The following is a 64,528-nucleotide window of genomic DNA, read 5'->3' as shown; positions in this document are numbered from 1 at the left end:
GGAATTTGCGAGGAGGATTCGAGCGCGACATGGTTTATATTCTTCGGGAGCGGATCTCTTCAAAAGCGAGGGTTCGCTTGCATCGTCCGTCCTTAGAATCTTTGGAAAGAGAAGCTTGGTGACGAAATTTCTTCTCCTGAAAAGGTTCTTCGCATAGGCGGAACACGACGGCATCCCTGTCTTTTAGGTAATATGCAGACTCGCTGCCGCCACTTTGTCACTTTGATCACTTTGCGCGTTTTCCGTTCTGCTTGAAAGCCTCAGAGTGAAATATTAACGTCCAAAGAGTCTTCCCTCATGGAAAGGAGTTGGGAGGAACGATAAAGCTTCGTTAAACTGTTTCACTGCGTTGAAGCAAGCGATATCCCGATACTGTCTATCGGAAGATCTATGTCGAGCAACGACGATCTATTTGTGTTCTAGCTGTCCAACTCTTAGATTCAAGCGTTCCCGTCGTGAATGGGAAACCGCAATCAGTGATTCCACCGACCCTTCCTAAAAACAAAGCTCGGAGCAGTTCCTTGTCGTCTCGGTCTGCACGCCCTGGAGTCAATGGCTGCCAGTTAAATCGAAGATGCATTCGTCTTCAGCTTGTTCCGCCTAAATCTTACTCGCATCTGCATTGCGCCCGGAAACAAGAGAAGTCTTACACAAAGCGCAACCGATTTGTTCTCTGCCACAAGGATCATTTCGTAATGTTTGTGTGAGATTATAAGAACAAGAGTGCTCAAGTACGAAAGCAGTTAGTGATGTTAACGGATCTGTTTCAATTGTTTCGGTCGACACAAGCTGAGCGATTGGCTCGAAGAAGGTGTTGTTCCGCCTTGCGGCCCTTCCTGTTCACCATTCCTTCCTACACGACGCCTGTCGCGAAGAAAGGTAGGTAAGCACGTCTCTCGTTCACTCGCAAAAGGACCTGTGAAAAGTCTACTGTCGTTCTTCTGGCTTAGCGGCTCGGGTACGTGTCGCCGATCGTTATGGAGACTGGCATCAGGCACGAGCACTTGTTGACTCGGGTTCTGGGAAACTTCAATCGAGTCTCAGAGAGCTCTTCACAGACGTTGAAAACTACCTCCGATCGGCTTTTCGGTTTACAGATTTTCGGTGTCGGCGGATCAAGGCGCTGTCTAAGGGGCCGCATCACGCTGACAATTTTTCACCCACGCTTTCCTGGCCTTCCCTGGCGATATCTGCGCTCATTTTACCCCCGGCTGACCGCTTACGCTGGAGGATTCAAGGTGATGCGAAGCTGGCTGCATCTTCGAGCGTTGCGAGCTTGCAGACCTTGATTTTCACAAATCGACTCATGATATAATTCTCGGAGCGGATATCTACGCCTGCATTATCGTCAACGGGACTTCGGTGAGGTGACGTGACTTTCAACCTGTGGCTTAAAATACATCCCTGGGATGGCTGGCTGACTGGTGTTTTTTACCGTGACTCGCCATCCGCCTCCTTATGTTTTCTCGCTCGGTCTGTGTCAAGGTTCTTCAGCTATTCGATGCGGATCGAAGAAGATCTGAAAATTATTGTGCGCCGTTTCTGGGAACACAGAAGGTTCCTTCAGCCTGCTCCCTTCTCTAAACCAATGAAAGAGCGTGAATGTGAAGAACATTATGCACGTACACATTCCGTCAGGCTGACGGAGTTACTCGTTCGACTTCCCTAGTCTCCTCGCAGTTGCCGGATGTCTCGAGTACTCGGCGTGCCTAGCCGAGCGATTACACGACAGATGAAAGTCGCTTTGAACGAGATGGTTTTTCATTCCCGTCTACGTCGAGTTTCTCTCTCAACACCCGTATCAGACCTTGGACACATGACCCGAGTTTCTGTAGCCGTTCAGATTTGGAGAGGGTTTATACTTGCCACATCACGAGTTCTGCGTGAATCAAGTCTGAGCACGAAGCTGAGGGTTGTGTTCAACGGTTCGTCCAGCCTTGCCCTCTGGAAAAAAAAAAAAAAAAAAAAAAAGGGGGGGAAAAAAATCGTCATTAAATCAAACTTTTACACGCCGGGACCCAGTTTGCTTCCTGCTCTGTTCGATAATCATCTTTGAGTGCGCCGTTATTCGTTATGGTCGTAGTTACATGATGTGGAGAAGATGTAATCGTCAGATCGTTGTCCATCTGAAGATCGTGATTTATAGCGAATCCTGTGGCGTTTTCTCTCCGGACGAAGAGATTCAAGAATTTTCAACTGAAACACTACTACGGTCTAGCCAGTTGCTCCCTTTTTAGCCATTCGTACGTTTGGTCAGCTTGCAGAGGAACGAAGGTCACCGGTTTCCTCTCGGAGCCGAAGCACTTCGCCAGAAAATTTAATATTGGATGACGTCATTGGCCGGATGCATCCCACTCTTGCTGGCGCTCGCGAAGTTGTGCATCAACTGGATAGTGATCTGCAAGGGGGCGGGTTTCCGCTGAAGAAAGTGGTCGGCTAACGATTGCTACTATCTTAGGAAGATCTTCCGTAGAAGACCGCTGCAAACAGGAACGGTGGTAGCAACCCGGAGAAAGTCAGTCAACGCTGGGGCTTCGATGCATCCGTTGATGACAGCTTTCATTCAAGGTGGAGTTACCTTCGGTAGAAGTCATCACTAAAACGAATTGCACTTTTCGCTCTCCGCTAAAATCTTTGATCCTCTGGGATGGCCTCTGTCCGGCCACCGTTGTGCGAGATTTATTTCCAGCAGCGTGGGCTACTTGGAATTCGATTGGGACACGCCGCTTACTGGCGATGACGCCTCGTCACTGGCAAGAATATTTTCGGAAGTCCATGTCCTGGAAGAAATCGAGTTCCTCGGTGGATGGCGGGCGGGATCGAAGAGGATAAGCAGCAAATTCAAATCCACGTTTGCGGACGCATCGGAGAAAGCGTACGGCGCCGTCTTGTATTTAAGAACCGAGGATTCTGAAGGCATCCGAGTGAGACTGATCACTGCCAAAACCCGAGTAGCACCCATCAAGCAGATAACTTTGCCCCGGTTGGAGTTATGCGCTGCAACACTTCTCGTTCGACTCGCTTCGCATGTTCGCCAAGTTCTTCAATTGGAAGAGGTGCCCATCCATTTGTGGTCGATTCAACTGTTGCGCTAGGATGGATCCGGGGTCACCCATCTCCTGGAAAACTTTCGTCGCCAATCGGGTGAGCTCGATTCAGACGTCCTTGTCAGGAGCTCTTTGGCATCACGTTCCCGGAATAGATAATCCAGCCGATTGTGCATCAAGAGGAATTTCGCCAAAGGTGACGCATCGACTCTGTGGCATGGGCCTTCACGGTTGCAAAATCAGTCGGACTCCTGGCCATCTTTTTCGAAGACGCTTCTTTTTGTGAACTGCCCGAGCGACGTTCCCAACCTACTTCCCTCGCGCTTTCGACGACTCAGAAGAACGAAGACTACTCTGTGATCAAGAGATTTTCTCATTAACGAAGTTGATTCGGGTTGCTTCGTGGTGTCGTCGCTGGCTGCGCTTCTCGTCTCAACGGAATTCTGAGATGCATGATTCCGACACTCCATTTATTCTTCAAGTCTCAGAATTAGCTGCTTCACGTCTCGGCTTGATTCGGCTGGTACAAAATGGCTGTTACAAGGAGGAAATCGAAGCAATCGGAAAACGAATTCCCCTCTCCGCACGCAGCTCTATCGCGAAGCTAACTCCGTTCTTGGACGAAAACCGGCATTCTCCGTGTTGGAGGTCGTCTCAAATATTCCGTGTTATCTGAAGATCAAAAGCATCCTATCATCCTGCCTGGGGATTCTCATCTGGCGCGTCTTGTAATTGAGGCTGCGCATCGTCGAAATATATTTCTATGTATTAAAATATTTATTCGTATAAAAATATCTGCTTAATATTATTATGTCCTTTATTTTTTAATATCAAAGGCTAGTATTCATAGTCCATTCTTATTTCCAGACGATCTGAAGTAATGTCTTAAGATGCTAATACGACTGTGTGATTGGTTTCAAATATCTTATAATTGTACTTAAGATGGTCTTAAATCAGAATCAACAATGAATATCGGCCAAAGAGTAATAATAAAGTAATAGATTTTCTGGTTTGCATAAATACCCATTGTAGTTGGCGCAATTTGTTCATATCATAGTTTTGTAGAGTCCTTTTTTGAAAAAACTTCAGGCGCGTATACTTGGCGCTTTTTTTGTACCTTTTTTTAAAAAGGCAATTTTGTTGTGATATTAATTAACTGAATGAATTAAATAATCAATGCATAAGGTTAAATTAATAATTTTAATACTTCATTTGTTGAGATTGAATAATACAGTGGACGAAGTGTTGATTGGGGATTATTTCATTAACAGGAAATATAATTTATAACTTAGTATCATTATTGGTTGGTTCGTACTACTACCATTTAAGGTTACTTCTTTACTTGCTGTAGCGGCTGGCGCCTGCAGAGCGGCAGCCGCCGCTACATACACGCTAGCCGGCGTGCAGCGCGAGACGCTCACGCGGCGTAGTTCCGCGAGCGCCGCTAGGCGTCGCAGCGCCAGCTCGCTTACTCGCGCGCAAGAGTCGGCCGGCGCGGTATATAAGACCGCGCGCAGGACCTCGAGTATCTTCTTCGATTCGCTCTCCATCGTGAGCACTCGAGTCGAAACGCTGCCAGAAATACAGCGCGGAGCGAAAGCCAACAAGACCACGAAGGCCGATAGTTCACCGCAGGCCGATTCAAACGGCAGTCGTAGTACCCACTCCTGCCGACAACCTACGACCAGGGCGAAGTATTGGAGCTTATCAACCACGCCACCGGAGCCAATACTCGCGACAGTACCTCGTCGGGGAAAGCCGGTCATTCGGGCCATCTCGGCGGTCCAGATTCCCGCTTCTCGATTTCCTCGGCAACGACAGTAGAGTTCGGCGCCAGCAGGGAGAGCATCGCCAGCACCAGCGACCAGAGCATCTCCATCACCAGGGCCAGCTCCAACACCGGTATCTCCGGTAGCCGAGACATCAGGGTGTTTCTCCACCTTTGAGGACGAACCACCGCCAAGAGTCCGCGAAGACATCTTACCGTGGGCACTACGGAGATACAGTTATCTCCACCACAGCGGACACGACCATCAAAGGACACCCTGGCCGTGTGGGACATCCGAGTCCGCCGTGATACCAGTCCTCGCGCAAGGAAGAGGTCGGAGACACCCTCACCAGGAATCCGGCCGCCACCAGCCGGAAAGGAGAACGTCTCTACCCAGACGAACATCTCCTGGGTAGCCGTCTCCAGTGACGAGTCGCCGTCACGACCACGGGACCACGGGAAGTGGGGTCCCATCCTGGTGACATTGACAAAACCCCACATCTCTTACAGAGAGAGACGGCAGGTCTAACACCCGTCCTGCAGAGGCTACACCACCGCCTCTCCAAGCCGCTTAGGCGGCCACTAAACTTCCACGACATCAGCGCCGCCACCGGCGTTGCCTCCTATAAAAGGAGACTTCACGGCGACGAGCGACGGTAGTCAGCAGCAGCCAACGCTCCTGACAACTCCAGCTCCGCTCTCGGCGAAGATACGGCGCAACTCGCCGTTACAACACTCCTCACCACGACGCGACGGCGTCACGACAACTGTATAAATTATCTACTACGAATATAATAATAAAGAATAAATTATTATATTCGCTGCCTCATTTTCTTCTCCGAGCGAATAAACCAACCACGTTCCCACACTTGCTATGTGCTCCTGTTACTAATACTTTATATTTCTTCATATTGTTAATAGTAATCATGCAATATTCGTATTTTAAATTAGATATATTATTTTTATTGGCTTATTAAAGATCTTTAATATTAAAATTTAAAAAAATAAAAAATAATTAACGGGACGCGAACCATGATATATTAAATTCTTAAGGCGATCCTGTAGTCTTCTGTATTACGACAATATAGGAGACATTTTGAGGAATCGAAACACACAAAATGCTCTTTATTGTTTGTGCAGAATAAAAAATCCTTTTCCACAAATAAAGTATACATAGTAAGACACACCGCGCGACAGGACTTTATACTCAAAACGGGAAAAAGTTAAAAACTTCCAGTTTTCTTATTTTGCTTGTTGACGCACCTCGTAAATTAATTTGCCTAATACGAAAGTTATGGACTTTGTATGCACGAAATCGCTGTCGAGCGGTGTGTAGACACAATGAAGGAATACGAGGATGCTTTCAGAAGTGAATTCAGAAGTGTAAATAAAGAGAGTTTTGTACGCTACTATTTCGTGAATATATTTTTCTGTAAATCGTGACCAAGAGTAAACTGGAGTACTAAATTAGTTCCTCGATATGGTAATAGATGGCGTTGCGATCGTATGTCAATCGCAGCTCGTGAATCGTACGAGCTCTGCAACAGAGATGCCAATTTTCCGACGCTAACATATGCGGCAACGCAGCACACAAGCGAGCAGCCGTATAAGCAATCGGAGAGACTAAATAATATGTTGGTTGCGTTCTCAGGGAAATGGGCGCTGGAGGGGCCCATTTCATTTCTAAAATTTTATAAATATTTTATATTTTATAAATATTTTATGTCAAGGATATATTCTTTTAAAAGATATGTTATTTTTATATAAATATAATACGCACACCACATAAATCCAAAATTTATACAAATAAATATTCAATATAAGTAATTTATTCAAAATACTTGGCCTTGCTAAATCGAATCAAGAGGTCTGTGTTCCATTGTTGCACTAGTTCAGAATTTTTCTTCTTTCTTCTAATGTGCAATAAAAATATTGCCTTTTTCTTACTCTTTTCTTTTCAAATATTTTATAAATTTTATATTTTATATATATCCTTGTTCGGGAACCGGACCACGGTCAAACCAGTTTTGTAATTAGACTTCGATTAAAATTTCGTCGAGTCTTGCGTGGCAAATCGAGCACCAGATGTTTGTCGCGCGCTATCCGGATCTAACAATATTTGCGTCGTTCGCGATCGACAATTGACCTCGTACGGGCGCGAACCCCGACGATCTCGCTCGCACGGCTTAAATCATCACGTGCGATGGACAGAGACGAAAGAGATCGCTTGTTTGGTCGCGTATGCCTATTTTTCTCCACCGAAGGCGACAAAAAAGAGACGTCGCTGTCGATCGCTCATCGAGAACAAAGCCAGATAAGATTCAGCCTCGTTCGCTAACGAATCGTAGTCGCAGACAGGACTCATCTATTTCGTTCAAGTTCGGCCGCACGTTAAATCGTTCGAATTTCTCGAGATCGAGTTCGGAGTGCATCCGTGGAACAACGTCGCGTTTTCCACTGTAGCAGATACGCGCGTTCCCGATCTACGCTCGATATCTTCGACGGACGATACATGCACGCAGATTCGCGTTCTCTCGAGACAATCCGTGACTGGCTTTTTGTTCATTTTTCTGACTGTGTTACAATAAACTTGTTAAACGAACATTCCGCGGAATTAGTGAACTCCTGTCACACGCCCCAGTCCTTGCCGTGATCACCGAGTGGTCACTTTTCACGTCGCACGTTCTCTTCCGAACGGAATCAGCAGTCAGTGCCGGAATCCGACCACGAAAGTTGGATCTCGCACAATCCTGATTGTCCGCATCTTCAAGAATTAGTAAAAGTTATCTGAAAACATATTTATAATCACATTTACAAGTAGAATGTTTACTCTTTCATATAGATTTACATTTTACATATTTTTATAGTTGGCGTAATGTGTTCCCGGTAAAAACTTTTTTATATATCATCATATAAAACTGTACGTAATTATATAGAAACATAAAATTATGTATCAAATATGTCCATATATGTCCATACATCCTTTCTCTTGTATAATTTCTGATCACATGTATGTAGAACAAATAATAAGAAAAATAACTGAAAAATAAGTAGAAAAGTAATTTGTGCATTGTCTTTTTGTAAAATTGTGATTTTGTATAATTGTGAGATAATATTGGGTCGTCCGGAAAGTTCGTACCGATTTTTAATAGATGGCGTTGGAACATGTCTGAATATATCAATGTTATTGAAAACATACGATTTATATACATATGCTTAAAGGTGACATTTCAACGCATCTTTAGGAAAAAAGTTGTTTGAGATAAATTGATTCGTGTCAGTTTGGTACTCTTTTGAAGATGGAAGAAAACAAAGAACATTTTAGACACTTGATGCTTTTCTATTACCGGAAAGGCAAAAATGCCTCACAAGCAACAAATTCGATATGTTCTGTTTACGGAGAAGGCGCTTTAGCTGAAAGAACCGTACGTAAGTGGTTCGCTAAGTTTAGAGCTGGTGATTTTAACCTTAAAGACCAAGAACGCTCGGGCAGACCCTCTACTACTGATGATGACCAACTCAAGACACTGATCGAGAATAACCCGCGCTACACGACACGTGAATTAGCAGAGATACTGAAAATATCGAAAACCACTATCCACGATCATGTAGTGAAGCTTGGTTACGTAAGTCGCTATGATGTATGGGTTCCGCATAATTTGGCCGAAAAAAATTTAATGGATCGCATTTCCATCTGCGACTCGCTGTACAAGCGCAACGAAAACGTACCATTTTTGAAGCAATTAGTGACGGGTGACGAAAAATGGATCATTTACAACAATGTAGAACGAAAAAGATCCTGGGGTAAGCGAAATGAACCAGCATTAACCGCTCCGAAAGCCGGCCTTCATCCAAAAAAAGTCATGCTCTGTGTCTGGTGGGATTGGAAAGGAATCCTATATTATGAGCTCCTACCACACAACCAAACGATAAATGCAGATAAGTACTGCTCGCAACTGGACGAATTAAAGACAGCGATTCAGGAAAAACGTCCAGAATTAGCTAATAGGAAGGGCGTCGTGTTCCATCAGGACAATGCCAGACCTCATGTTTCTTTGACTACCCGACAAAAATTGTTGGAGTTTGGCTGGGATGTGCTACCTCACCCACCGTATTCACCAGACATTGCACCTTCAGACTTTCACTTATTTAGGTCTTTGCAAAATTCTCTTAGCGGCAAGAACTTCAACTCTTTGATCGACATAAAAAACCACCTTCAGGAGTTTTTCGCCGAGAAACCTAAGAAGTTCTGGGAGAATGGAATCTTCCAGTTGCGTGAAAGATGGACAAAGGTTGTGAAACAAAACGGTGCATACATAAGACAATAAATATTTATCGACATAAAAAAATGTTGCCTTTGCATTTTCCTTCAAAATCGGCACGAACTTTCCGGACGACCCAATATTTTATACATCATCATATATAATCGTATATAACATATTTCTATATATAGAAACATGTTATATACGATTATAACATATAACATGTATATACTATATAACAATGTATACTATATAACAATATGCACATGTATATAAACATGTACATGACATATAACATGTATATATATACAGGGTGGCCCATTTTAATTTATACAGTCGATTTTTTAAAAAACTAAAAGAGATACGAAAAAATGTTTCAGACAGACATGTCACGATTTCGAGGGGGACATAAGATGATACCATTGGTTTGACCTTGAATAGTCGTTTGAAGGTCACGCGAAGATCACCTTCAATTTCTTAAATTGAAACCCCAACTTTTTATTGCAGATTCTTATTCTCCATCGAAAAGTAAGTAACTTTTGTCTGAAACATTTTTCCGAAAAATGTCATCTTATGTCCTTAAAATGATCTTCAAGATGAGTTTTGAGGACATTTTAAGGACATAAGATGACATTTTTCGGAAAAATGTTTCAGACAAAAGTTACTTACTTTTCGATGGAGAATAAGAATCTGCAATAAAAAGTTGGGGTTTCAATTTAAGAAATTGAAGGTGATCTTCGCGTGACCTTCAAACGACTATTCAAGGTCAAACCAATGGTATCATCTTATGTCCCCCTCGAAATCGTGACATGTCTGTCTGAAACATTTTTTCGTATCTCTTTTAGTTTTTTAAAAAATCGACTGTATAAATTAAAATGGGCCACCCTGTATATATATACATGTTATATGTCATGTACATGTTTATATACATGTGCATATTGTTATATAGTATACATTGTTATATAGTATATACATGTTATATGTTATAATCGTATATAACATGTTTCTATATATAGAAATATGTTATATACGATTATATATGATGATGTATAAAATATTGGGTCGTCCGGAAAGTTCGTGCCGATTTTGAAGGAAAATGCAAAGGCAACATTTTTTTATGTCGATAAATATTTATTGTCTTATGTATGCACCGTTTTGTTTCACAACCTTTGTCCATCTTTCACGCAACTGGAAGATTCCATTCTCCCAGAACTTCTTAGGTTTCTCGGCGAAAAACTCCTGAAGGTGGTTTTTTATGTCGATCAAAGAGTTGAAGTTCTTGCCGCTAAGAGAATTTTGCAAAGACCTAAATAAGTGAAAGTCTGAAGGTGCAATGTCTGGTGAATACGGTGGGTGAGGTAGCACATCCCAGCCAAACTCCAACAATTTTTGTCGGGTAGTCAAAGAAACATGAGGTCTGGCATTGTCCTGATGGAACACGACGCCCTTCCTATTAGCTAATTCTGGACGTTTTTCCTGAATCGCTGTCTTTAATTCGTCCAGTTGCGAGCAGTACTTATCTGCATTTATCGTTTGGTTGTGTGGTAGGAGCTCATAATATAGGATTCCTTTCCAATCCCACCAGACACAGAGCATGACTTTTTTTGGATGAAGGCCGGCTTTCGGAGCGGTTAATGCTGGTTCATTTCGCTTACCCCAGGATCTTTTTCGTTCTACATTGTTGTAAATGATCCATTTTTCGTCACCCGTCACTAATTGCTTCAAAAATGGTACGTTTTCGTTGCGCTTGTACAGCGAGTCGCAGATGGAAATGCGATCCATTAAATTTTTTTCGGCCAAATTATGCGGAACCCATACATCATAGCGACTTACGTAACCAAGCTTCACTACATGATCGTGGATAGTGGTTTTCGATATTTTCAGTATCTCTGCTAATTCACGTGTCGTGTAGCGCGGGTTATTCTCGATCAGTGTCTTGAGTTGGTCATCATCAGTAGTAGAGGGTCTGCCCGAGCGTTCTTGGTCTTTAAGGTTAAAATCACCAGCTCTAAACTTAGCGAACCACTTACGTACGGTTCTTTCAGCTAAAGCGCCTTCTCCGTAAACAGAACATATCGAATTTGTTGCTTGTGAGGCATTTTTGCCTTTCCGGTAATAGAAAAGCATCAAGTGTCTAAAATGTTCTTTGTTTTCTTCCATCTTCAAAAGAGTACCAAACTGACACGAATCAATTTATCTCAAACAACTTTTTTCCTAAAGATGCGTTGAAATGTCACCTTTAAGCATATGTATATAAATCGTATGTTTTCAATAACATTGATATATTCAGACATGTTCCAACGCCATCTATTAAAAATCGGTACGAACTTTCCGGACGACCCAATATTATCTCACAATTATACAAAATCACAATTTTACAAAAAGACAATGCACAAATTACTTTTCTACTTATTTTTCAGTTATTTTTCTTATTATTTGTTCTACATACATGTGATCAGAAATTATACAAGAGAAAGGATGTATGGACATATATGGACATATTTGATACATAATTTTATGTTTCTATATAATTACGTACAGTTTTATATATGATATATAAAAAAGTTTTTACCGGGAACACATTACGCCAACTATAAAAATATGTAAAATGTAAATCTATATGAAAGAGTAAACATTCTACTTGTAAATGTGATTATAAATATGTTTTCAGATAACTTTTACTAATTCTTGAAGATGCGGACAATCAGGATTGTGCGAGATCCAACTTTCGTGGTCGGATTCCGGCACTGACTGCTGATTCCGTTCGGAAGAGAACGTGCGACGTGAAAAGTGACCACTCGGTGATCACGGCAAGGACTGGGGCGTGTGACAGGAGTTCACTAATTCCGCGGAATGTTCGTTTAACAAGTTTATTGTAACACAGTCAGAAAAATGAACAAAAAGCCAGTCACGGATTGTCTCGAGAGAACGCGAATCTGCGTGCATGTATCGTCCGTCGAAGATATCGAGCGTAGATCGGGAACGCGCGTATCTGCTACAGTGGAAAACGCGACGTTGTTCCACGGATGCACTCCGAACTCGATCTCGAGAAATTCGAACGATTTAACGTGCGGCCGAACTTGAACGAAATAGATGAGTCCTGTCTGCGACTACGATTCGTTAGCGAACGAGGCTGAATCTTATCTGGCTTTGTTCTCGATGAGCGATCGACAGCGACGTCTCTTTTTTGTCGCCTTCGGTGGAGAAAAATAGGCATACGCGACCAAACAAGCGATCTCTTTCGTCTCTGTCCATCGCACGTGATGATTTAAGCCGTGCGAGCGAGATCGTCGGGGTTCGCGCCCGTACGAGGTCAATTGTCGATCGCGAACGACGCAAATATTGTTAGATCCGGATAGCGCGCGACAAACATCTGGTGCTCGATTTGCCACGCAAGACTCGACGAAATTTTAATCGAAGTCTAATTACAAAACTGGTTTGACCGTGGTCCGGTTCCCGAACAAGGATATATATAAAATATAAAATTTATAAAATATTTGAAAAGAAAAGAGTAAGAAAAAAGGCAATATTTTTATTGCACATTAGAAGAAAGAAGAAAAATTCTGAACTAGTGCAACAATGGAACACAGACCTCTTGATTCGATTTAGCAAGGCCAAGTATTTTGAATAAATTACTTATATTGAATATTTATTTGTATAAATTTTGGATTTATGTGGTGTGCGTATTATATTTATATAAAAATAACATATCTTTTAAAAGAATATATCCTTGACATAAAATATTTATAAAATATAAAATATTTATAAAATTTTAGAAATGAAATGGGCCCCTCCAGCGCCCATTTCCCTGAGAACGCAACCAACATATTATTTAGTCTCTCCGATTGCTTATACGGCTGCTCGCTTGTGTGCTGCGTTGCCGCATATGTTAGCGTCGGAAAATTGGCATCTCTGTTGCAGAGCTCGTACGATTCACGAGCTGCGATTGACATACGATCGCAACGCCATCTATTACCATATCGAGGAACTAATTTAGTACTCCAGTTTACTCTTGGTCACGATTTACAGAAAAATATATTCACGAAATAGTAGCGTACAAAACTCTCTTTATTTACACTTCTGAATTCACTTCTGAAAGCATCCTCGTATTCCTTCATTGTGTCTACACACCGCTCGACAGCGATTTCGTGCATACAAAGTCCATAACTTTCGTATTAGGCAAATTAATTTACGAGGTGCGTCAACAAGCAAAATAAGAAAACTGGAAGTTTTTAACTTTTTCCCGTTTTGAGTATAAAGTCCTGTCGCGCGGTGTGTCTTACTATGTATACTTTATTTGTGGAAAAGGATTTTTTATTCTGCACAAACAATAAAGAGCATTTTGTGTGTTTCGATTCCTCAAAATGTCTCCTATATTGTCGGTAATACAGAAGACTACAGGATCGCCTTAAGAATTTAATATATCATGGTTCGCGTCCCGTTAATTATTTTTTATTTTTTTAAATTTTAATATTAAAGATCTTTAATAAGCCAATAAAAATAATATATCTAATTTAAAATACGAATATTGCATGATTACTATTAACAATATGAAGAAATATAAAGTATTAGTAACAGGAGCACATAGCAAGTGTGGGAACGTGGTTGGTTTATTCGCTCGGAGAAGAAAATGAGGCAGCGAATATAATAATTTATTCTTTATTATTATATTCGTAGTAGATAATTTATACAGTTGTCGTGACGCCGTCGCGTCGTGGTGAGGAGTGTTGTAACGGCGAGTTGCGCCGTATCTTCGCCGAGAGCGGAGCTGGAGTTGTCAGGAGCGTTGGCTGCTGCTGACTACCGTCGCTCGTCGCCGTGAAGTCTCCTTTTATAGGAGGCAACGCCGGTGGCGGCGCTGATGTCGTGGAAGTTTAGTGGCCGCCTAAGCGGCTTGGAGAGGCGGTGGTGTAGCCTCTGCAGGACGGGTGTTAGACCTGCCGTCTCTCTCTGTAAGAGATGTGGGGTTTTGTCAATGTCACCAGGATGGGACCCCACTTCCCGTGGTCCCGTGGTCGTGACGGCGACTCGTCACTGGAGACGGCTACCCAGGAGATGTTCGTCTGGGTAGAGACGTTCTCCTTTCCGGCTGGTGGCGGCCGGATTCCTGGTGAGGGTGTCTCCGACCTCTTCCTTGCGCGAGGACTGGTATCACGGCGGACTCGGATGTCCCACACGGCCAGGGTGTCCTTTGATGGTCGTGTCCGCTGTGGTGGAGATAACTGTATCTCCCGTAGTGCCCACGGTAAGATGTCTTCGCGGACTCTTGGCGGTGGTTCGTCCTCAAAGGTGGAGAAACACCCTGATGTCTCGGCTACCGGAGATACCGGTGTTGGAGCTGGCCCTGGTGATGGAGATGCTCTGGTCGCTGGTGCTGGCGATGCTCTCCCTGCTGGCGCCGAACTCTACTGTCGTTGCCGAGGAAATCGAGAAGCGGGAATCTGGACCGCCGAGATGGCCCGAATGACCGGCTTTCCCCGACGAGGTACTGTCGCGAGTATTGGCTCCGGTGGCGTGGTTGATAAAGCTCCAATACTTCGCCCTGGTCGTAGGTTGTCGGCAGGAGTGGGTACTACGACTGCCGTTTGAATCGGCCTGCGGTGAACTATCGGCCTTCGTGGTCTTGTTGGCTTTCGCTCCGCGCTGTATTTCTGGCAGCGTTTCGACTCGAGTGCTCACGATGGAGAGCGAATCGAAGAAGATACTCGAGGTCCTGCCGCGCGGTCTTATATACCGCGCCGGCCGACTCTTGCGCGCGAGTAAGCGAGCTGGCGCTGCGACGCCTAGCGGCGCTCGCGGAACTACGCCGCGTGAGCGTCTCGCGCTGCACGCCGGCTAGCGTGTATGTAGCGGCGGCTGCCGCTCTGCAGGCGCCAGCCGCTACAGCAAGTAAAGAAGTAACCTTAAATGGTAGTAGTACGAACCAACCAATAATGATACTAAGTTATAAATTATATTTCCTGTTAATGAAATAATCCCCAATCAACACTTCGTCCACTGTATTATTCAATCTCAACAAATGAAGTATTAAAATTATTAATTTAACCTTATGCATTGATTATTTAATTCATTCAGTTAATTAATATCACAACAAAATTGCCTTTTTAAAAAAAGGTACAAAAAAAGCGCCAAGTATACGCGCCTGAAGTTTTTTCAAAAAAGGACTCTACAAAACTATGATATGAACAAATTGCGCCAACTACAATGGGTATTTATGCAAACCAGAAAATCTATTACTTTATTATTACTCTTTGGCCGATATTCATTGTTGATTCTGATTTAAGACCATCTTAAGTACAATTATAAGATATTTGAAACCAATCACACAGTCGTATTAGCATCTTAAGACATTACTTCAGATCGTCTGGAAATAAGAATGGACTATGAATACTAGCCTTTGATATTAAAAAATAAAGGACATAATAATATTAAGCAGATATTTTTATACGAATAAATATTTTAATACATAGAAATATATTTCGACGATGCGCAGCCTCAATTACAAGACGCGCCAGATGAGAATCCCCAGGCAGGATGATAGGATGCTTTTGATCTTCAGATAACACGGAATATTTGAGACGACCTCCAACACGGAGAATGCCGGTTTCGTCCAAGAACGGAGTTAGCTTCGCGATAGAGCTGCGTGCGGAGAGGGGAATTCGTTTTCCGATTGCTTCGATTTCCTCCTTGTAACAGCCATTTTGTACCAGCCGAATCAAGCCGAGACGTGAAGCAGCTAATTCTGAGACTTGAAGAATAAATGGAGTGTCGGAATCATGCATCTCAGAATTCCGTTGAGACGAGAAGCGCAGCCAGCGACGACACCACGAAGCAACCCGAATCAACTTCGTTAATGAAGAAAATCTCTTGATCACAGAGTAGTCTTCGTTCTTCTGAGTCGTCGAAAGCGCGAGGGAAGTAGGTTGGGAACGTCGCTCGGGCAGTTCACAAAAAGAAGCGTCTTCAGAAAAAGATGGCCAGGAGTCCGACTGATTTTGCAACCGTGAAGGCCCATGCCACCAGAGTCGATGCGTCACCTTTGGCGAAATTCCTCTTGATGCACAATCGGCTGGATTATCTATTCCGGGAACGTGATGCCAAAGAGCTCCTGACAAGGACGTCTGAATCGAGCTCACCCGATTGGCGACGAAAGTTTTCCAGGAAGATGGGTGACCCCGGATCCATCCTAGCGCAACAGTTGAATCCGACCACAAATGGATGGGCACCTCTTCCAATTGAAGAACTTGGCGAACATGCGAAGCGAGTCGAACGAGAAGTGTTGCAGCGCATAACTCCAACCGGGGCAAAGTTATCTGCTTGATGGGTGCTACTCGGGTTTTGGCAGTGATCAGTCTCACTCGGATGCCTTCAGAATCCTCGGTTCTTAAATACAAGACGGCGCCGTACGCTTTCTCCGATGCGTCCGCAAAACCGTGGATTTGAATTTGCTGCTTATCCTCTTCGATCCCGCCCGCCATCCACCGAGGAACTCGAATTTCTTCCAGGACATGGACTTCCGAAAAATATTCTTGCCAGTGACGAGGCGTCATCGCCAGTAAGCGGCGTGTCCCAATCGATTCCAAGTAGCCACGTCGACTGGAAATAAATCTTCGCACGAACGGTGGCCGGACAGAGCCATCCCAGAGGATCAAAGATTTTAGCGGAGAGCGAAAGTGCAATTCGTTTAGTGATGACTTCTACCGAAGGTAACTCCACCTTGAATGAAAAGCTGTCATCAAACGGATGCCATCGAAGCCCCAGCGTTGACTGACTTTCTCCGGGTTGCTACCACCGTTCCTGTTGCAAGCGGTCTTCTACGGGAAGATCTTCTAAGATAGTAGCATCGTTAGCCGACCACTTCTTCAGCGGAAACCCGCCCGCCTTGCAGATACTATCCAGTTGATGCACAACTTCGCGAGCGCCAGCAAGAGTGGATGCACCGGCCATGACGTCATCCATATAAATTTTCTGGCGAAGTGCTTCGGCTCCGAGAGGAAACCGGTGACCTTCGTCCTCTGCAAGCTGACAAACGGTACGAATGGCTAAAAAGGGAGCACTGGCTAGACCGTAAGTAAGTGTTCAGTTGAAATTCTTGAATCTCTTCGTCGGGAGAGAAACGCCAAAGGATTCGCTATAAATCACGATCTTCAGGATGGACAACGATCTGACGATACATCTTCTCCACATCAGTAACTACGACATAACGATAACGGCGCCACTGCAGAAGAATATCGAACAGAGCAGGAAGCAAACTGGGTCCGGCGTGTAAAAGTTGATTTAATGACGTTCCAGAGGGCAAGCTGGACGAACCGTTGAACACAACCCTCAGCTTCGTGCTAAGACTTGATTCACGCAGAACTCCGTGATGTGGCAAGTAACAAACCCTCTCCAAATCTGAACCGGCTACAGAAACTCGGGTCATGTGTCCAAGGTCTTGATACTGTTGAAGAAACTCGACGTAACGGGAATGAAAACGACCATCTCGTTCAAAGCGACTTTCCATCTGTCGTAGTAATCGCTCGGCGGCACGACGAGTACTCGAGAAATCCGGCAACTGCGAGGAGACTAGGGGAAGTCGAACGACGTAACGTCCGTCAGCCTGACGGAAGTGTGTACGTGCATAATGTTCTTCACATTCACGCTCTTCATTGGTTAGAGAGGGAGCAGCTGAAGGAACCTTCTCTTGTTCCCAGAAACGGCGCACAATATTATTCAGATCTTCTTCGATCCGACATCGAAAGCTGAAGGAACCTTGACACAGACCGAGCGGAGAAACATAAGGAGGCGGATCGGACGAGTCAACGGCACCAGTCAGCAGCCATCCCAGGGATGTATTTTAAGCCACAGGTTGAGTCACGTCACCTCACCGAAGTCCGTTGACGATAATGCAGGCGTAGATATCCGCTCCGAGAATTATATCCACTGAGTCCGATTTGTGAAAATCAGGGTCTGCAAGCTCCAAGCCTCGAAGATGCAGCCAGTCCTTCGCATCAACCTTGAATCCTCCAGCGTAAGCGGTCAGCCGGGGTAAAATGAGCGCAGATATCGCCAGGGAAGGACCAGGAAAGCGTGGTGAAATTGTCAGCGTGATGCGCCCCTTAGAGACAGCGGCCTTAGATCCGCCGACACCGAAAATCGTAACCGAAGAAGCCGATCGAGGTAGTTTCAACGTCTGTGAGAGCTCTTCTGAGACGATTGAAGTTTCAGAACCCGAGTCAACAAGTGCTCGTGCCTGATGCCAGTCTCCATAACGATCGGCGACACGTACCCGAGCCGTAGCCAGAAGAACGACAGTAGACTTCACAGGTCCTTTTCGAGTGACGAGAGACGTCTTACTACTTTCTTCGCGACAGGCGTCGTGTAGAGAAGAATGGTGACAGGAGCCGCAGGCGGAACACACCTTCTTCGAGGCACAATCGCTCAGCTTGTGTCGACCGAAACAATTGAAACAGAGTCCGTTAACATCCACTAACTGCTTTCGGTCTTGAGCACTCTTGTTCTTATAATCCTCACACAACATTACGAAATGATCCTTGTGGCAGAGAACACATCGGTTGCGCTTTGTGTCAGACTTCTCTTGTTTCCGGGCATGCAGACTGCGAGTAGATTTAGCGGAACCAGCTGAAGACGATGCATCTTCAGATTTAACTGGCAGCATTGACTCCAGGGCGTGCAGACGACGATCAAGGAACTGCTCGAGCTTTGTATTTAGGAGGGTCGGTGGAATCACTGATTGCGGTTTCCCATTCACGACGGGAACGCTGATCTAAGAGTTGGACAGCTAAGAACACAAATAGATCGTCGTTGCTCGACATAGATCTTCCGATAGACATCATCGAGGATATCGTTGACTTCAAGCAGTGAAACAGTTTACGAGCTTTATCGTTCCTCCCAAACTGCCTTTCCAGAGGGAAGACTCTTTGGACGATTAATATTTCACTCTGAGGCTTCAGCAGAACGGAAAACCGCAAGTGATCAAAGTGACAAAGTGGCGGCAGCGAGTCTGCATATTACCTAAAAGAAAAGGGATGCCGTCGTGTTCCGCCTATGCGAAGAACTTTCAGGAGAAGAAATTCGACAAGCTTCTCTTTCCAAAGATTCTAAGGACGGACGATGCAAGCGAACCCTCGCTTGAAGAGATACCGCTCCCCGAAGATATCACCATGTCGCCGCTCGAATCCTCCTCGCAAATTCCCTCAGTGTTTGATTACAGTGACGAGGAATGGCATTCGCGAAGAAAGTCGCGCTCGAAGATGGACACCGAGGAAGAACAGCAATCCACTGGAGCAGGCGAATCCTCGGCCAAGCCGAGAATCCGAGTCAAACGCACGAAATCACCGTTGTATTTGTACATTACGAAGGTATATGAGTCGCCGGTGATCGCCATTCTCGAGGCACAAGTATGTATACCTGATAACATCGGGATACCCTTATGCCCGGACTATATGTCGTATCGTCCATCAGATTTCACGAAGTACTCAGGACCCATTAAACTCATGGAGGAGCTTCCAAAGCTACCAGTCTTCAATGGATCCACATACCTCCAGTGGAATCGTACATTCGGTTTCCATTCCGCAAATAGTACAGGTAATCTGACTCACGATGCGAATTCCGATGCATCTCAGAAGAAAAAGCCTGAGATTGGTGATAAACCAGACAATGAACCAGACAATGAATCAACCGCAGGCGACTCGCGGGCGTTTAGTGGCTTCTCATTTGTTCAGCCGAAAATTACAAAAGTTTCCATCAAGCTACCGAACATTACTGAGATATTAGCATCAAATAACGTTTCATTGACGGAGCCTGACACTCCGTACGCGGAGCTGAAAAAGATACCTTTTTCGGTACTAGTTATATCCGAGAAGAAATTAAATGAATCCGATAATTCCTCTGATCCGTTCCCCCCTCACGATGAAATCGTCGTGTTAAAATCCAAGGTTGGCGATAAACCATCCAGTAATTTAACCGAGCACAAACCAACAGGCTTGCTTGAAGTGCTCAGAGGGCCGAAGCGATTGGATGAGGAACGTCCGGCGGATTTGGAAACGGAGAAGCCTAATAACGATGAAGAAGAGGAGAAGAAAGCCTACAATAATATTATTGTTGGCTTGTTAAAGAAAGTTAACAAGAGTAAGGAAGACAGAAGTGTTATCTTGCAACAGCTAGGAGATGCTGTCGACAAACTGGGAGCAATATGGGAGAGGAAAGAGAAGCAAAAATCGCATGTACCGCGGATCATCGATATTCAAGAGGCGGTCGCAGAACGCTGAATATCGAAGAATAATTGAAGCATTTCGGAAGTCGATCCCTTGCTGGCAAAATCTAAGGATGGCGTGGCGTCGTCTTGAACGAATGCTTGAAAGATCTGCACCGGTGAATCCTAGATTTGAAGTCTGAAAGGCCGCATTGCCAGTAGAGCACGATTGACGAATTCTTTCACCGAAAGCGACAAGAAGACTCGGAAGCAGAATAGAATTATAATAGAGACGTTCAAGGCACATTTTTTTGTAAAATCTCTTTTATACAAGAATCGGGGCAGCTATCGCTTGTGTTACCTCCTTTGAATTTTCAACGTTAAATACTTCAGTAACTGAGTTAGCGAAGTGAAGTCTGCTCGAAATTAAATGAAGATTAAAACTTTGTCGCTCGTTTTCGATCCGAGAGTGTAGCTATTCTTATTATTCCGCGATAATATTCTTTTGCAATTGCGATAGTTACTTTATTATCATGAACTTTCGTTACTCAGAAAATTGCGTATCTCTATATTACTTTGTGAAGTTTGTTGTTAACTATATAGGCGATAATGTGCGTTAAATATAGCAAGAGGTCAGGTCCAATTTTAATTAGAACTGTTTTCGCAATTTATTAATTCTACTTATAATATATATATGCTTTTCAGATGATCAGTTATGTTGCTACGATAACGAAAACATGTGGTCATAACGTAAAACGTTTAAATTTGTCTTCAGAAGTTCAGAAGTCGAACGATTCAAGCAAATATCAAAACGTCTCCCGCGCCACCATTTATTACCAATAATTACGTCTGGTATATATTGAAATAAATGCGATTATTGACTTATGTGCACAGTATGCGATAAACTATACTGCGCTAAATTATCATGAAATATATATAGTTGTATGCATTTAAGATAATTTTCTTACAATGTTTCATTTTTCAGCTTAATTAAATAATCTTAATTAAAAGATATTTACATGTAAATGTTTTCAATAAAACTTCCTCCCCAGTAGAAATTCTCGATTGCGCTCTCATGACATTAAGTTCTTAACGATGGAATCCGAATGAAAAATTACAATTGAAATCTGGATTAGTTTACGAAATGACAAACGGATAATAATTCAAGATAATGAAACAAAGAGTTACGCTAATCTCCAAATGTTCACCATGTATTTTTACGCCCAGGTCTCTCTCATGGCTGCATTATCCATAATTCCTGTCACGATCGTCGCTCTTCGCGTATATAGAACCGCAGTTTTCTTATCGCGTGTGCCATTTATAATGGCGATGCTCGGGCTCGCACATAAAAATCGGAAGTGCGCCGTAAAATATCCCGCGTTTCGTTCATCGTTGCGTCGTTGGTCGTTCCCACCCTCATCGACTTGTGAACGTAAATGGCCTTATATTTCCCGGGACCGTTCGACGTGCGGTTTCCCGTCGAATCTCATCGTGCTCGTCCGATGTTCTCGTACTGATCGCACTGCGAATTCCATGGTCAATTCTCCTTTCTCGACACCACGTTTCTCGGTGCATGAACTCCTTGACGCCCCATCATATTTTGCTATCGCACTTAAATGGCGTCGCGCACTCGCGTTCCTTTGTTATTATAATTTTCGTTGTTCTGTTGTGCGAACGAAACGAAAAAGAGCACCGAAAGGCAATATGCGTCATGTGATGAATTCTGAATGCAATAAATTCCCCATGTTCTCTTATAATCTTTTCGAACGCATCATTAACGCAGCACATTAAAGCAGCAGCGATGACGTTGGTGTTCTCACCCCTCCAAGGTTTTTTTAAACGATAACGACTCGGGATGATTTTATGTTGGAGCCATGCAGGATAACTTTATTGCTGCTACAAAATTCGATATGATATACTGATTTGTCTATCTTTATTTCTTTATTAACATCATTATTAAAATTACGTTGAAAGGCAAGACACGCATACTGACAATCGCATCATTCGTGTTGACATCACTCTCACGATGTGTTATGGTTTCCTTAATGCTAATCAATCATTACCTATGTCCTGCTTAGTAATCTTCCGTCCAGCTACATATCTGACCGCTCTATAAATTTTTATAACGAGAAAGTGTTAATTCCTTCGCGAAACGTCTGCACTATCTAATACTTATGCTAAAGTGTGAATTTAAATCTGCTGCGTTATACTCTTTTCAACTCATTCACGCCATATTACTTGCCAATAAAAAAGGGAAGTTTGCGTTATAACAAGTAACTCTCTCTCCCTCTCTCTCCGCCTAAATATCGTAAGGATTCAAAATGCTAATCGCTATTTTAATATTCAGTGACACACGCGACAGTCGGAAATCATGCAGATTTCGATACTGTTAGGATTTGTCTCGGAAGATCGTAGAAGGGAAACTCGTATGTCGCCTCGGAGGAACCATTTATGACGAATGGATAGAGCCGTCGAATCTCGTTCTGCTTATCGGAGAGGTCTTCATCCGTGCACCAAGGTAGTACGAACGGCAATCTGCAGAAAGAGCAAACAAGAGTCTACTTAATATAATTAAGTTATTTATCTCCTTCTTTATAATTTAAAAACATTATACGATTCATTATGCTTCTGCATCCCGCTTTATCACGCGAGATAAGGCATGAAGTACGCGTAATCATTCGCGAAGATTGCACTTGAACCCCTTCATCCTTACCTCGGGGGTATGCATCTTTGTATCTTATATATTATAGTCTTCCCGGGCTTCTGCAGTAGGAAGAATATACCGATTTTAACTCGGGAGCTCCGAGGGGGGTATCTTCGAGGCGCGAGAGTTTAGCGTCACGCGGGGGTCCTCTCAAGTGTCCTCCGCGGTCGAGGGTGTTTATGTAAACATATATCTAGGAACGAACCATGGTATGCGGTATGTTTATATATTATTATATTTTCTAGCGCCGGTACCCGGCTGCTGTCAATGAGATGTTTATGTAAACATATTTCTAGGAACCGTGGGATTGTTTTATAGATAAAAATTTATTTTTGAGCGCCGATACCCGGCTGCTGTCAATGAGCAATTGAGAAGAGGCGATACACAGATCTAGGAATGGGACTGTTTAGAGAAGTTTATTTCTCAAGGGTGATGACACGCGGTCGGAAAGAGAGGCGTCACGTTTGGAAATAAGCGGTCACTTGTATTAGAGAAGTTTATTTCTCAAGGGCTGATATTCGGCTGCAGGGTGGAAAGAGACGGAGATATGGTACCGATATCATATAATCAAACGGAAAAAAGGTTTAGCATCACAGTTGGTTGCGAGTGCTCCAGAAAAGAGTTTGCCGAAAGTTTTCAGTGAGAAAAGTTCTGTGCGCGCAAAACGAATTTATGTGTGCAAAACATGGAAATCGATTCCGAATCTGACAATGATTTCAACTTTGACAATGACATCGATATGGATAATATAGAGAACCGTGTCGCCCGCGATCGCCTTTTAATGGATAGTGACGAAGAAGATAGTGGCGAAGAAAGTATATTATCAGACCAGAGTGCGTATCTTAGCAGTGCAGAAGCAGTCGAAGAAGAAACTCATAGAATAACATCCGATTCCCAACGAATGGCCCTTTCTCCACTCACCAGTGTCTGCGCCATATACTGTTATTATTTAACGGGTGGACCTACAGATTTGTGCATGTCATGTGCAATCAGCACAGCGAATGTAGACCTTGGGACTGTAGCGTACATTATACGAAGACACGAAGTAGACACCTGGGATGGAATACGCGGTCGCTGGTGTACAAATTGCCGCTCCGCATTATATGTGATATTCCCGTACAACATGTGCCCGATATGTACGCAGTGAACAATTAAAAAACATTGAACAGTGAAAGTGACAGCATGGCGACCTGGGTGATAGAAGAACATCCCGAGTTCCGGAGGTGGCAACGCATATCAGTGGTGCAGTTTCTGTGCGATCGAGAACGCGCTATACGCGATACGAATGAACGCCGCGTCAGACAAGGACTTATTCAGGGTGAACGGCATTCAAAAGAACCAGGCCTGTACACCTGTGGGTTATAGAGATGTAATAATGAATGTTCTGGGTCCTGCAGGTTCCGGGAGGTGTTTCGAACTGTTAATGATGAGAAACTGGTACAGTTTATGCGATATGTTGATAACCTATCCGTATTACAACTTCCCGGATTTGAAAATTGATTGGACTGATGATTCGTGGATCTATGACGAATACAACGATCCCTGAATGCTACGGAAGTATCAGTTAATACACCATGGCATTCTACGTATAGTACGTAAATGTATAAAGTGCGGAGAAAAGATGTACAAGTGCCCCGAAATATAAAAAACACTAAACAATCGGTGCATTCGTTTAATCGGGCACTGTTGAGGACAACTATCACGTGCAAGTGCTCCGAAATATAATGAACAATGGAACAACAGCACGTGCTCCGAAATATAATAAACTATGGAACAAATAGAATGAACTATCGAACACTGGTGAGGAGAAGTGTTTCGCGGACCAACGCGACGCAAGCACTCGTCAGACACGGATACGCTCACATTGCGGATGGAAGAGCAGCGAGAAACAGGTATGTAATAGTAAATAAAGAAAATGTATATTCCGGAAAAGCCGATCATATAATCCTGACTTTAAAATATTTATGTTACAGAAGGGGCCAGCCGCTTGCACGTAGACCGCGCTCACGCGGGTCTTCCGCGGTCGAGGTGGAGGGGGTCTGCGCAAGCTGCATGGAACCGGAGGATGGGGAAGAGGAGGAGGCGGAAGAGAGGGAGGAAGGAGAAGGGGTTCGTTTGGAGCGGTGATCCCTCCTGCTAAAACGCCACGTAAGTTTTAAAATTTTTTAAATAAAAGAAAAAAAAGATCTACTTGTGATGTAAAGCACTAACTAATAAATAACTATATAACTAATAAATATATATTTGTTTTTCTTTTTTAGTATGTGGGAATGTAAGATGAGGACGACAAGGAGGAAATGAAAATAAGAAATAGATATATAATTGTAATAGATATATAATTTTAAAATGTAATAAAATATATAAATGAAATTAATAATACATATAATTAATAATACATAATATAAGAATCATAATATGTTTTAATACCAGTAATAGTAATAAGAGTATTAATAGTAATATAAGGATAATATGTATTACAATGTATTAAAATAGAAAACTATATAGTATAACAATACAATATATGAAAATAGTAATAGTAATATATATGTAATAAAATTGTGACGCAACTATCGCTACGCCACGGCCGTCGTACACGGCAGCTAACGCTCGCGACGCCTGCGGGCCCGCGAACCGCCATACACAAGGCCCCACCGAGCGCCACTGCCCCACCGAGCACCGCGACCCCCGGACCACGGGTCCGGGGGTATATAAGCGCAAGCCGCGAGACCACGGACACCATTCCTCGGCCAGAGCTCTCCAACTCTGGCCTTCCTAAGCCTGCACGTTGAGCAGCCGATCCGCCTAAGCCTGCACGCTGAGCAGCATTCCTAAGCCTGCGTGTTGAGCAGCACTCCGTCCGAGCCTGCATGTTGAGCAGCGCCTCCGCCTAAGTCTGCAGGTTGAGCAGCACTCCGCCCAAGCCTGCATGTTGAGCAGCACTCCGCCTAAGCCTGCATATTGAGCAGCAACCCGACCGCCTAGCCGCGACTCCGAATTGTACGCCGATTCCGTAACTCCGCATTCCGCGACTCCGCGACAACCTCCGACCCCGTAGCGTTAAGACCGCGTAGACGTAAGTAAGTGTATGCAATAAAGGATAGTATTCTGTTATATCCACACCTCCGGACTTATCAATCAACTACCTCCCTGTCGCCACGGTTCGCCGACCCTTGGACACTCGCGAGCTGTCCGCTCACTCGTGATACGTTACAAATGGCGCCCGAACAGGGACCTCGGCGACAGGACTAGGGGATTGATATGCCCAATACTCACACCGAAACCGAGTGGATTCACCGATTAACAAAAAGCAGAGCTGGAACAAGAGCTAGACAGCCACGGCCAATCCACCGAAGGGAATCGCGACGAATTACGCGCGCGATTAGTAGCATTTTGGAACGAACGCCGCCCCGCGCGCCGCTACACCGCCATGGCAACCGAGCGACCCGCCACCGAGGCCTTCGCCGAAACCGCCACCCTGCTAGACACCGTGCGTAAATGGGGGTGCCAATTTGACGGCCGAAACGGCATAGCGTTCCTGGAACGGCTAGAAGACCTCCGGACGGGCTACGGCATGACCCGCAGACAATTGCTCTCATGCCTGCTACTGCTATTTAAAGACCAGGCGTTACTCTGGTATCGCAATAACCGGGAGGACTGGGTAAACTGGGGGGAATTTGAAGCCTGCTTCAGAGCCTACTACGCTCCGGCCGCCACGCCCTTCGAGCTAGAGGAAGAGATCGCCCGTTGAAAGCAAGGGCCCAACGAGCCCGCCCGCGAGTACGTAACGGCGCTCCAAACACTGATGCGCCGCCGCCAGGGGATGTCCGAAGCCAACCGGCTGGAAAGGGTGTATCACAATCTCCGCCCCGAGTATAAGTTATATGTAAAACGCACCGACTTCACCACGCTACCAGAATTGCTAACACGCACCGACGAATACGAGCGAGTCCGAAGGGAAGAACGCAGTAACGCGGGCAAGACGAACCCCGACCGCCGGACCACCGACCGGCCCCTGGCAACCGTTTCCGCTACTTACAGCGCCAAAGAATGCTGCTGGAACTGTGGGCAGCGAGGACACACCAGGCGCTTCTGCAAGAAGCCCGCGAAAAAGTTCTGCTCGCAGTGCGGCAAGGAAGGTGTGCTAACCCGCGACTGCCACGGGACGGGAAACGCCACCGTGACCGAGGCCGGCGGGAGCGGCGCTGGGTCCCCCGACACCAGCTCCCCGCCGTAAGACAGCCGACGTTACGCCGCACCGAGACGCGACCGCACCTGCGCATCCGACTAGCCGGGGAATACCACCGGGCCCTAATCGATACAGGGGCCATCCCGTCATACGTCTCGGAGGACAGGGCGAGACGACTCCACTGCCACGGCCGCGAGCTACCCGTTAATACGACCGCCCGGCTAGCCGATGGACACACTCAGGATATTCGGAAGGAACTCCGCATCCAGACCACGGTCGGTTACCACCGAGGGGAGCACAGCTTTCTGGTACTGCCCGGGTTACGGCCATCGATCATACTCGGTATGGACCTACTGACAAAGGCGGGCTTCGCCTGGGGCTGGGACAGACCAACCACTCCCATACAGATCATCGGGGAGAATGCAGGTATTACTACCGGTACCCCCGAACAACAACGGCAGCTAGAGGATCTCCTGCAGGAATACCTGCCGCAATTCGAGGCCATCGACGGACCGACTGACCAAGCCGAGCATCGCATACGACTGGAAGAGGGCCAGACCCCATCCGGCAACGATATCGTACATATAACCCGGCCATGCAGGAAATAATTGACCGAGAGATCGATACAATGTTAGCCGAGGGCTGCATTGAGCCCGCCAGCAGTCCCTGGAACTCCGGCGTGGTCCTGGCCAAAAAGAAAGATGGCCGATTTAGGTTCTGCATCGACTTCCGACGATTGAACGCCGTATCCAAACGCGACGCTTATCCCCTGCCGCCGGTCCAGCATACATTGGATCAGCTCAAGGAGGCGCGCTACTTATCCACGCTCGATCTCCGAAATGGATACTGGCAAATACCGCTCCACCCGAATAGCCGACCACTCACCGCCTTCGCAATACCGGGCCGGGGGCAATTTCAATTTAAAGTAATGCCCTTCGGGCTACACTCCGCACCAGCGACCTTTCAGCGCTTGCTGGACACGGTCATCGGTCCCGACATGGAGCCACGCGCCTTCGCCTACCTGGATGACATTGTAGTCCTTGGGAGGACCTTCGAGGAGCACCTCCAGAATCTGCGCGAAGTGTTTCAGCGGCTACTCAAAGACAAACTTCGCCTCAACGTCAGCAAGTGCCACTTCGCTCGTGATAGCCTACGATACCTCGGACATATCGTGGATCGAGACGGGCTACGGACCGACCCAGAAAAGGTACGAGCCATAACCGAATTCCCCACTTCGACCAACCTCAGGAAATTACGGCGTTTCCTCGGAGTCACCTCCTGGTACCGTCGATTCGTGCCTAACATCGCCACGGTAGCCGCCCCGCTGCACCTGCTACTCCGCCGCAAGGCCTGGTGGACCTGGGGGGAGGAGCAAGAACAGGCGTTCCTCACTCTCAAGCACCAACTCGCTAGCGCACCCGTCCTTCGCTGCCCGGACTTCTCCTCCTTACCCTTCACCCTCCAGACCGACGCCAGCAACGCCGGGATCGGCGCCGTGTTAACACAGGAGGTGGAGGGGCAGGAGAGGGTGGTGGCATACGCCAGTCGCACGCTGCGGCCGGCCGAGAAGAATTATTCAGCCACTGAGAAGGAATGCCTGGCGGTTGTATGGGGAATTGAGAAAATGCGGCCATACTTGGAAGGATACCGATTCACAGTCATGACCGATCACTTCTCTCTCCGATGGCTACGGACCTTGGAGCACCCGACGGGAAGGCTGGCTCGGTGGTCAGTCGCTCTCCAGCAACATGACTTCGAGGTACAGTATCGGAAGGGAACCTGCAACACGGTACCGGACGCCCTCTCACGGCAACCCCTCGACAACGAGGAAGACCCCGACGACGAACTTGCCGCCCTCGAAGCCGAGAAGACGTGTCGGTGGTATAAGGGGATAATGGAACGCACCGAAACCGAGCCCGAGAAACGTCCCGACTACGCCATCCGGAACGGTAGGCTATATCGTCACATGCACGTGCGGCACTCTCTGAATGACGAGGGGGAGGAATCAGCCTGGAAACTGTGCGTTCCCCGGTCATTACGACCGCAGACACTAAACGAGTGTCATGACGCCGCCCACCGCCGGACACCTCGGCATTACTAAGACCATCGCTCGACTGGCCCAACGGTACTATTGGCCCGGAATGTTTCGGGAAGCAGCTAGCTACGTGTGCCGATGCCCAAACTGCCAGGCTTATAAAACTTCACAGCAAGCACCAGCAGGGCTCATGCACCACCGCCTGACCACCGCACCGGGAGATACAATCGCCACAGACATAATCGGGCCACTACCTAGATCCGCCAAGGGACACGCCTGGGCTATAGTCACCCAAGACACCTTTACCAAGTGGCTCGAAGTCAAACCGCTCCGCAACGCAACCGCCACCGCCGCCACAGCTATCGAAGAGTGGGTATACCGGCATGGGTCCCCCAAGGTCCTCATCTCGGACAACGGGCGACAGTTTATCAGCCGCGAATTCACTAACACCGTCCACCGGCTTGGGATCCGCCATCAGCGCACGCCTCCATACACCCCTCAGTGTAATCCGGTAGAGCGGGCTAATCGAACTCTTAAGACAATGATCGCCCAGTTCGTCGGGGACAACCACCGAGCATGGAACCACCGGTTGCCCGAACTCGTGTTCGCGGCCAACACTGCGGTCCATGAAGGCACCGGGTATACCCCTGCCTTCCTGACCTACGGGCGGGAACTTACTTCCCCCGGCAGCATGAGGCACGAACAGGAGGGCGCCGACGAAATCGACGACCCGACACCTGACCGGCAACCGCGCATCAGCCGTCTCAACCGATTACGGGAGGCATATCACATGGCCACGCTACGACAAAGAGAGGCCACCGAACGGCAACGCCGACACTACAACCTGCGACACCGAGAATGGCGACCGCAAGTCGGAAACGCCATCATGAAACGGGAACACCCGCTCTCCAACGCCCCCGAGAACTTTGCGGGAAAACTCGCGCCGAAATACACCGGCCCCTATATGGTACGAAGAATCATATCACCAGTTATTGTACAGCTTGAGGACAACGGCCGGAATCTCGGAAATATACATGTCAGAGACTTGAAAAAGTGCGACCAGGAGTGAAGGCCCCGCGGCGCCGAAACAATAACAAGCCCCACGCGACGCGCGCTAACACACGCGCCGACAGTCTAGCACCATGAGCCGACGTGAGCACAAACACGTGCAAGCCGCAGCCCAACAGGCCACCCCCGTACGTCCGGCGTACTCGCCGCCGAAAGAGGCCACCGTCAGGCCTCCGGTCAACCGCCCGCAGTACCCTCAGTCGCGACAAGAGCGGCTGTGCGCCGCACTGGGGACAATGCCGCCACCCCGCCACCCAAGGACACACAGCCAGCCCCGGCACCGGCACACCCCGCGCTGCTAACCCCCGCCCAATTCCGGGCCGAAATCGAGACGCTATTCGGGGACCTCGACGACCTTAACCCCGACGTGGGTATGGAGCTCGGAGTTATCGAGGATCGACCACCGTACACCTCGCCAACCACGACCGGGGGGGACCGCCGCCGACAGCACCAGCCGGACCAACACCACAACCGCCGGCAAGCAGGCCGCCGCAACCAACCACGGGCCGGCCACAACCAACCGTCCGACAACCGCCCTCGCCACCAGCCGACGTAACGCCACCGCCACCGGCAGCCAGGGGACCGAGGATTCCCGAGGACGTCCTCACTCGCCTCCGATCCGGGCAGAAATACCGGCATCGGGACCGCGAGACGGGCCTCTCCTACATGTTGCACCGTCGCCGGCAGGGAGAACTCGTCTTCCGCCCGATTCACCGGGGGAAGGAAAGTCCCGCCGACATATGAGGCTATTTTTGTTATGTTACTATAATCAATTGACATATGTTTCTTTTTCGTTCCGTTATTAAGCTTATCTTTTCCGTTTCGATTATCTATATCTATGCTCTTTTCTGTTCGTTATTAATTATGGTCGCGGTATTCAGACCAGTTCCGCCGAAGCGCATTTTTTTGGAAAGCAAGATCAGAGGAATAAACCGCTTTGCCCCGAAAGCTGCATAAAGTTTTTTTTCACCTACCCCGTAGCGTTCAATGTAGCAAGGGGGAGATGTGACGCAGCTATCGCTACGCCACGGCCGTCGTACACGGCAGCTAACGCTCGCGACGCCTGCGGGCCCGCGAACCGCCATACACAAGGCCCCACCGAGCGCCACTGCCCCACCGAGCACCGCGACCCCCGGACCACGGGTCCGGGGGTATATAAGCGCGAGCCGCGAGACCACGGGCACCATTCCTCGGCCAGAGCTCTCCAATTCTGGCCTTCCTAAGCCTGCACGTTGAGCAGCCGATCCGCCTAAGCCTGCACGCTGAGCAGCATTCCTAAGCCTGCGTGTTGAGCAGCACTTCGTCCGAGCCTGCATGTTGAGCAGCGCCTCCGCCTAAGTCTGCAGGTTGAGCAACCCGCTAAGTCTGCATGTTGAGCAGCACTCCGCCTAAGCCTGCATGTTGAGCAGCACTCCGCCTAAGCCTGCATGTTGAGCAGCAACCCGACCGCCTAGCCGCGACTCCGAATTGTACGCCGATTCCGTAACTCCGCATTCCGCGACTCCGCGACAACCTCCGACCCCGTAGCGTTAAGACCGCGTAGACGTAAGTAAGTGTATGCAATAAAGGATAGTATTCTGTTATATCCACACCTCCGGACTTATCAATCAACTACCTCCCTGTCGCCACGGTTCGCCGACCCTTGGACACTCGCGAGCTGTCCGCTCACTCGTGATACGTTACAAAATATAAAATATAAATGGGCCTAATAATATAAAATATAAAATGAATTTAATAATAATCCCCCTCTTCCTCTTCCTCCGCTTCGTCTTCCTCCCCTTCCTCATCTATCCTCGCACGCTTGGAATTATATAATACTTCTAAAAACGAAAACTAACAGCCGTTTATTAGTCCTACCTAACATGAGGTTTAGTAGTACTAGACAACACAGGCGCGCTAGTTCATTTGTCAATAGTAATAAGTCCATGTAAATAAAAAAAGAAAAAATACCTACGTATCTCATCATCATCAACGTCCTCATCTATCCACATCGTTTTGTTAATTGCGCCATCCCCTCTTCTTCCTCACTCTCCCCAGATTTCGTTGCTGAAAAAAGAAAAACAGTTTAGTAACAATCCTACCACGAATGCAATTGTATAACAATGTCAAAAGACTCACGCGGATCATTCCAGTCCTCTTCCCTGTCCTCATCTCACTCCTCCATGTTATATAAGTGGCGGAGCTGGAAGATATTTCCGCCAACATCCGGTCGTGTCCATATATTCTCGTAATACTCTCCTTCATCCTTTTGCATTCTCCTCTCCCACCTCGTCCACCTAGCTTCTTCAATATTAATACAATTCTTCTTCTTCATCACAATACAATCACTGCTCTTACACTGCTCACACAACTGATCACACGATCGAAGACTGAAGACTGACTGACTGAACGGAAAAAATCTTTCGCCTCTAGCCCGTAGAAAAGAAGAAGAGTAGGGATTGCAATATGCAATGGTTAACATTAAGATAAGTGTTGAGGTAGTAAAACTCTAAAATTCAAGAGCTCCAGAGCTGGCGTAACGTGACGCTTTCGATTTAGGCTAGATGTGCAATGGTTAAGTGTCGAGGTAATAAAACTGCTAAAAGTCTAGAGCTGGCGTAACGTGGCGCTTTTCGGTTACACAGCACGCACATATACACGTATTTCATCCCCATACAACTATACATTGTTTACGAAACTAGAAGATGCAGCCTTTTCGAGAACGATCTAGAGAAAAAAATATTTACGTTTCGATGCGACAAGTTAAGGGCGAAGCGCCTCGTAAAGGATACTCGAGTGCGTGAGGGAAATGAGCGTGAGGAAAACAATAGTACGCTTTATGCCTGGAACAGTATTTCTTTATTGTATCTGTTTTTTACAATAGTTTACTAAAAACCAGAGCCAACAGCTCACAATCTATAATGTTATTGGCGCTGAAGCAATCGTTTGCTGATATTACGTTTGTTACATCTTTAGTCTCGGCGGACGCGATATTTGAAAATTGCGCAATCTTTGCGTCGACCTTTTCGACGAGACGATCCAACTGAGCGTACGTCAGCTCGATACAGCGGTCCAGGTTAATCATGGCGAAGAACGTCGATTCGGTCATCATCAATCGTACGTTGGATGAATCCAGACACACGAGTTTGATATCACACACTGGACTCTCACTGAATCGCACCGTTAACGGTCCAACGGTGAGAGGACGGTCGCAAACATCCTTGCAGAGATGGTTCTGGATGTTCCATCGTTGTTCGTAGAGTCCCTTCCACGTTTCGAGAGATAGGATCAGCTCGTTTCCTCGATGATCTCCTATCGCAATCTCGACGTAGCTCGGTGGACCGACGTTGATGCCGATGTCCAGGTACTTATTTAATTTATTCAATGAATGGGAAATTACCCTCTAGTGTCACAAAAGATCATAAGCAGGATAACAATGAACGTAAATAATCAAATAAGCAATACAATAATCCAAATCGCAAACTCCAGAACCGAAAAGTTCAAAATCGAGTGAAAGCAGGATAAAGAAAAAAGGCATTATGCCAACCAAATATTCTGATTAAAGTCGTTAAAAAAGACAAATAAATTCCATTGCACACAAAGAATAAGAATACAGCCCAATAAAATTAATTAAACGCATGTAACTTAAACTTAATAAACGCATATAGCAAGTAAAAAAGTCCAAGAACGCAATACAACATTAAGGCAAGACAGATGCAAATACGAACGCAACGTATGCAAAATAAAAATAAGCTAAAGTAAATACAAACCCTGATACAAACGCAAGGCATAAAGACATAATCACAATAACCTAGTCACCTAGTAACAGTGTATAAGTATGCAAGGTATAAAGATATAATCATAATAACCTAACCGGACGTAATAGTATAAAAGTATACAAAATTCAATATTGCACAAGAATAAATAAAATTGTACAAAATTCAATATCGAGCAAGAAAAAATAAAAGTATACAAAATTCAATATTGAGCAAGAATAAATAAAAACTCACACAAAGACATAATCATAATAACTTAGCCGCATGTAACAATATACAAGAACACAAAATTCAATATTGAGCAAGAATAAATAAACACGCGCAGTAAAAAGTAAGCTAACGTATATAATATTGAGCTAAAGTAAATGTAAACGCACAGTATGAAGCATTTCAAAATAAATTCTTAATAAATTATACGCATGTCTCGGGTGAAATAGTCAGGTCCGCAAATAAAATAATAAAAAAAACAACATAACACAAAATAACATATTGTAAGAAGTCATTAGAATAAAAAGAAAAAAAAAACTTACTAAGAGCAGGAAATGGAGTTAATCTTATGGAAAGTGTTCTTTATTGAGTCAGGTGCCGAACAAAAAAAGTCCAAATGCGAAGCATAACTATTGGCCAACATACATAACCGATTAAAGGGCTTCTGATTACCATATACCGTAGAATGAAGCCCCACCGAAAATACATCACTGTGTCTGAGTACTCTACCTGGAATGCGCAGATTAACCCGCATCACAATTTCCGGGCTATCTATACGTCCGCTAATAATACTTCGTAAGAACAACAAATCCGCCAAAGATCTCCGTTGATCCAATGTCAATAGTCCCAGCTCCAATAATAAATGATCATAATTATGATCAAGTAAACTCATTGGTTTACCCATATTGAAGCTAAGACGGCGCAGAAAGCGGTGCTGAATCCGTTCAATCATATCCCGTTGATATGCGACATAAGGCGACCACACCACAGACGCATATTCTAACTTGGATCTCACAAGGGTAAAGTACAGTAGTTTCAGCGTCCTAACATTATTGAAAAACTTGCAAGCACGAATTACAAGACCCAGTTTCCTAAAAGCAGAGCAAGTAATGAACGAGATATGTTTTTCAAATGATAAGTCGCTGCAAAATGTTACGCCTAGGTCTCGAATTGAATCGACATTTGCAAGAATGGAACCACCTAAAACATAACTATGCATAGACGTAACAGTCTTATGACTGAAATGAACCACGCAGCATTTCGATAAGTTGAACTGCAAATCATTAATCACGCACCAAGTTTCAAGCCTCTGAAGGTCATTCTGCAATAAAGATGCATCCAGAAAAGTGATGATTCGACGGAAAATTTTCAGATCATCTGCATAAAGCAAAAAATTTGAGTCCTCAAATACATGTTTTATATCATTAATAAATATGTTAAACAAAACAGGACCCAAATGAGAGCCCTGTGGCACCCCTGATGTCACAGCAATCGTTCTAGAGAAAGAATCACCAAACCTCACTACCTGGGTCCTATTCAATAAAAAGCTTGACAGCCAGCTCAACATAGGACCACCAATTCCAATATCACGCAACTTTGACACCAGGATCCCATGATTAACCCCTATCGAATGCTTTTCTAAGATCAGTGTAGATAGAGTCCACTTGATATCCTTCTTCAATTGATGTTACCAAGTAATCATGATAGAGGATCAGGTTTGTGGAAGTAGATCGACCCGCCATAAACCCGTGTTGTTCATTAATAATTACATTTTTCACAAGCAATTGCAACTTCTCTGCAATAATGCAATCAAAGAGCTTGGACATGATACATTGTTTACTAAACGGTCTGTAGTTTGAGACATTCGATCTATCACCCCCTTTATATGTCGGGGTCACAATACACTTTTTCCAAATATTCAGGAATATAGGAGGAATCCCATCACACCCAGGAGCAGAGCTTAAATCAAGCTTATTTAAGTGCTCGAACACCTCACTTATATTAATGTCCGCCCTAGAAAAGTCCAAGTCAATTTTATCCAAACAGATTCGGGAGCTACCGCAACCATCAGAGACACCCCGGTTGACCTCGGTAGAACCAGTATAGACAGACTCAAAAAAATCAGCAAACCGATCAGCAATACTAGAGCTTTCCTTCAGATATTCCCCGTCAGAGCAAATGGTAGAGGAGGAGGAATCTTTATTAGAGATAGACCTGATAAAACTCCAAAAGACATTCATGTTGTCAGGTATCGCAGACTCCGTCTTTTCCAGATAACCATTCCATGCAGATCTAGAGAGGGCTTTACAATGCAACCTTAGCCTGGCAAATACTAAATAATCAGAGAACTTATTGGTTCTCTTATAAATATAATGCGCTTTCCTTTTAGCTCTAATCATGCTAATCAGCTCACGCGTGAACCAAGCAGGAAACGAAGAGGAACGTACCACAGACACAGGCACAAAGGAATCAATAGCATATTGGAGATGTGAATACAGAAGGCCAACAGCATCCTCAACATTCCGACCCTCAAACACGGCATCCCAATTTATACTACCTAAATAATCATTAATAGCTCCGTAATCTGCACGCCAAAAATTCCATCTTACTATCGATGGTCGTACTACCGGCAAAGCGGGCCTCAATGGAGTAGCAAAGCATAGAGCTGGATGATAAATATCACAATTTAATAAGGGATCATCTGCAGAACACACAGATATCTCCATTGTATTGCTATTATTAACCGAATTATGCTGATACATATCAAATTCATTAAAATAATTTATAATAACATTAGCTTGCCTTGCCACCCTACAGTGGCCCAAGAAATTAGGTACCAGAACACCGAACTCGCGCACAATCCGCAAGTGTGGGAGATTATAATCCCCCGCAATAATAAAACCGGATTCTGGGTAATTCGCAGAGATGCAATCAATAACCTCGCAATGCGACTCATAAATTGATACATCCGAGTCCGGCGGTATATAGACCGCACCAAATATAACATGTCTTAAACCGAAGTAAACATCAACAAATAAGTGTTCTACGCCGGAGTCTCGCACAGGTAATACCCTTGAGGGGAAGTGTTTTCGGACCGCAATCAAAACACCCCCACCGCGCGAACAATCACTACATAAAGAATTTCTATCAAGTCGATAAACATTAAAATTATCAAAACCTAATTCCGCATCTAACATGTCATCATTAAGCCATGTTTCTACCATAATAATAACATCAAAAGAGATAGAACCCGAGTACAACGCACAACGCAAATTCGTCAATTTAGTACGTAGTCCGCGAACATTCTGATAATACACTAGAGGGTAATTAACTAGTTTTCCGGAGTTACAGAGGGTCGTGAATTAACAATTTTCGGTATGCCTCCAATATATCGAATCGTCTTATTCTCACCGGCATCCTGCATAGTCTTCAAGCGATCCCTCAGGTCATTTAAATAATTCCTCTGTTTAACTGTTTGGTCCTGCCTAATCTTCACTGGTCCAGAATAGTTTCCTTTATTTCGTAGTACTGATAGAGCTTCATGTTTCGACGGGAAAGATATACGTAATGGTCTAGAAGAACCTTGTTTCCGCGTACCTAGTCTCGCTACGGTGTACTGTGGTACTCCACCAGGCAAGATGGCTTCCAGGATACTATTGGCAAGATGCTTATCAGATACCTGAGATCCACCCGCCTCGCATTCTTCCAGAGAAAACATAATGATATTTCTGGATCTATTTTCCCTTTCCATTATCTCCTCAAGAAGATCCTCCTCATGCAGGGTCAGCGCGGCCTCATGACGTTGGTCAGAGCTTTTAAGGACATCCATCCTCTCCGATAGCCTCAATACATCCTCCTTGATCTTCCTTACGTCAGCCAATATTGATTCCAAAATGTCCGTTTTAAATGACACCAGCTCAGACCTTATCATATCACGAATCTTATCCAGGAGTGGGCTGATCCTCAATATCCATGACTGCCGAATCACCTCTTTGACAGGACAAAAATCTTCCTTCTTGATTAGGATGCCCCGTTCTGGCCATACACCCCGGGTGAGACAATACACCGCACTTAAGACAAGAAACGGGTTTTGCAACACTTGTACCACACCCCTTGCACAACTTTTTGCTATCCATAGTTGGTAATTATGCGAATAAACCGTACCAAGTTATCAGAATAGTTGGCTGAGCAAAACACCGAGTACCGAAAATATTTTCCAAGAAGCCAGGAAAACACGTCCGACCCCTACAACGGTTCGAGAGATAATGATGACTTATATCCCGTAGCCGTCAGTGCGTATCGGCTGTTCAGTATACGAATTACACGACGTGCGGGTAAAACGCTGTGAGAAAAAAAATCATGAATAAAAAAAATACTTTCTCTATAAATTAAAAAAAGACAAAGGAGAAGATTCTTAAACGTACCTGATACATTTCTTCCGTGGAGTTTCGGCGTCCTGAAGCGGAACGTAATAGTTCATGCTGCTTCCCTCAATGGAGTTCATTGCTGCTGCTGCTGCTGCTGCTGGTTAGGTTTCGTACGCACTGAGGTTGACGCAATACTGAACGTGCATGAACATGTTCGATTCTTCAACCAATTATAAGGAGAGGGGATTATCTAAACATTTTTAAGCGCCGATGTCAGCGCTGCTTACGTATGGAATTTGAGTTGATGCAATACTGAACGTGCACGAACGTGTTCGATTCTTCAGCCAATTATAAGGAGGGGAGGGGAAATAAGAAGAATTGTGTTTCATAAAAACATATTTTATTTCGTATGGTAAGACCACCAATTAAACAGTTTAAATACATTTTGCAAAGCAAACTTGGTTACATGTTTGTTACAACGCAAAGTATGCGTAACGTCCAGCTTATTCAAAGATGGTACGTCTTCGTAGTGAGCGTCGATAGTCTCGATGTAGATATCGTCGTCATCCAGGAGCAGATTCCGCAGCCATTCGCGTTTTTCGCGTCCCTCGACGTATACGATGGTATATGATGCTTCGTCCGTCACCGCCTTTGTAATCAGATCTTTAGCCCATCGATACGGAATCGTTCCATCGTCCCATTGTAATCCGTGATGATTCGCCATCAGCCAAAATGCACGGCGTCTCTCCACCTTGTTGAGACTGTACCATGGCACGCAGGGTCCAAAGATATAGTGAGAGAGAATATTTCCATTTCTCAGCATGGCAACCTCCTTCACGACAAAGTTTCCGCCGATGATAAAGCCTTGCAGATCCACGAACGTCGGTACGGACATGACTGGTTGTGATATCAACGCGTCGACTACAATCGTTCTCGATGCGGCTGTTTTTTATATAATAGAGATCGCGATGTTGCCACGTTTAGGTGACTCTGCGTACAACGTTGGTCAACGGGCTGTATTCGACCACGCGATCGTGTATGATGAGACAGTAGGCCGTTGTATTTGGCGGTACATTCTCCTTGCACTCAAATTCCAATCGCACATCCACGGTGGCACTCTTGACAGACTCGTTCTGTCGCGAACAATCGATAACCACGAAAGGTCCGCGAAGAAGAAAGTTGGGAGGAGTCAAGTATGCCTCGGCGCAATTGCAGTTATAATAAGCCCTACGGAAACGTGAATACATGTCGTAAAGGATGGCGGTTTTGTTCTTCTCGAAATCCACATTCAAGTCATCGTATGGATAAAATTCCGAATTGAGATGCAGTTTCACGTTGGTTAGTTTGCAGTCGTCGAATATGGTAACGTCCTCGGACATGACGTTCTTCCGACCTGTCTGCAGAGCAAAGATGACGTATCGCGGCTTCTCAAGCTGAGTCGCGGTCTTAATCGCCCACGAATGCTTGGTCGTGCTCTGTAACAGCGGATACTCGTACAGGTCCCACGATCGGAAACCCATGGTGAGGTATCGTCCACTCTCCAAAGCACGCAGCATTGACAACTTATTTATCTCGTTCAATAACACGTGCGGCATTCGCCATTGTATCTTGAATATGTCGATCACAGGCGCCAGCGCGGGATTTCCCAGCAGACTATTGTTATCGTTGCGCGATCGCATCAGAATCAGTTCATGACGAGCGTTGATCACCACGCGTTTGTAATCTTCGCAAAATCCCAGTAACATGGAGAGCGGTACACAAAAATTAAAGTATTCATTTGCATTATCACTACAATACGTATGCCTCTGTTATATACAATATGCCTCTGTCGAGTGTTAACAGTGTATTGTTTTTGAGCGTGCTGGTTATGCCAACGTTTCTGTTGCGATCAATCTCCACGCCGTCAAGTTCGTAGCGAATCTCATCGAACATGAACGCCACGCAGTTATTTCCCATCACCATACGAGGTCCAATAAGGTCTCCGTTGAGCGTTAGTTTTCCCTCGATGTACAGAAAACTTTTATGCGGCAGTGTGTACAGATCCTGTTGTTGTATAGGTATTCTTATCTCGTCGCTGTGTCCGAACGTCGTGTTGGCGAACGGATTGTACGTGTGAGTCTCGATCTTGACGATGCGATTGTCAAAGATCGGTTCGTCCCCGATGTTGAGGATCTCTGTCATTTTTTTTCGCGATTAAATATTTCGTGCCGCGAAACCCAAAGATCTCAAAAATTCAATGTTCGATGCGGTGAGCCTCTTCTTCTTGGTGGTATCGGATGACTGACTATTATATTACCGAACGTTGGCCTCGTAAAGATTGCGTTATCTGTCGCTTGCTTCGATCCGCTCAATACGAGCATCTCACGTTATCGCCGTCGCACGTGCAATCTGATCGTGATCTCTTCTTCACGAAAGTCGAGCAATCGCCCGGTTTGGTCGGCAACGCGTATCGTTAGATCCGTAATGCACCGTACGATGATTGGCAGGTAAATGATCTGTCTCGGTCTTTCCGATATCTTATATCCCGATGGCACGCTCGGCGAAAATTCGTGTATCGTGTGCACGCGTTCGCCGTTGCTGTACGCACCCGCGGTCACGTTACACTCTACGCGGATAACGTTCACGTTGATGATGTTGATCAATGTGTCCGATTCGTACCATTGTTGCGGTTGCAATATACGCTTCGACGAGAATCCCAGCAGCGATCCAATGTTGTTTGGTTTTCCAAAATTTATTCTGTAGGAGCATTTAATCTCACTCCTCATCGTATTGTGATTAGCGCGGAGCACTATCGGGTATTCGTCGCTGGGATCAATCATATGCCGTTTCTGTGAAATTGATATTGCACGTTTCAAAAACTCGTTTATGTCTCGCAGTTCGTACGATCCCCCGGGAATTGTAATCTCCGCGTCGTCTTCGCCAAAATAAAATTTATTGTTCGAAGCGTTCACGTTCGGTATCGTGTGATAAGTCTCAAAGTCCATTAGACCGAGCTCGTAATCACCGTCGCTCAAATCTATGGATGGAAAGTAGTTTACCGCGAGAATACTACTCCTCCCGGTCAGCGTGAGTGTCAGCGACATGATGGAGAAACCACCCAACGAATACTGAATATTCATAGCACCTCGTTAGGCTTTAAATTCATACTGATCGTCGACCGTTTGGAGAAACCTTAGACACAATTGTCCGCAGATGCTCTGATCGTAAGTTTGATAGGACGTTCGATTGTACTGAATCTTCACCGCATGTCCGAAATATTGCACCAGTTTCCTCGGCGGTCGGAGATCACCAAAACTGTCAAAATATATCACGTGGCCTCCCCTCTTTACGTATGCTACCCAATGAGTACCGGGACCCGTTGCATCGTCCAGATTCGCGATACCGCTCTCGTTTCGACGTACACCGCTCATCGGTAACGAGTTACGCATGAAAACACCTCTAAAGTATGGTACGCGCATACGTCTTGCCAGTTGATCCAATTCTACATTGGTGGTTATACCCGTAGGCATCTTTATCGCCTTTTGACGTTTTTTTTCTTCGTTACTGCGCTCTGTTCTCGTTTGTACGGGGCGAGATACAGTCCCTGTCCATTCTTGTACGGAGCGAAATACAGTCCGCGACCTTCCATTGCGCGATGGTGACGCTGCATTTCTTGCAGTTGACGCTGCACGGCTTTGCTGTCATTCACCGCTTTCGCGACTCCCGCTGCCCCGGCGGCCAACGATCCGAGCGCACCCAGCATCGGTAGAATCGGTAATATACCCCCGCGTTTCGCTACCGGAAGGATCCGTTTCTTCGTTGTTCTTTTCTTCGTCGTCTTCTTCTTCTTCGTCTTCAGACCCATACCGAGCTTCGTCTTGGCCTTCATCGCTGTCCAGACAGCCGTGGAGGCGGCTCTCTCTCCCAGAGTCGAATCCCTCGCGAAAATGCGTTCTCGCGCTCTCTTGGCGAGTATCCTGTCCGCCGCGTGTCTCTCGGTGAGATCCTTACTCCGAGAATACGCTATGTCGTGCTCGCGGCACGCTGCGTCCAACGGATTTATACCCGGATCACCTCTGGCTAATCGTTTCTCGAGTCGCGTACCCGGACCACAAAACTGATAGCCGGGAATGTGCAGCTCGAAAGGAAGCGCATTTATCGCGCGATTCAGCAAACTCCCGCCTCTCACTGATTCGTTCGTCGCGAGCGCTGGCATTCACGGCAATCCCTGATCAACGGTGCCGGACCGTTGATGTGCGTTTGTTGTCACGGTTGATTGTAATGTTCGCGACAACGGCGGTAAGTCTGCACATCCGAATCCGCCTTTATATGTTCCGGGAGCCTGTTCCACACGTGTTCGATATATAGTTCCCGCACACTTGCAACAGAACTACCTTTGGCACAAATTGTAACTGCTCAGCGGTTAAATCGAGTATATCGGAAGGACTCGTCAGCGTGACAAACATTTTGATACTGCGCGATTAGCGGTTTCATGCGCCTATAAATAGGCGACTCCACTCCTCCACCAAGAAGCGATAAAATGAGATTCGTGCAGCAACCATTGACGATACAGGTTGCGAACTGCAACGACAGATTACGATTGATGGGGGACAATGAGGAGAAACGCAAACACGGCCCGGTGCTGCCGACCACTATACGCGCGATCATCTACGGCCCCTCGAACTGCGGTAAAACCAACGTTCTGATAAGCCTGCTGGAGAGTCCGCACGGTGTACGTTTCGAGAACGTGGAACGAACGTGTTTGAACGTGGAACGAACGTGGAAAAAACGTGTTTGAACGTGTTTGAACGTGGAACGAACGTAGAACGAACGTGTTTGAACGTGGAACGAACGTAGAACGAACGTGGAAAGAACGTGGAACGAACGTGTTTGAACGTGAAACGAACGTGTAACGAACAAGGCTGGTATCATTATAAATTGATACGCGTATCGTCAAAACGAACCAATCGTTCAACGTCATTCGCATCGAACGAATATCTCTCACCAAAGTTGAACATGAAGGATTATCGAGGTGCGCTTAACGATCTTCGAAAGGGGCTCACAGATTTCCAAAGAGTGGTCAACGAATACAACAACCCCTCCCCCACTCCCCCCGCGGGGCACGCTAGACGGTTTTCAACAGGCGCTCACGGATCTCCAAAGATTGGGCATCAACAACAACTCCAGCGCTCCCCCACTTCCCCCGCGGAGCTCCAGCTTCAGCGCTCCCCCACTTCCCCCGCGGGGCTCCAGCCTCGGCGTTCCCCCACTTCCCCCGCGGGGCTCCAGCCTCAGCGCTCCCCCATTTCCCCCGCGGAGCTCCAGCCTCAGCGAATCATCCTGGAATAACTACAGAAGGGGTATGAACAAGCAACGGACGACCGCGAACAGGTACGAACGACTCAGGAACAGTTTTTAGACATATTGTAATTATCTTTACACATATCGTGCCGACCAGTCGATGATTTGCACCCGTCAAAACATGAGCTTCGAAGGACGTAAGAAAGGTGCCGTCAGTTCCGAGAAGCGGCGACTCGTCGAGGAACTGCATGCCCCGGCGAGACGAAATTTTCCACGAAGACGGGTCATAGTTCGGGGATACGATGACCTGTGGCAGGCAGACTTAGTCGAGATGCGCCCGTACTCACGTTTCAACAGAAGCTACCACTACATACTCACCGTCATCGATGTGTTGAGCAAGTACGCATGGGCCGTGCCGCTCAAGAGCAAAGGCGGAAGCGAGACGGCTGCGGCTATCGCCCAGATAATTCGCGAGAGCAAGAGATGTCCGAAAAACTTGCAAACCGATATGGGGAAGGAATTTTACAACACCGACGTGCAACGACTCATGAGAAAACACAACATCAATCATTATTCCACGTATTCGGTATTGAAGGCATCGGTTGTCGAGCGATTCAATCGTACGTTGAAAAACGCCATGTGGCAGATGTTTACCCTCAATGGGACTTACAAGTGGGTCGACGCGCTATCCCAGCTCGTCAAGGAGTATAACACCCGAAAGCATCGAACAATCGGCATGCGACCCGTCGACGTAACCCCCGCTGTTGCTGAGAGACTCTTGACTACTGTATACAGCGCGATAAAGATAGCGGCTCCAGCAAGGTTCAAAGTAGGCGATTCGGTACGCGTTAGCAAATACAAGACGATCTTCGAGAAGGGTTACATGCCAAACTGGACCACCGAGATTTTTCGCATAGCTAAAGTTCAGCGTACCAACCCCGTGACCTATCCACTCGACGACTATCGCGACAAACCAGTCGCCGGAGCGTTCTACGAGCACGAGTTGCATCGCGCGAGGTATCCGGACGTGTATCTCGTGGAGAAAGTACTGCGCAGGAGAGGTGACGAGGTCTACGTGAAGTGGTTGGGATTCGATGGATCGCACAATTCATGGATACACAAAGACAATGTCGTTTAATACTTTTATTTTTTCACAAACATATATAAATGTATAACTATATGATAATATATGAAAATACAATGATATATATGAAATACAACTCTTTATTGATATCCTTATCCTAAATATTTTACAATGGTACGCGGTAATGTCCCCACGGTAGCGTGTTCGTGGAATCGGGTACGACGTAGCGCTTATCGTCGTACGGACTCAGAGCGATTTTCGTCTCGCGAACAGTGTACACTTTGTGCAGCTGCGATGTTATACGGGACTGATCTCGAGTCATTTCGATCTTTTCCCTCAAACACTGCACGTAATCATCAAAAGTTATTTTTCGTGCGACTACGTTACTCTTAACTCCTTTCGCCTTTTTGGTATCCTTTTTACCGTCTACTTTCAAAGCGTACATTTTCGCTCTGAGCCCTACGAATTCCATCATTATCGCGCCGTTGTTCTCATCTTTCATCTTAAGACCTGGTATCTTTTTATTCATGAGCGGTATTCCATAAATGTTGTCGGACGCGTAATCGCTGGTGTCAAATCGCGCAATGTCGCGTTTCATTTGTTCGTACACGTTCTCGCATTCAATATGATAAATTAAACTATCGGTATCCGTGTACATGATCTTGCATTTGTCGTGATATAACGGTAACATGTACTCGTGGTGAAACTCGTACAAACAGACCTTGGATATGTCGAGGATGCACATACCTACGTAGATCGGCTTGTTGAATTTCACCTCGAGCTTACGCATCTCGATCGCGACCAGGTTTGATGAAAAGACGCTACGACTATGAAAATTGGGTTTCGCGATCATTGCCTCTGCGCCGTATCGTCCGTTCCATTTCGTTACAAGTTTAACATCTACGTGATTGCGCACGTTCTCCATGGTTTTTCCAAATACCGCGTTGTTCATTAGTTTATATAAATTTTTCTCGAAATCGTTGGTAGCGACCGTTCTAAATCGTGTATTTAGTTCAATACAATCGCGGAGCCATGGAGATTGCGCGAATTCTAATACGCGATAGATTTTTGTGACGCGAAGACCGTGACGCGTACACTGTCGCAAGTTGCGGTAATGGACGACGTACCGCTTCTTGTCGTATAAAGTTGCGAGCAACTTATCCTGCCGTTTGCCTGGCGGCTTATCGTGCGTCGGACAGAACGGCAGGTCAGCGTGCGCGTCATGGAGATGCCGCGGATACTCGAGATCGACTTCGAGTACGTACCCTTTTGGCGAATCCGGAGCGATCACGTTTACGTTGAAATTGGAAATGTCGTTGACCCATCGAAAATCGGCATAGGGCAGTGGTTGACACATTGTCCAGCCGTACAAGTTATTAACATCAAAGTACATTAGGTAAGATGAAGGTTTTGATGGATCATACGACTGCATGTACTTATTGTTGGCTTGCGCGTACCTGTGCGAACACTGACTTAGGCCGCCGCGTATACCGCGTTCTATGAATATGACCATGTCGATATCGGTTAACAATTCGAAATTTATATGCGTATGTTTTAACATCGCGTCCCACGTAAAACCGGGCAAAGTGTAATAGTATGCGGGATCAAGACCGTAACTCTTTATGCAGCTATCGCGGAAATTTTTGAATACGTCAGCTAACAACAAGACATCCGTTTTTAGATATAGGTCGCTGTACTCGCCTAACGTTCGAATGGCGAACCGTTGCCACGCGTTGACAGCGCGTGCGTAATCGCTCTCGGATACCGTGACACCCGTTAAGGAACTAAAAAACGATTCGCGCGGCGGTAGGCGAGTATCCTCTAATTTATCGGCGCAGTCCACGTACTCGTAAGGGAACACGCCCTTTCGTGTCAATAACTCAAAGTCGTCGGTAGAGAGGTGCGCAAATTCGGATCGTAACGTTTTAAGTTTATCTTTACTGAGAAATGAGGCCAATTTATCCAGGCTACTGCTTAAAAATTTAAAGGAATCAATAAATCGTAATTTTATATTTCTATCTTTCCAGTTTGCTATTTTTTCACCGATTTCCCCAACATTTTTTGTAAAGGAAATATATTTTTCTTTAGTTATGGGCAATACATCGACATTGCCCGCGAACGCGGTGGCTATTTCCGTAATGATAAAATGCGCGTCGTAGCCGGATAAATTATGGAACACTATTGGAATGGTATGCGAATCTTTGTAATTTAAGTTACAATTAGAATGCGCGGGACCTCTGTACCGACCGGTGAGATGGCAATGATCGCGAACGCGCGTGTCGTCCGGCGCAAACGTTTTCTCGCAGATATGACACTGCGTTGCGTTGTTAAACTTTTCGCGCTCATCTCGTGTTAATTCTATCATGGGAACATTTCTCGACAAAATCGCTTTCACGCGATACGCTAACTCTTTTAGTTGTTCAACGAACCACGGACACGCAATCGGTATCGCGACGGGATCGATACCCGGATAACGCTTCGTCATAATTGCATCGCACGTAATACGCTATGCTGTGTACCCGATGATGCTGATACGGGTAGGTGTTAGCGTTTTCCGGCGTCTCCCTCTTCTCCAGCACACATTCAAGGTCTGCATATACTACAAACGGCATTCGCTCCTTCCTGTTGTAATTGCTGAAACTCAACCACTTGTCCTCTTCGTTTGGTAGAACGATTGCGCAGTCGTTCAGCTGTTGGCAATCCACGGTGTGGGCCTCTAACTTCTCCTTAGTGTAGAAGTAGTGCAGGTATCTGCAAGAATAAAAGAAAGAACCTGTTATTTTCTAGTAATGCTAATTTCTAGCGATAAGTATTTATTATAACGCTACTTACCGATCACAAATGTATTTTTTATGTCCTTCCTTGTTTATCTGGGAGCTCACCAAACGGGATAGATTCTTGATCCATGCGAAATGTTCCACGTTGTTGTTCTGCGCATCTTGCACGTACAGCAGATTCGCGTGCTTAGCTTTCTTCTGCTCGGTGAGTCGTAGCGGCAACACATTTATCTTCTTATTCTGTTCCTCGGTACCGAACACGTTTATGGAAATGTCGTTCAGACGTTCAAACTTCGCAATGTTTTTCATTGACATTGGAAACTCTATGCCTTGGAGATTCAGCACCGTTGTGTAGTGCGGGTACGAAGATTCGCGTTCCGCGTTTCTTTCTACCGGATAAAGTGCAGCGACCACCGACCACGCGAAGCATGCATTGTCCATCGATTGCACGTTCACCACGGCCTTCTTCGTCTTGATCTCCTCCGGTAATGTGATGTAACACCCCACGTGCAAGGGATTGTGCTTGTCGATGTTGATAACCAAGTTCAATATACGCGACAATGCCCACCCGCTATCGCGCTCCTGGAACTCCTCGAGAGACGCCAGGGTGGGCTCGATCACGTATTGCTCGTACCATTCTTGCAGATCAGACGTAGAGAAGAGGCCACGATTTTTCGTGTTTATACTCTTATTAGCGGTCTTCTCACCCGCCACGAACTCTCCGTTGAACACTGTGTTCACTTTTACGCTGTTGTATCTGTCAATAGCGTTCCGCACATGCTCCAGCACTACATCACGGGCAGCTTCCAGGAATTGTCGCAGGTCGACGTAGTCTTCACCGCGACGGTTAATACACGGTTTTCAAACGCAGTCTCAATCTCTCGCCAAGAGAGTTTCGCGCTGAAAGGCTGTTCGGCGTAATCACCACCGAAATGTATAAAGCGCCTTTCCAAACGCTTCTTCACCCCCTCGAGCCGCACGATTCGAGCCACTAACGATTGTCTATTGCCGATAGAGAGCCGCGGACGCTTAGCACGACTTTGTCCTTCCGATTGTTCAATATACTCGTCACACCGTTGCACCCACGCGAAATATTCGCCCAAAGTGGTGACATTGTTGGCTTCCTCCAACAGGTCGCGTTCACTTTGCTCCATGTTGTTGCACAGAACTTTCACACTGAAGATTTTCAGGAAACTCTTTTCTGGAGCACTCGCAACCAACTGTGATGCTAAACCTTTTTTCCGCTTGATTATATGATATCGATACCATATCTCCGTCTCTTTCCACCCTGCAGCCGAATATCAGCCCTCGAGAAATAAACTTCTCTAAACAGTTCCTTTCCTAGATCTGTATATCGCCTCTTCTCAATTGCTCATTGACAGCAGCCGGGTATCGGCGCTCGAAAATAAATTTTTATCTATAAAACAATCCCACGGTTCCTAGAAATATGTTTAAATAAACATCTCATTGATAGCAGCCGGGTATCGGCGCTAGAAAATATAATAATATATAAACATACCGCATACCATGGTTCGTTCCTAGATATATGTTTACATAAACACCCTCGACCGCGGAGGACACTTAAGAGGACCCCCCCCCCCCCCCCCGCGTGACGTATACCCTCGCGCCACGGAGCTCCCGAGTTAGAATCGGTACATTCTTCCTACTTTCTGCTTCAGGAATTTCTCTGTCCCCGGGACGTTCATCGATGAATGTGGCAAGTACATCTTGTTGCTCTTCAGTAGCTGCGCACCCTCTTCCCCGACAGCTTGCGTTCCACCTCCCAAAGATTTTCGCTGGACTTTGGATAACTGAAGTTTCACAATTTCATGGATTCAGATTTAAAGGCAAAAAAAGTTGCGAATTAAGAATACCTTCGTAACAAGCTTGCGATTAATCTTTCTTCAACAGTAACGAACAGGAACATTGATTGCCAAATTCTATTAATTTCGAGCAATTGGCATTAATATTACTCCCGAAATTCTCGTTTAACGTCAAGTACGTTTTTATTAATTCCTGACACCAGGAAATTTTATATCAATTTATTTATCTTCAGCTTTGAATTTTATTTTCCAAAAATGCAGCGTTTTCCCGATGAAAATCGTCGAAAGGAGAAACGAAACAGACTTAATTAAAACAGTACCAACACATTAGAAACAATGGAGAATATTTTCGAATTCTTCATCCTTTTGCCGAATCTTCACTTACTTGATGAAGTTGCACAAATCCAAATCTGGTGGTATATAAACGCACGTGTGCGACTCGATCGACGCGTCGTTCACGGAGATACTCGCGGGTTTTGACATGTTGTTCTCCTCTGAAAGATCCTCCAGCTCCAGGTCGATGATGGGGTACGCGTTCCCCACGGCGACGAACAACTTTAAGGTAAAAAGAAGCAGAAACGACTCCAGCGAAGTGCTCCTCGTGGTTATTAACAGGTGTTGCGGAAATCTCAGCGTCACGCAAATACGTTGCAAAACCGAAACAGAAATCATAGGCACCGTGATTTACATTAATGATTCTACGCGATTCTTCCCGCGGAATTTGCGGGGGTCGCGCGAATTGCGCGTAACGACGGATTTAATATCGGTGGATTTAAGCCCGATCGTATCGTGGTCGAGTTGACCCTAATAAACGAGCTGCAGCGTACAGTTACATAAATTTCCAGCACATTACTGCACAGTTGTTATTATCTGTATATTATGTTATATTATGTAATCCGTAATCGCCTATACATTATTATAAAAGAGACATCGAGGGGCAATATAAAATCCAATTGGAATGCCCCGGCCGGGTTGAGGGTCGTGCGTGTCACGTAGCTCATCAGGTACAATAAATGTTACACTTGCTGTGCCGTAAATGGATTATTAATTCCGGCAATTAAACCGCGCGGCGCCGGCGCGCGTCTCGCGTCTCTCGATTAAATAAAAGCGTCGAGCCAGACAATATAATAATAATAATAATAATAATAATATCGAGACGTTAGAAATAGAATCGTGAACGACGACAACTCGTTCGCCGATTATCGCGCGCAAAGTAGCGCGCAGCCGGGAGCGGATTACAGCGAAGCGCAGCGGAAGACGAAGTAATCCGTCGGCGATCGACGGAGAAACGGTCTTCCGTGAGTTTTACGAAAGTGGACGTTTACAGTTACGTTGTCGCGCTCCTGACACTTTTATTCTATCCTATCCGCTTTATAATATCCCGCGCCCTTTTATCGTATCCCGTCATTTTTATTGTAGCCCCGGGGATTATTATCGCAAACTGCGCGTTAGAAGATAACGGCCGCGCGAGACGGCGTTAAATGAAGATCGCAATTATGCGAATCGGAAAATCGCCCGGGATTTCTTCGGCCGCGCCGAAGAAGCGCGCCTTCGAATTAAATTTGTCTTTAAGCGCGAACGACGCAGTTTCGCTCGGGTAAACTGCAAAACGGATATTCAACCGAAGAACCTTCATTTTCCTGAATGATTTATACCGAGGTGTCAAGTCCACAGCTAAACATCTGAAACCTGAAGATCGCTCGAAGCGCGAACGAAGGAAACGTGCGTCGTTAAAATGCGTTAACAAACGTGCATCAACAATTTTGGATTTCCTGCTCGCCTGGAACGTTCCTCGTCATCGAGCATCGCAGCAAAACGCCTAAACGCCAATGAATGTAATGAATCATATCGGGAAATACCGGGTGACAGTTATATGGAAGCAAATCGCGCGCGGGCGAGGGTGGAAAGGGTGCCGCGTGATGATCGCCGAATTTCCATTCAGTAACGGCGTTGTTATCGTGCTAGACGGTCGCAGATGACGTAATCATTCTATTTACTAGCCGACCCGGCCGCATCTCGACGGTCCTTGCTTCCGATCGTCGCGTCGTCATCGTCGTCGTCGTCGTCGCACGCGCCAGAAGGATCCTTCGACCGCGATAATTCCGTCGAGATGTTTGATCGGGAGGGCCTTTGATCGCACACCAATATCAGCCACAATGAGCCCTCACGATGATTTAATATAGTCAACGATAGAAGCGAAAATAATTTTTAAAAAAAGAGAGAAAAAGAAAAAACCGTCGATCAAATTAAATTACGCGATTAAAAACGCGTGATTCTCTGAACCTGATGGTTCTGCGATTGCGGAAAGTGGAGGAGCTGGAACATTTTTCGAAGGTCGAGGAGCCAAGGGAGGCAAGCGCAGAAATCAGCAGCGATGAACCGTCTACGGCCTCGCACGAACGAACGTCCGTGAGCGACGTTCGCCTCTATCTCACGATATCCCCCAGAGATATTTCCCAAACAACAACCTCGTGTTTACACGCGAATCATCACCACGAACGAGGAAGAAAAACTCGATCGCTATGACTTGCCGGCGTTAGAATGATAAAAAGAATTATTGCGATGTTGCGTCGCCGCGCAGCTGGACGCGCGACGCGGCACGCGAGGTAGCGAAAAAACGGTGGTTTTTAATAATTTCACGGCGCATTTGCGCAAATGTGACTGTGTGACTGTCGCCAAGTGATCGCGATCTGATTTGACGATAAATATATCTTTTAGCGGTGAAAATAGCGCCAAGTTCATAATAGACTCGCTCAAGCGACGCACACACGGCTCCGAACAGATCCTTGAATTTATGAGATTAAGCGGAAATTAATAGTTTAAAATTGAAAATTGAAACTGAAATTATTTGCACTCAGCCTCGAATATGAGCGAGGTCCATTTAATTAAACGCATCGGAGGTAATAAATTACGTTACGTTAAAAAATATTGCTGTAATCTTCCACAAACAACTTCCATCTCCTGAGGGGTGATATTTAAGAGCGAATTAAGACCAAGGATCTCCGCGTACTTTCACAAACATATTTCGACTAGCTTCGCCAGTATCTATCCAGCTTATCTAAAAAGCCGCTCGTGACCCCGGATACTTACGGGGTTTCTCCGAAATCTTCTTTCGCGAGAGGGATGAGCCTTTCTGAAATTCGCGGGCCGCACACGCGGATGCACTTGCCGCGGTGACGGAAACCCTCGCGCAAGATCAACAGCTTCGTTGTCAACCGCCAAGCAAACTGCTCGATAAACCCTCAAGCAAATGAATTACGCAGGGGCAATGTGCTCCCCGAAGATTCCCCGTAGGGTTCGTAGCGTTCGCGCCGGCTCTTCCTTTAATTTGAGTAACGACCTTATCATCGCCACGGGATGCAGTCGAGACACGCTAGACGCGTGTGTCTGTGCCACGCCACGAGGAATTGTCGTTTAATCGTACTAACATCTGACGGCAATTCGTCAACTCCGCGCGATGCACGTACACAGGTGTAATACATGCACACAAGCGCGCACGAGGAGGGCGAAAAGGGCGCTAAACGCTCGCGCCTGCTTGGAGATTTCGCGGTGGAAACGCGTGCCATATGGAGCTTTCGCACTTCTCCGACGGATCTGTTTGTGCCGACTTATATAGTCGTCGTCGTGTCATGCCAGAGACATGAGACAGCATTAAACCCACCCAGGTTCGTGGATAATTAGCGTAGTACGTAGCAAAGAATATTGAGATATTACGATTCGGATGCAGGCGAGAAGACCGAGATTTGCATCGCGAATCTAGGTGTGTAGTTTTTTACTTGTGCCTGTGCATGTGTAAAATGGTGTAGCGACATTTTGCGCGTTTTGTCTGTATGATTGTACATGGCTAAGTGTGACTTTTTAGACGCTTGCATGTTGAATCGCAGATTTAGGAATTACACTTTGTTTCATTTTTACACACACGATTAATGTTGTGTATCGTGTTTGCACACAGCGGAGCGTGTTTAATTAAGCATTGAAACGTGCAAATTTATGTTTTGTGCGGTGAAGTAATAATTTTTGCGCGGAAAGTCAAAAATTACACGCACGTAGTAGTATTTAGATACTACACACTTGGATTTGTGTTGTAACGGCTCGTAAATAATAATAAATTCTTAATCGAGCGCGTAGATTATGTCAAGCCGAAATTGTGGCGCACGTAGAAATTTTTATCATGCCGCGATAACCCCTATGAAATTTTCGTTTTGCAGAAATAGACTATATATTTATCAGGAGACCACACAGATAGAAGGAACCCCAAGGAAATGAGTTTCGCAGATCATCGGCACCGTGAAGCGCGCAAAGTGACTCGAGGAAGATTCTATTGGATTGACCAGAAAGTCCGTTCCAACTTTTTTCCAAAATTCCAAAAGAACGCAAAATTTTGCATCAAAACTTGATTTTGCTAAAACAATCGGCACGGACTTTCCGGTCAACTCAATACGTTCTACCGCCAATTTCATATTTTATTATTATTATTATTATTTCATATCGATTAAATATTCGGATTTTTTCCTCTTTCTTTCTCTCTCTCAGAGTCAAAGTTCGCCGTTCAACTGTCGCGTTTATAGACGCGAGCAGAGCGTTTTGATCTTTCTAATCGCTGGCGTTCGATTCAATTTCTCAGGTCATCCAGTCAAACGGTTTGTTAATCGGGCCGTTTCGGGCAGCGTGAACAGAATGCACGATAAAACGGTAGGGACGATAAGCAAAGGTAGAAACGTAGAAATAATTGGAGATACAACGTAGGCCAGAGATTACAATAGTATCAGCGACAATCGGCGTCACCACACTAGTCTCACAAGGCGAGACGAACGAGGCGCGTTATCATCGTATGCGATATATTATTTATAAGTGCACTCATTAAAATATGTACGACCTTATATGTACGTCAGACTGCCAAATATCACGGCCAATTAATTAATCGGTGTCCCCGCAAAAACCGCCGTCGAACTCGCTTGCAAGCTAGCCTGCAAGTTTCAGACGCCGCCTGCGCCGGTTCCCCGCAGAACTTTGATTTGTCTCATGAGATTGATAGGAAGTGGACAGAAAGATGTGGAAAGAGTGTACGGAGTAGGAGGAAGTGTTTTCTCCCTTTTGCAAGAACATGGATGTCGCGCAGATGCGCGAGATAGAAATCAAGCATGCAATTAAGAATACAAGTACGAATCAAGTTGAATCATTAGGCGCGTCTATTTAAATGCGCATCTCCTTATCATCATCGTCATCGTGTGACCGCTTGATGTATGGTTAACGGAAAAGTCCGTTCGGATGTTTTTAGCAAAATTCAAACGCGAAAGTTCATATTAACTTTTAATACAAAGTTTTGCGTTATCGGCACGTTTCTACGATTTACAAGCCATGCATTAAGAAAAAAAAGAAAAAAGAGAAAGAATGCAATGCACACGGAAAAGCTTACGGTTCTCGTGAGAAGGACTAAAGAAGGGCGCAGAATCGTTTTCAGAGAGCGACGACAGATCTGAAGTGGACCAGCTCAGGACTCACCTCGTGAACCTTGAAATTCTTCCCTGAGAGAGGGATGCTCTTCATCTATTCCCTGCTTGATTACTCGGGAATGAAGGACGGTCTCTCTCTCTCTCTCTCTCTCTCTCTCTCTGCCTTTCTTTCTCTCTCTCTCTCTCTCTCCCTTTTTCCGAATGACGGTCGTCGAATTTCCGCAAAATGCAACAGCGTTTCCTCTAGCTTTCTCGTGACGGAGAACAACGGCACAGCGATGCAGGTCTACGAGGAGAGAATCAGAGGTTCCTCTTGGATTCAAGCTGGTCGTCGCAGCGTGCTCCGCTCGGGATCACCTCGGAGGAGGTTTCTACTCGGAGGAGGATACACCTTCAGTACGAATGCCACAGTGCGAGCGTTGGCGTGTTCGGATTTACTACGGCAGGAGAACTCGCGACATGTCCACTACGAAAGAGATGAAAACAACTACATAGTTTCAAGTCCCTACCACAAAGTTCCCTCCGCCTCTCCTCTTGCCACGGGCGACGTCACGAGCACGAGGCATCGAGGCATCGAGGAATCGATGTCGTCAGGGGTGTCGCCGGGACAAGGAACCGTCGCGCCGGAGTTATTCGGCATGTTTGCGCGCTGCGACGTTTCGCATATCGATTATCGTCATCGACCACGCGATGATCATCGCGTGATTTTTGCCGGAGCACGCAGATCTCTGTCCGCTCTGAGGAAAGTTCAGAGAGAGGGGAGAAACCGTATGAATATAATATATCGTGATCGCTACGGATCCTTTGCGTAGCCAGTGTTATTCTGAACGTTGTGAATCGAAAGAGGGATGAACAGCAGGTAGGTAGAACGAGGGTGGTGAATTCTGTGATGGCACTCGATGCACACGTGCACGTATGAACGATAAAGAGGAATGAAACAGCGATTGCAGATCGTGTTTATCGTTTGGCTTTGAAACGGTCTTCTTCTCGTCCAAAGACAGTTACGGCGAAGATAATCAGGTGAGCGCAATAATTAACGAGAGCAGGTGATAGGATAGGATCTCGCATCTGTGATCAGATCTCAGCTAACTCGATTAGACGGTCTAATTTAGACCTTGAACGAAATACGATGCGATGGCTGCCCGACGCGATCTTTTCAGTTTTTGTCGGTCGGGACTTTGGGATTTCCCATCGTTCGAAGATAACGAGAGAGTAATTTTCAGCAACTGCCGAGATCTAAGGGGAAACAAGAGAGGACGTCCCGAGTAACGAGATTTACGTAACGAAACTCTGCCGGATATCGCGGCGAATCGCGCATAAAGAAGTATATAAATAATAGCGTTAATAATGTTACGTCCAGAGACTGCACAGTTCCTTGCTTCCAAGGAAATTAGCGATATTTTTTAATTGTCGGTCAATGAGGCGACGCGTCGAGCCGGTCGCGTGCGATCAATAGGGCCCCAGTGAGGGATTAAAAGGAACGGTGACACAGCTGTGTCGGATCCGAGGAAATACCTTCACAAGAACCGCGGGTTGTGACGCACGTGTCCGGGCAGGCGCGATATTAGATCCGGATATCGAACCCTTTGGTCTTACTGATCAATTTATAAAAAACAAGCAACAAATTCGGTCGCGCGTGACTGTAGGCTCGCGGTGTATCACTCTTCCTGGAAGAGAAAATGATACAGCTGTGCCGGATTATTCCCCGGGTAGATACCTCACAGGAACCACGAGTCCGGCCACACACGTACCGGTACTTCCGGCTTAAAAAGAAACCATCTGTGGACGGTTTATCGCCTCATAGACCAACCAATCATATTTGCAATTAAATTAACTAACGGCCCTCGAAAGGTGGTTTCCTGAAAACACAGTTCCCGAAAAAGCTACCTCTTTTCCACGTCATCCCTATCGTATAAAAGGTGATGACCACTCCGGAGGGCAGCTTTTTCATTCTTTCCGTGACCACGAACGTACCTTGTCAGCCTTCGCGAACGACACAATTTTTCTTCAATAGTTTTGTGAAGTCAAGTGCCGGGCCGTGAACACTAACTTTGGTGCGCGAGTTACATATCACCCAACCAACTCGACGTGCGCTACACCATCCACCCGACGGCAGTTCATTGGCACAAACGGATTTTTTCAAGTTTCAGCATACACCTGCAAACAAGTGAGCGTTTTCCTTTAGCTGTCACTCCTTTTTTCTTTACTCTTTGTCTTCTCTTCCTTTTGTTTGTTCATCGACAATTTTCATTCACATTTCTCCTTCAGCTCTCTTCTACCCCTTTTCTATACATTTCTCCTGGACTCATCCGGTATCCCCCTTTAAGTGTTTTCCGGCAAACGATCACGCAGTCCGTCTCCCTCTGCGGGACCATCCAGCAGCGACCAAGCGTCGTTTCCTGGGGGCCATCCAACGACGGAGCCACCGCGTAAAAAGATCGCGACCGAGATCGATCCGCGGCCCCCCTCAGCGTGTTCGACCAGTTCATCGGTCATAGTATTAGATTCTTTTCGGCCTCCTTCCCCTGCCCTTTCCGTCCAAACAGTATCTTCCACCTCGCATCGGGCATCCCCTGATTCTTCCGTTCAGATACTGGAACCCCTACCCCGAACACCTTCCCCGTTCTCTGTCTCTTCAAGCGTCTCTTCTTCCGCACCCTCCGTTTCTTCTTCGCGCTCCTCTTTGCGTCCTTCAACCCCTTCAAGCGTCTCTCTCTCTTTATCTCCGCCTCCTTCTTCTCTTACACCCCCTTCGTGTTATTTCTCTATGTCCGAATCCTCTTCGCGAGCATCCATTCAAGTGTCACCTCCTAGCTCTCCCCGTTACTCTCCGTCTATTTCTCCAGCTCCCTCCTCCCTACGCTATTCGCCTGTGCGACCCGGCGATTTGGAGAATTTTGCAAATTCTCCTTCTCCTCCTCGTTCTCCGTCGCCCGTCAGGGATGACGACATAGTCGAAGAGTTCATCCAGCGTTCACTGGTGACTCTAGGAGAGCGATTCCTCCACATTTTCCCTCCAGTCACTCACCCTCTACCACCTAATGCCATTGTGATAGACCCAGACTTCTTTCCTATTCCCTCTCTCAGGGCCGCTCTTCGGCACACCGACCCAAACGTCGGGATCTCTCTGATTGTCAAAGGACACCTATATCCCATCCTGTTCCCCGCCTCTCTCCTCCGCCGGTATTTTTTAAGTAATGATTAGTGGTAATATAGAAATAGATTTTAGAAATAGATCAGTCGCCGTAATTTTCATTTATATATTATTTTATTGGTTAAGTTGTTCTCCTTTAGTTTTTATGTTTTTTTTTTAAATAGACTCAGTTTGGAAAATTGATCTAGGAAGTAAAGCGTTTAATTTCCGCTTATGCTTAGTTTTCAATTTGTAATTAATTATAATTTCCGAGTAAACTACATTTTCAATTTATACATTTTATAGACACAAAACAACACGTACACTTTAAATTTCTTTCAACCAAATATGTTTTAGACATACTTTGTTTTCTTTAGAATAAAATGTTTATTAGTTAACTAGTCACCGATGTATTATTCATTTTAATTCCCTCTATTCGTCTCCGCCTTCCCAGATCGTACGGGTCCTATCCCAGGTAAAAGGGATTCAGTTTCCCTGACCTAAAAAGGGACCAACGGACAGACCGTTCCAGGGCCTACGGTAAAATCGACCTCCGTGGTCGTTGACCTTTAAGCCGGAGCAAGTGGTCAGTCCGACTCGTGTTTTGGGGCCTGACCGCCACAAGATACGAGAGGCGTCCTGTTGCGCCCTTCCTTCGAGCTCACGGAGCTCTGGACGTAACAATAAGTTACACGTGTCTTCCTATCGCATCAATATATAACCCCGGGGGTCAGTCAAAAGTCGATTACCGTTGATTTAATCTAGAGGTCAGACTCTCTCAGGCGTTCTCTCAGTGATGTGTCAGCCGGCAATCACCCTTTGCAACAGAAATTCGAAAACCGAGGCTCGTCGACGTGCAGGTGCATGTCGCAACGCATCATCGTGACTGATGGAATAGAGTTCGTTGCTATGCTCTTGCTAGAAAATTTTCGCCGTGAAAAATCTGACCACGAGAAACTCCGTTAAATTAAAACGTCTCTCAGCGCGCTGACATTAATTACTTCCGATTAAATTTCAAACTTTCTTTTCATGACCCACACAATCCCGTTTTAATACAAAAGCATTTTTTCTTTTTTTTATTTTATTACTATTGACGCGTGTGATTCACAGCGAAAGCTATACATTTTTCAAGATAAAGATACATATATCGATCATGATTATCGTACCTTTTCATCATCGATTATTGGAGCACGATGACAAACAATTAAAATAGCCCCGTTATAACAATTATATCATAAGCGAAGTAAACGCTTAGTAGTATAATTATAGGTAATACTAATATTTTAAGGATAATTAAAAATTTTATCAAAAGCGAAATGGACGCTTAATAATATAACCAAAGGTATAGCCAATTGTATAGCTATAAGTAGTATAAGTATTAAGGCGATCCTGGAGTTGCTAGTGAACTATTGTTTCACTAGCTCTCGTAATAGCGACTAAAGTCACTAGATTGATAAAGTACCGCAATCCGTGGTAAAATACGTGGAATAAAAATGGCGTTGGAAGTGTATTTAGTGCAAACATGCAACTTATCAACACAACTTATCAACACTAAGTGCAATTCTACGAAGCAGCGTTGCGTTGTATCTCCATTGAGAAAGGCTACATATTGTGATAGATGTGAAGAGAACATAATTGTGATGAAAACACCATGTAGTTGGAATTAAAATGGCGGACGATTGCGGTACATTATCTATCTAGTGACTTTAACAGCGACCGTCCGCTAGCGACACCACCGACAGACTTGACAATTACCGACATGTCGGGAAGACGTATACGCTTCAAAACTCTGAAGCATTTGGATCGTCAAGTGGACTGTAAGCAATTTCCCAACATTATTTCGATAATATGCGATAATGTTGTATGCGGTAATGCACACTTCATTAATATATATATATAATTATATATATTTATAACATTTGTTTTACATGTTTTATCATTTGTACTTCCATATAACATATACCACCAATACATTATATATGTGTGTGTGTGTGTGTGTGTGTGTGTGTGTGTGTGTGTGTGTGTGTGTATATAAATGAAGTGTTTTCATGCATTCTGCGAAATAACATTTCCTCGTCATTATATCAAAGACAATTAAATAAATTATATATAGACTAATAATAAACATTATATATCATTAACAAATTTCCTATTATATAATATAAAATATATAATCGCAATTTAATAAATAGCATTTTTGCTTGTATAATTTTTCAAAACTTTTAAAGGTTTACTAAAATATATGTGTAGCGCATGAAAATATTTGATTGCTAAACCAATTATATATATATATATATATATATATATATATACCCAAGGAGAACAAAAAGTCACGATAATATCAAAATGGTGTCAAAATGTTATCAAAATGGTACAAGTCACAATGACGTCAAACCGGGCAAAAAATGGATTATAATATGCCGTCATTTTGATGTCATTTTGATGTCATTTTGATTAACGCACCGCTGATTATTTTGCATTCCATATTAGGCCAAAGTAGTTTCACAAATTCATAGGTGATAAGGGAGCAATACAAAAATAAATTATTACTTTTTATTGTAGTACATATGTAATACATATTATTGTTTATATAAAAGAAGAATAGTAATAATATGAAAAATATTCATATAATATAAAATATTATATAATAATAGTTGCATAAAATATTATAAAATATAAAATATTGCGTATTTCAAATATCTAAACTATTATAAAGAAGTCTTGGCACTTTAATCAATAACGTAAGAGAGATCGATCTCTTAAGATATGTCATTGTTAGTTTAATTAATTTTTGCATCATTAACTTCGAAACATTAACAGCTAATACTATGTACGTGATTAAAAAAGTAATTAAACTAACAATGTACGTGTATAACAAAGTTTAATATCTTTTACCATATCGTTTACGAGATTTAATAATAATAATAATAATAAGTAAACTTATATGCATCAAGCACATGAAAAACCTTGTAAGTTTAAAACATTTCTTTTAATTTTACATGCTAAAATGAAGAAACTTTTTTAAAACACCAACAAACATGGTACTTTACAAAATGAAGAATGGTAGTAGATTATGCTTTATATTTTAATTGGAAGCAGAACAAAAATAAAAGCCTCAAAGGCACACCAAGAAATAAAGTTTACTAAACGAAAACTAAGAAATAAAAGACAAATAAAATGCATAAGAATCGCAGCAAGTTTGCAACATACAAGGTTTTATGGAACTCACAAAAACCAAAAAGTCGTGCCAGATTATTTCTAAGTAAAGTCGACAAAACAGAATAAGTGAAGACAGAACTTGTGTGTCCCTTTGCCTTCCGTAACAAGTATTTCAACTATAAACACAGAGAAAGTCACTCAAATTATTAATGAACCCGTATAATAATACATGCATTATTAACGTTGGAAGAAAACTAACCATATATAATACTTGACTATCTAAGTGATTATTACACTTTTCAGCACGAATGTGTTAGCAAGGCAGAGGAAAGTGTAAGTAATGTCATGAAAAAAACTATTGTCCGCATCCAGACAATATAACCTTTCCAATATAACCTTTCACGACTATCGGTTTCTCTGCCTAGCTTCACGTTCCCGTCTACGATAACGATTACAATAAACGTATAAACACTCACGTCTTTGTTCCTTGCTAACAGCCTAACCTCCAAAAATACTATAAGCTCTCGATACACAACAATATACCTCAACTCAAACTTAAGAGTCGAGACAATAATTTAGCATTATAAATACCTTTAATGAAGTAATTTCCATTCCGGCAGCTTCCATACAGACACAACCACGTTGAATTTCCACACTACGTAATTAGTACTAACGAAAACGCGGGCGTAAGATATAAATCCGCTCTCTTCTGTCTTCTGGCCGACTCGAGAATGACTCTCGATATCGATAATCTAGCTAGCTATAGATCGACATATCGATAATGTCACAATGATGTCAATTTGACATTACTGCAAGGAGCCTTGATGATAAATTGACCATTTTGAGTCAAAAAGACATCATTTTGACATTATCGTGACTTTTTGTTGACTTTTTGTTCTCCTTAGGTATATATAAATAATATATTGGTGGTATATATTATATGGAAGTACAAATGACAAAACATGTAAAACAAATGTTATATATATATATATATATATATATATATATAAGCAATCTCCCAACATTATTTCGATAATATGCGATAATGTTGTATGCGGTAATGCACACTTCATTAATATATATATAAATATATATATATATATGAAGTGTTTATATATAAATATATATATATATATAACATTTGTTTTACATGTTTTGTCATTTGTACTTCCCGTTGCAACGTTTTGTTGTAACAAAAAGGAAATGACACTGTGTGCAATACCGCATACAACATTATCGCATATTATCGAAATAATGTTGGGAGATTGCTTATATATATATATATATATATATATATATATATATATATATATAACATTTGTTTTACATGTTTTGTCATTTGTACTTCCATATAATATATACCACCAATATATTATTTATATATACCTAAGGAGAACAAAAAGTCAACAAAAAGTCACGATAATGTCAAAATGATGTCTTTTTGACTCAAAATGGTCAATTTATCATCAAGGCTCCTTGCAGTAATGTCAAATTGACATCATTGTGACATTATCGATATGTCGATCTATAGCTAGCTAGATTATCGATATCGAGAGTCATTCTCGAGTCGGCCAGAAGACAGAAGAGAGCGGATTTATATCTTACGCCCGCGTTTTCGTTAGTACTAATTACGTAGTGTGGAAATTCAACGTGGTTGTGTCTGTATGGAAGCTGCCGGAATGGAAATTACTTCATTAAAGGTATTTATAATGCTAAATTATTGTCTCGACTCTTAAGTTTGAGTTGAGGTATATTGTTGTGTATCGAGAGCTTATAGTATTTTTGGAGGTTAGGCTGTTAGCAAGGAACAAAGACGTGAGTGTTTATACGTTTATTGTAATCGTTATCGTAGACGGGAACGTGAAGCTAGGCAGAGAAACCGATAGTCGTGAAAGGTTATATTGGAAAGGTTATATTGTCTGGATGCGGACAATAGTTTTTTTCATGACATTACTTACACTTTCCTCTGCCTTGCTAACACATTCGTGCTGAAAAGTGTAATAATCACTTAGATAGTCAAGTATTATATATGGTTAGTTTTCTTCCAACGTTAATAATGCATGTATTATTATACGGGTTCATTAATAATTTGAGTGACTTTCTCTGTGTTTATAGTTGAAATACTTGTTACGGAAGGCAAAGGGACACACAAGTTCTGTCTTCACTTATTCTGTTTTGTCGACTTTACTTAGAAATAATCTGGCACGACTTTTTGGTTTTTGTGAGTTCCATAAAACCTTGTATGTTGCAAACTTGCTGCGATTCTTATGCATTTTATTTGTCTTTTATTTCTTAGTTTTCGTTTAGTAAACTTTATTTCTTGGTGTGCCTTTGAGGCTTTTATTTTTGTTCTGCTTCCAATTAAAATATAAAGCATAATCTACTACCATTCTTCATTTTGTAAAGTACCATGTTTGTTGGTGTTTTAAAAAAGTTTCTTCATTTTAGCATGTAAAATTAAAAGAAATGTTTTAAACTTACAAGGTTTTTCATGTGCTTGATGCATATAAGTTTACTTATTATTATTATTATTATTAAATCTCGTAAACGATATGGTAAAAGATATTAAACTTTGTTATACACGTACATTGTTAGTTTAATTACTTTTTTAATCACGTACATAGTATTAGCTGTTAATGTTTCGAAGTTAATGATGCAAAAATTAATTAAACTAACAATGACATATCTTAAGAGATCGATCTCTCTTACGTTATTGATTAAAGTGCCAAGACTTCTTTATAATAGTTTAGATATTTGAAATACGCAATATTTTATATTTTATAATATTTTATGCAACTATTATTATATAATATTTTATATTATATGAATATTTTTCATATTATTACTATTCTTCTTTTATATAAACAATAATATGTATTACATATGTACTACAATAAAAAGTAATAATTTATTTTTGTATTGCTCCCTTATCACCTATGAATTTGTGAAACTACTTTGGCCTAATATGGAATGCAAAATAATCAGCGGTGCGTTAATCAAAATGACATCAAAATGACATCAAAATGACGGCATATTATAATCCATTTTTTGCCCGGTTTGACGTCATTGTGACTTGTACCATTTTGATAACATTTTGACACCATTTTGATATTATCGTGACTTTTTGTTCTCCTTGGGTATATATATATATATATATATATATATATATATAATTGGTTTAGCAATCAAATATTTTCATGCGCTACACATATATTTTAGTAAACCTTTAAAAGTTTTGAAAAATTATACAAGCAAAAATGCTATTTATTAAATTGCGATTATATATTTTATATTATATAATAGGAAATTTGTTAATGATATATAATGTTTATTATTAGTCTATATATAATTTATTTAATTGTCTTTGATATAATGACGAGGAAATGTTATTTCGCAGAATGCATGAAAACACTTCATTTATATACACACACACACACACACACAC

General features: G+C 44.5%; 1 protein-coding gene and 1 long non-coding RNA gene across 2 annotated transcripts; both read right to left on the bottom strand.

Annotated features, from left to right (window-relative positions):
• Positions 1-22,187: 22,187 nt before the first annotated feature.
• On the bottom strand, positions 22,188-49,857 carry LOC113562382. Its single transcript, XM_026971799.1, has 4 exons — positions 49,724-49,857; positions 49,183-49,326; positions 22,985-23,031; positions 22,188-22,806 (listed from the first exon to the last, which is right to left on the bottom strand). The coding sequence occupies exons 2-4, from the start codon at positions 49,240-49,242 to the stop codon at positions 22,641-22,643; spliced, it is 273 nt and encodes a 90-aa protein (XP_026827600.1). The 5' UTR covers positions 49,243-49,326; positions 49,724-49,857; the 3' UTR covers positions 22,188-22,640.
• Positions 49,858-60,840: 10,983 nt separating this feature from the next.
• On the bottom strand, positions 60,841-61,920 carry LOC113562357. Its single transcript, XR_003406878.1, has 2 exons — positions 61,675-61,920; positions 60,841-61,259 (listed from the first exon to the last, which is right to left on the bottom strand). It is a non-coding gene; the product is annotated as an uncharacterized LOC113562357 (long non-coding RNA).
• Between the last annotated feature and the right edge of the window lie 2,608 nt (positions 61,921-64,528).

The sequence above is a fragment of the Ooceraea biroi genome, chromosome 8 (assembly GCF_003672135.1).
Source record: "Ooceraea biroi isolate clonal line C1 chromosome 8, Obir_v5.4, whole genome shotgun sequence".
Taxonomy (NCBI): domain Eukaryota; kingdom Metazoa; phylum Arthropoda; class Insecta; order Hymenoptera; family Formicidae; genus Ooceraea; species Ooceraea biroi.
This window is presented reverse-complemented; position numbering and strand designations above follow the sequence as displayed.

Coding starts and splice junctions, on each gene's coding strand:
- LOC113562382 (XM_026971799.1), bottom strand. CDS start 49,242: ATGTACTTGCCACATTCATCGATGAACGTCCCGGGGACAGAGAAATTC. Junction 23,032..49,182: donor AGAAATTCCTGAAGCAGAAA/GTAGGAAGAATG, acceptor CTACTGCAGAAG/CCCGGGAAGACTATAATATA. Junction 22,807..22,984: donor CAAAGATGCATACCCCCGAG/GTAAGGATGAAG, acceptor CTCTTTCTGCAG/ATTGCCGTTCGTACTACCTT.